This window comes from Ylistrum balloti, unplaced genomic scaffold (assembly GCF_031769215.1).
Source record: "Ylistrum balloti isolate Yb309-2 unplaced genomic scaffold, AGI_CSIRO_Ybal_v1 Utg369648, whole genome shotgun sequence".
NCBI classification, from domain to species: domain Eukaryota; kingdom Metazoa; phylum Mollusca; class Bivalvia; order Pectinida; family Pectinidae; genus Ylistrum; species Ylistrum balloti.
The window spans coordinates 530,650-602,738 of NW_026781905.1; the positions used below are offsets into that span (position 1 = coordinate 530,650).

General features: G+C 36.7%; 3 protein-coding genes across 3 annotated transcripts; 1 reads left to right on the plus strand and 2 right to left on the minus strand.

The window, feature by feature from the left end:
• Positions 1-5,177: 5,177 nt before the first annotated feature.
• LOC132556130 (rho GTPase-activating protein gacV-like) lies at positions 5,178-32,625 on the minus strand. The gene is made up of 11 exons (XM_060220520.1): positions 32,447-32,625; positions 31,570-31,672; positions 30,216-30,372; positions 24,948-25,135; positions 23,411-23,425; positions 22,804-23,055; positions 21,645-21,789; positions 20,648-20,665; positions 16,075-16,124; positions 14,406-14,475; positions 5,178-5,329 (listed from the first exon to the last, which is right to left on the minus strand). Exons 1-11 carry the CDS (start codon positions 32,623-32,625, stop codon positions 5,178-5,180), a joined length of 1,329 nt encoding a protein of 442 aa, XP_060076503.1.
• Positions 32,626-35,995: 3,370 nt separating this feature from the next.
• LOC132555905 (WD40 repeat-containing protein SMU1) lies at positions 35,996-45,892 on the minus strand. Its single transcript, XM_060220287.1, has 12 exons — positions 45,867-45,892; positions 44,675-44,885; positions 43,938-44,090; positions 42,905-43,055; positions 41,667-41,755; positions 41,222-41,362; positions 40,659-40,754; positions 39,483-39,610; positions 39,087-39,188; positions 38,780-38,969; positions 38,084-38,236; positions 35,996-37,019 (listed from the first exon to the last, which is right to left on the minus strand). Exons 1-12 carry the CDS (start codon positions 45,890-45,892, stop codon positions 36,921-36,923), a joined length of 1,539 nt encoding a protein of 512 aa, XP_060076270.1. The 3' UTR covers positions 35,996-36,920.
• A 5,398-nt stretch (positions 45,893-51,290) lies between these two features.
• Positions 51,291-52,916, plus strand: LOC132555916 (uncharacterized). Its single transcript, XM_060220295.1, has one exon. It carries the CDS (start codon positions 51,291-51,293, stop codon positions 52,914-52,916), a length of 1,626 nt encoding a protein of 541 aa, XP_060076278.1.
• Positions 52,917-72,089: the final 19,173 nt, after the last annotated feature.

Consider the following 72,089-nt stretch of genomic DNA (forward strand, 5'->3'; position numbering starts at 1 on the left):
TAAAATATTCCAACTTTACAAAATAATTTTTGTGTTTTGAAGTTTGATATGAAGTTATTCTGTAAACACCGAGAAAGAGATATACCAGGATCAACTGTGTTATAGAGTACAGCTAGCCTGGCTCTTCTCGGCAGCAAGGGTGGTCATGGATGGTTAGGTTTTTTTTTATTTGGCTGACTGATCATAAGCCTATGGCATGTCCACATGAGAAAGATACCACAGGATCACATGTTTAATGTGAAACATCGGAAGTTCTCTGTGTGAAATAGGGTCATTACACTTTAAGATAACTGTAATTATATACATGAATTTCATGTCTATTAATCCTAATTTTAATATTTTATGATAGCTTTATTTCACATACAGAACGTCCGATTCCTGCACATATAGTTATGTAAAGCTAGGCCAAATATTGTCAGGGTTGATTCTCCCTCTACATAAATATCAAATAATCATTTCCAATTATGTTTTTTATTAAGTGCACAAGTCTTGAGTCAACCAGTGTTTTTAGCCCACCATCATCAGATGGATCTTTCTCAATTTTCATACATATGCTTTCCTTGGTCCCTAGTTGCACCATTTGGATTAAAGGACTGATCAGAAAATCAAAATGGCCAACAGGCAGCCATCCTGGATTTTGCCTAGTAAAGATTGTTATTGCTATTGCTGAAGAAGTACTGAATGGATATCTCTCAAATTTCATATGTATGTTCCCTTTGGTCTCTCCTTGTGCTCATTTGCTTTTGGGACTGATCAGAAGAAACAAAATGGCTTCCAGGTGGCCATTTTGGATTTGGCAGTAAAAGTGTATCATTTATTTCTGCGATGGAATGTTAAAAAATGTCTTATCATTAAGAGCAAAAAAAGAGAAGGGAAGAGAAAATAAAGGAAAAGATCCAACTTTCAAAGAACAGATAAAGATCAAACGTTGGTGGGTGCCAGGATCCTTCTTGGATTTTTTGTTCCTTTTCAGAATTCCTTTATGACCACATAACTAGGTGATATATCAACCTTCTTTATGTCTGTTTAAGAAATGTCCATGAGATGGCATTGCAATGGTTTTGTTAGTTTATTGTAACATTTTTTTTTTTTCGAAGATCCCTGAATTTTTGTCCCATCCCCGTGAAGCTTGTAGGATTTTTCACCAAGTCAGTAATTTGTGCATTTCAACAAAACTTTGATTTCATTACATTTGACTGAGGTGTTTACCTTGTGTAATGTATGTCAGTGCTGAATCTTGTTTGGACAAAATTTGACTGTATTCATCATATTTACATGCACTTTAAAAATATTTTGGACAAGTTGTTGCCTTCAGCTTTTTACATTACTTTCACCTTGTGTGAAGATCCCATCACTCAGTTGTCATCTTATTTCTCTGACAAGTCACACTCTTTGTCACTGTTCCATGTAACTTTCCTTTCTTGGTGGCATTTTGACAAGACAATCCTTACAAGATATGGTTCTTGTTCATTGACATTTTGGGATGAGTGATACATTTCTTGCCACACAGAAAAAAAAACCAAACAGTAGAGACAGTTATTCTACATATATTTTACTAGTGATGCTTCAGAAGATTCCTATATACAAATCAAATCAAATTAAATCCCAAGAGCAAATAAAGGAATGAAAAGTGAAACATTTTGTTAAAACTTACCAAACCATCAGATATTTTTTCCTTTGCTAACAGAGTTCATCTGAAAGAAATTTCAATATTTCCAACCAGAAATGATGTTTTTGTGTTGTTTACAACCAGAAATGATGTTTTTGTATTCTTTACAACCAGAAATGGGTTTTTTTGTCTTCTTTACAACCAGAAATGATTTTTTGTGTTCTTTACAACCAGAAATGATTTTTGTCTTCTTTACAACCAACAATAATTTTTTGTGTTCTTTACAACCAGAAATGATTTTTGTTTTTGAGTTATTTACAAACAGAAATGATGTTTTTGTCTTCTTTCCAACCAGAAATGATTTTTTTTTCTTCTTTACAACCAGAAATGATGTTTTTGTGTTGTTTACAACCAGAAATGATTTTTTTGTCTTCTTTACAACCAAAAATGATGTTTTTGTCTTCTTTACAACCAGAAATGATTTTTGTTTTTGTGTTATTTACAAACAGAAATGATGTTTTTGTCTTCTTTCCAACCAGAAATGATTTTTGTCTTCTTTCCAACCAGAAATGATTTTTTTTTCTTCTTTACAACCAGAAATGATGTTTTTGTGTTGTTTACAACCAGAAATGATGTTTTTGTATTCTTTACAACCAGAAATGATGTTTTTGTGTTCTTTACGATCTTGAACAGTGTTGTATTCTGAATTCTTATGATTGTTTAACTGACAAAATTTACATTCTTATGTTAAAATTACCAATATGCATCATGGACAATTCATGAAACATCACATAGTATTAAAGACGTTCACTGTAAAGACCTACAACAAATACTGATAACGTGAACAAGGAGACTGTGGACGTTACTAAACACTTAGAGACTACAAAAACCTATGCACATCCTAATATTCAAATATTGTAAATGTGTCTATACTGAAGTGGTATGTCTTCGTTTTCTCCTTTTTTTCTATTATTATTTTAATATTTCAGATGTTGTTTTATCCTTTAAATATTAATCAAGAAAAAAGTTAGAAATGTTAGTACATATTCAAAGTAAAATCAAAATCCTAGATGGACTAAATGTTGATTTGTGTACAATATTACATTGAAGCATGAAAAATATGCATACATCTTTTAGTGACCAAATAGGTTCTGGTATACTATATATATTTCAAAATAAAAAGTAAAAAAAATCTTCCAAATTTTTATAAAGCAATAAAGAGATATAAAGAAAATATATCACGTTCTGGTATACACATCACATTTTGAGCACATCATAGAAGAAACAGAAATAAAGTGTTGTAACCACATCAACAATCTATGATTACATCTACTTTGTTAAGTGTGATTGGCTTCTTAACATGTAATAAAAACATTGTTTAAATGACAGAAAAGTTATAAAAAGATGTATGATATATACAAAAACAATTACCCTTTGTGTCAATAAACGTTCACATTCATTAATTGAGGTTCCCTTGGAAAGTGCCTATTAGATTTTTTGGGTCAGATCAGAAAAACAAAATGGCCGACATGCGGCCATCTTGGATTTTTTAGTGTGAAAGTTTGTTAGGTATGCTGACATTACTGTACTGGAATGCAAACTCTCACATACTGCTGATTGTACTTATGATATTCACATAATACACAGAAGCAAAATCTTCATCACAAAGTGTAAATCTGATTATATTTAAACAAGTGTTAGAATCTAGGAAACATAATCTCACTAACAAGAACAATAAAAATCAAATCAGACACGGAAATGGATAAGACCAATCTATAGATAGATTGCTGTCCTAAATATTCTTTAAAAAAATTAGGAAATGACCTAGAAAAACACTTTAAAATCTCATATCCTTGGTCAGATTCTGCCTCCCCAAAACAGTTCTTGCCAAGGTAAAAAGAACTGTTTTCTATAAACCCAACACTTATCACAAAATACAGAATAAATCAATGTCATGTTATGACATATTACACATTAACTGATTAAATGTATACAATATTGAGATAGAGGGAGTACTTGTTAATTGTCTATGAGGTCTGTTAATGAGAATGTTTTCCTCTCTGATCAGTTTCAGTTAATTGAAACCACTTAGAGAAATTAAAGCCTTCTTTTTCACTATGATTTATCTGAAAGGCCACCGTGACACTGAATTGTGTTATGCGGTTCCTTTTAATCACTCACTTAAGCCAATACATCAGTTTTGAATTATTTTTTTACATCCAAGGGGAGACTACTCATACAGGGCAAATTATGACCCTTAGTAAATCTCAACCTTCACCTTTCACATCACACTATCAAAAAAATTCTATGAATAGAAATGGAATCAGTCTGTGAACACTAGGTTTTTGATGGCACCATTTGGGACCATTGTAACACAATCTAACCTGTGTCAGTGGTAGGCCTACGATGACAGGAAAATGAAATAAAAATTATATTACCAATATATTAAAAAAAAAAAAAATTATTTTTTGCATGCAAATCAGTAGAAAATAAAACTAGTCACATTACATAATTACATATGAATTAAGGCCATTTTGGTTACCATACATTACATGCATAGACTCAAACAGAAAACTCTTGAAAGAAATTTCTGCTCGTCTATGTAGCCAAAACTCACAGTGAGGAAAGCTGAGTTAAACAGAGACAACATATTCAATAGCACAGATGTGATCCTTACATAGATCTTTAAGTTTTAAAACAATATGGCGTTTTAGGCTCTGATTTTATCATCTAGGGTCAGTGAGTGCTAGATTCATCGTATTACCACAAATTTGGGAAAGATTGCATGATATGATTTGACAATGCAGTATAAAATCTTCATCAATATCAAAATTATAACATAGATATTGCTTTTCACAAATATGTAAATTACATGTTATGTAAATATGTAAATAAAATTTTGCTGGTATTTTTTTCAGCTTTCCAATATACAGCCACTGGTGTACTTGATAAATGTATATCGTAAATTTTGGCCATTTGAACATGTAACTCTGTTATTACTTGTATAATAAAAACGATTTTACACGGAGATTGAAGGGATAGTCCAAAATTCAAATGTCTATATTGACTATGAAGTTCTTTATTAGTAAAAATTTAATCATGTTTAGGCCGGTGTTTTTTTCTTCAGATAGTATTTTTTTCTTCTGAATATAAGTCAATAAAAAAGAGTAATATACAATCCACTCAGCAACATCGGATTAACAACAACAGCAAACAGTATTCATATTTTCTTCTTTGATCTCAAACATTATATTGTAAGAATTCCTTCCTGGTATGAGATGATGCTCCAGATTACTGGAGAGGACATGTTATAAATGTTATGGCTTGTGTACATCTAGTTCAACAGTGTTCAAAATCAAAGATACCAAATTAATATAAATATATCAATGTGTGGAAACATTATATCATAAATTTACGTGAGCGAAAATGCAGATGGTTTAGAATTATAGAAACAGAATATGAAGAGTATGTTGATTTTTCTTCAATGGTTTCCGTTTATTTTGTTAGTTTTTTTGTCGTTTTTCTGTTTTCTTTTAGGTTTCAAACTCCGTTGATAAAATTTAAGTGATTAGGATGATTTTTGCAGTTCCATTCTTCGTAGCCTTCGTGCTGCCAATTTCTCCTCTAGTCCCTGGTTTACTCGAGCTTTGTTCATATCTACAATTTTGTTGTGATCTTCAATTCTCTTTTGATGTTCATCTTTCAGATCATTCATATTACCTGCAATTATTCAAATTTTACATAAATTAAAATTCTTTACCACAATAAAGATAAAGATTTTTGTGGTTCTTCTCGTTTGGTGTCTTAAGTTTAATTAAAGTTCCTGTCCTTTTGGTGTGGTAGTTATCTGGTAGTTTCTGTTGTTTTGGTACAGAAGTTTTGTGGTAGTTTCTGTTGTTTTGGTGTGGTAGTTATCTGGTAGTTTCTGTTGTTTTGGTGTGGTAGTTATCTGGTAGTTTCTGTCGTTTTGGTGTGGTAGTTTTGTGGTAGTTTCTGTTGTTTTGGTGTCTTTAAGTTTTGTGGTAGTTTCTGTTGTTTTGGTGTGGTAGTTTTGTGGTAGTTTCTGTTGTTTTGGTGTGGTAGTTTTGTGGTAGTTTCTGTTGTTTTGGTGTGGTAGTTTTGTGGTAGTTTCTGTTGTTTTGGTGTGGTAGTTTTGTGGTAGTTTCTGTTGTTTTGGTGTGGTAGTTTTGTGGTTGTTTCTGTTGTTTTGGTGTGGTAGTTTTGTGGTAGTTTCTGTTGTTTTGGTGTGGTAGTTTTGTGGTAGTTTCTGTTATTTTGGTGTGGTAGTTTTGTGGTTGTTTCTGTTGTTTTGGTGTGGTAGTTTTGTGGTAGTTTCTGTTGTTTTGGTGTGGTAGTTTTGTGGTAGTTTCTGTTATTTTGGTGTGGTAGTTTTGTGGTTGTTTCTGTTGTTTTGGTGTGGTAGTTTTGTGGTTGTTTCTGTTGTTTTGGTACAGAAGTTTTGTGGTTGTTTCTGTTGTTTTGGTACAGAAGTTTTTCTGGTAGTTTCTGTTGTTTTGGTGTGGTAGTTTTGTGGTAGTTTCTGTTGTTTTGGTGAGGTAGTTTTGTGGTTGTTTCTGTTGTTTTGGTACAGAAGTTTTGTGGTAGTTTCTGTTGTTTTGGTGAGGTAGTTTTGTGGTAGTTTCCGTTGATTTGGTGAGGTAGTTTTGTGGTAGTTTCTGTTGTTTTGGTACAGAAGTTTTGTGGTTGTTTCTGTTGTTTTGGTACAGAAGTTTTGTGGTAGTTTCTGTTGTTTTGGTGTGGTAGTTTTGTGGTAGTTTCTGTTGTTTTGGTGTGGTAGTTTTGTGGTAGTTTCTGTTGTTTTGGTACAGAAGTTTTGTGGTAGTTTCTGTTGTTTTGGTGTGGTAGTTTTGTGGTAGTTTCTGTTGTTTTGGTACAGAAGTTTTGTGGTAGTTTCTGTTGTTTTGGTGTCTTTAAGTTTTGTGGTAGTTTCTGTTGTTTTGGTGTGGTAGTTTTGTGGTAGTTTCTGTTGTTTTGGTGTGGTAGTTTTGTGGTAGTTTCTGTTGTTTTGGTGTGGTAGTTTTGTGGTAGTTTCTGTTATTTTGGTGTGGTAGTTTTGTGGTAGTTTCTGTTATTTTGGTGTGGTAGTTTTGTGGTTGTTTCTGTTGTTTTGGTGTGGTAGTTTTGTGGTAGTTTCTGTTGTTTTGGTGTGGTAGTTTTGTGGTAGTTTCTGTTGTTTTGGTGTGGTAGTTTTGTGGTAGTTTCTGTTGTTTTGGTGTGGTAGTTTTGTGGTAGTTTCTGTTGTTTTGGTACAGAAGTTTTGTGGTAGTTTCTGTTGTTTTGGTGTGGTAGTTTTGTGGTAGTTTCTGTTGTTTTGGTACAGAAGTTTTGTGGTAGTTTCTGTTGTTTTGGTGTCTTTAAGTTTTGTGGTAGTTTCTGTTGTTTTGGTGTGGTAGTTTTGTGGTAGTTTCTGTTGTTTTGGTGTGGTAGTTTTGTGGTAGTTTCTGTTGTTTTGGTGTGGTAGTTTTGTGGTAGTTTCTGTTATTTTGGTGTGGTAGTTTTGTGGTTGTTTCTGTTGTTTTGGTGTGGTAGTTTTGTGGTAGTTTCTGTTGTTTTGGTGTGGTAGTTTTGTGGTAGTTTCTGTTATTTTGGTGTGGTAGTTTTGTGGTTGTTTCTGTTGTTTTGGTGTGGTAGTTTTGTGGTAGTTTCTGTTGTTTTGGTGTGGTAGTTTTGTGGTAGTTTCTGTTATTTTGGTGTGGTAGTTTTGTGGTTGTTTCTGTTGTTTTGGTGTGGTAGTTTTGTGGTTGTTTCTGTTGTTTTGGTACAAAAGTTTTGTGGTTGTTTCTGTTGTTTTGGTACAGAAGTTTTTCTGGTAGTTTCTGTTGTTTTGGTGTGGTAGTTTTGTGGTAGTTTCTGTTGTTTTGGTGAGGTAGTTTTGTGGTAGTTTCTGTTGTTTTGGTACAGAAGTTTTGTGGTTGTTTCTGTTGTTTTGGTACAGAAGTTTTGTGGTAGTTTCTGTTGTTTTGGTGAGGTAGTTTTGTGGTAGTTTCTGTTGATTTGTTTTGGTACAGAAGTTTTGTGGTTGTTTCTGTTGTTTTGGTACAGAAGTTTTGTGGTAGTTTCTGTTGTTTTGGTGTGGTAGTTTTGTGGTAGTTTCTGTTGTTTTGGTGTGGTAGTTTTGTGGTAGTTTCTGTTGTTTTGGTACAGAAGTTTTGTGGTAGTTTCTGTTGTTTTGGTGTGGTAGTTTTGTGGTAGTTTCTGTTGTTTTGGTACAGAAGTTTTGTGGTAGTTTCTGTTGTTTTGGTGTGGTAGTTTTGTGGTTGTTTCTGTTGTTTTGGTACAGAAGTTTTGTGGTAGTTTCTGTTGTTTTGGTGAGGTAGTTTTGTGGTAGTTTCCGTTGATTTGGTGAGGTAGTTTTGTGGTAGTTTCTGTTGTTTTGGTACAGAAGTTTTGTGGTTGTTTCTGTTGTTTTGGTACAGAAGTTTTGTGGTAGTTTCTGTTGTTTTGGTGTGGTAGTTTTGTGGTAGTTTCTGTTGTTTTGGTGTGGTAGTTTTGTGGTAGTTTCTGTTGTTTTGGTACAGAAGTTTTGTGGTTGTTTCTGTTGTTTTGGTACAGAAGTTTTGTGGTAGTTTCTGTTGTTTTGGTGTGGTAGTTTTGTGGTAGTTTCTGTTGTTTTGGTTGGTAGTTTTCTGGTAGTTTCTGTTGTTTTGGTGTGGTAGTTTTGTGGTAGTTTCTGTTGTTTTGGTGTGGTAGTTTTGTGGTAGTTTCTGTTGTTTTGGTGTGGTAGTTTTGTGGTAGTTTCTGTTGTTTTGGTGTGGTAGTTTTGTGGTAGTTTCTGTTATTTTGGTGTGGTAGTTTTGTGGTAGTTTCTGTTGTTTTGGTGTGGTAGTTTTGTGGTAGTTTCTGTTGTTTTGGTGTGGTAGTTTTGTGGTAGTTTCTGTTGTTTTGGTGTGGTAGTTTTGTGGTAGTTTCTGTTGTTTTGGTGTGGTAGTTTTGTGGTAGTTTCTGTTGTTTTGGTGTGGTAGTTTTGTGGTAGTTTCTGTTGTTTTGGTGTGGTAGTTTTGTGGTAGTTTCTGTTATTTTGGTGTGGTAGTTTTGTGGTTGTTTCTGTTGTTTTGGTGTGGTAGTTTTGTGGTAGTTTCTGTTGTTTTGGTGTGGTAGTTTTGTGGTAGTTTCTGTTATTTTGGTGTGGTAGTTTTGTGGTTGTTTCTGTTGTTTTGGTGTGGTAGTTTTGTGGTAGTTTCTGTTGTTTTGGTGTGGTAGTTTTGTGGTAGTTTCTGTTGTTTTGGTGTGGTAGTTTTGTGGTAGTTTCTGTTGTTTTGGTGTGGTAGTTTTGTGGTAGTTTCTGTTGTTTTGGTGTCTTTAAGTTTTGTGGTAGTTTCTGTTGTTTTGGTGTGGTAGTTTTGTGGTAGTTTCTGTTGTTTTGGTGTGGTAGTTTTGTGGTAGTTTCTGTTATTTTGGTGTGGTAGTTTTGTGGTTGTTTCTGTTGTTTTGGTGTGGTAGTTTTGTGGTAGTTTCTGTTGTTTTGGTGTGGTAGTTTTGTGGTAGTTTCTGTTATTTTGGTGTGGTAGTTTTGTGGTTGTTTCTGTTGTTTTGGTGTGGTAGTTTTCTGGTAGTTTCTGTTGTTTTGGTGTGGTAGTTTTGTGGTAGTTTCTGTTATTTTGGTGTGGTAGTTTTGTGGTTGTTTCTGTTGTTTTGGTGTGATAGTTTTGTGGTAGTTTCTGTTGTTTTGGTGTGGTAGTTTTGTGGTAGTTTCTGTTGTTTTGGTGTGGTAGTTTTGTGGTAGTTTCTGTTGTTTTGGTGTGGTAGTTTTGTGGTAGTTTCTGTTGTTTTGGTGTGGTAGTTTTGTGGTAGTTTCTGTTATTTTGGTGTGGTAGTTTTGTGGTTGTTTCTGTTGTTTTGGTGTGGTAGTTTTGTGGTTGTTTCTGTTGTTTTGGTACAGAAGTTTTGTGGTTGTTTCTGTTGTTTTGGTACAGAAGTTTTTCTGGAAGTTTCTGTTGTTTTGGTGTGGTAGTTTTGTGGTAGTTTCTGTTGTTTTGGTGAGGTAGTTTTGTGGTAGTTTCTGTTGTTTTGGTACAGAAGTTTTGTGGTTGTTTCTGTTGTTTTGGTACAGAAGTTTTGTGGTAGTTTCTGTTGTTTTGGTGAGGTAGTTTTGTGGTAGTTTCCGTTGATTTGGTGAGGTAGTTTTGTGGTAGTTTCTGTTGTTTTGGTACAGAAGTTTTGTGGTTGTTTCTGTTGTTTTGGTACAGAAGTTTTGTGGTAGTTTCTGTTGTTTTGGTGAGGTAGTTTTGTGGTAGTTTCCGTTGATTTGGTGAGGTAGTTTTGTGGTAGTTTCTGTTGTTTTGGTACAGAAGTTTTGTGGTTGTTTCTGTTGTTTTGGTACAGAAGTTTTGTGGTAGTTTCTGTTGTTTTGGTGTGGTAGTTTTGTGGTAGTTTCTGTTGTTTTGGTGTGGTAGTTTTGTGGTAGTTTCTGTTGTTTTGGTACAGAAGTTTTGTGGTAGTTTCTGTTGTTTTGGTGTGGTAGTTTTGTGGTAGTTTCTGTTGTTTTGGTACAGAAGTTTTGTGGTAGTTTCTGTTGTTTTGGTGTGGTAGTTTTGTGGTTGTTTCTGTTGTTTTGGTACAGAAGTTTTGTGGTAGTTTCTGTTGTTTTGGTGAGGTAGTTTTGTGGTAGTTTCCGTTGATTTGGTGAGGTAGTTTTGTGGTAGTTTCTGTTGTTTTGGTACAGAAGTTTTGTGGTTGTTTCTGTTGTTTTGGTACAGAAGTTTTGTGGTAGTTTCTGTTGTTTTGGTGTGGTAGTTTTGTGGTAGTTTCTGTTGTTTTGGTGTGGTAGTTTTGTGGTAGTTTCTGTTGTTTTGGTACAGAAGTTTTGTGGTTGTTTCTGTTGTTTTGGTACAGAAGTTTTGTGGTAGTTTCTGTTGTTTTGGTGTGGTAGTTTTGTGGTAGTTTCTGTTGTTTTGGTGTGGTAGTTTTCTGGTAGTTTCTGTTGTTTTGGTGTGGTAGTTTTGTGGTAGTTTCTGTTGTTTTGGTACAGAAGTTTTGTGGTTGTTTCTGTTGTTTTGGTACAGAAGTTTTGTGGTAGTTTCTGTTATTTTTGTGTGGTAGTTTTCTGGTAGTTTCTGTTGTTTTGGTACAGAAGTTTTGTGGTAGTTTCTGTTGTTTCGGTACAGAAGTTTTGTGGTAGTTTCTGTTGTTTTGGTACAGAAGTTTTGTGGTAGTTTCTGTTGTTTCGGTACAGAAGTTTTGTGGTAGTTTCTGTTATTTTGGTGTGGTAGTTTTGTGGTAGTTTCTGTTGTTTTGGTGAGGTAGTTTTGTGGTAGTTTCTGTTGTTTTGGTGTGGTAGTTTTGTGGTAGTTTCTGTTGTTTTGGTGTGGTAGTTTTGTGGTAGTTTCTGTTGTTTTGGTGTGGTAGTTTTCTGGTAGTTTCTGTTGATTTGGTGTGGTAGTTTTGTGGTAGTTTCCGTTGATTTGGTGTGGTAGTTTTCTGGTAGTTTCTGTCGTTTTGGTGTCTTAAGTTTTCTGGAAGTTTCTGTTGTTTTGGTGTGGTAGTTTTGTGGTAGTTTCTGTTGTTTTGGTACAGAAGTTTTGTGGTAGTTTCTGTTGTTTTGGTGTGGTAGTTTTGTGGTAGTTTCTGTTGTTTTGGTACAGAAGTTTTGTGGTAGTTTCTGTTGTTTTGGTGTGGTAGTTTTGTGGTAGTTTCTGTTGTTTGTGGTAGTGTGGTAGGTAGTTTCTGTTGTTTTGGTAGTTTTGTGGTTGTTTCTGTTGTTTTGGTGTGGTAGTTATCTGGTAGTTTCTGTTGTTTTGGTGTGGTAGTTTTGTGGTAGATTCTGTTGTTTTGGTGTGGTAGTTTTGTGGTAGTTTCTGTTATTTTGGTGTGGTAGTTTTGTGGTAGTTTCTGTTGTTTTGGTGAGGTAGTTTTGTGGTAGTTTCTGTTGTTTTGGTGTGGTAGTTTTGTGGTAGTTTCTGTTGTTTTGGTGTGGTAGTTTTGTGGTAGTTTCTGTTGTTTCGGTGTGGTAGTTTTGTGGTAGTTTCTGTTGTTTTGGTGTCTTTAAGTTTTGTGGTAGTTTCTGTTGTTTTTGTGTGGTAGTTTTGTGGTAGTTTCTGTTGTTTTGGTGTGGTAGTTTTGTGGTAGTTTCTGTTGTTTTGGTACAGAAGTTTTGTGGTTGTTTCTGTTGTTTTGGTGTGGTAGTTATCTGGTAGTTTCTGTTGTTTTGGTGTGGTAGTTTTGTGGTAGTTTCTGTTGTTTTGGTGTGGTAGTTTTGTGGTAGTTTCTGTTGTTTTGGTGTCTTTAAGTTTTGTGGTAGTTTCTGTTGTTTTGGTGTGGTAGTTTTGTGGTAGTTTCTGTTGTTTTGGTGTGGTAGTTTTGTGGTAGTTTCTGTTGTTTTGGTACAGAAGTTTTGTGGTTGTTTCTGTTGTTTTGGTACAGAAGTTTTGTGGTAGTTTCTGTTGTTTTGGTGTGGTAGTTTTGTGGTAGTTTCTGTGGTAGTTTTGTGGTAGTTTCTGTTGTTTTGGTACAGAAGTTTTGTGGTTGTTTCTGTTGTTTTGATGTGGTAGTTTTCTGGTAGTTTCTGTTGATTTGGTGTGGTAGTTTTCTGGTAGTTTCCGTTGATTTGGTGTGGTAGTTTTGTGGTAGTTTCTGTTATTTTTGTGTGGTAGTTTTCTGGAAGTTTCTGTCGTTTTGGTGTGGTAGTTTTGTGGTAGATTCTGTTGTTTTGGTGTCTTAAGTTTTCTGGTAGTTTCTGTTGTTTTGGTGTGGTAGTTTTGTGGTAGTTTTTGTTGTTTTGGTGTGGTAGTTTTGTGGTAGTTTCTGTTGTTTTGGTGTGGTAGTTTTGTGGTAGTTTCTGTTGTTTTGGTGTGGTAGTTTTGTGGTAGTTTCTGTTGTTTTGGTAGAGAAGTTTTGTGGTTGTTTCTGTTGTTTTGGTACAGAAGTTTTGTGGTAGTTTCTGTTGTTTTGGTGTGGTAGTTTTGTGGTAGTTTCTGTTGTTTTGGTGTGGTAGTTTTGTGGTAGTTTCTGTTGTTTTGGTGTGGTAGTTTTGTGGTAGTTTCTGTTGTTTTGGTGTGGTAGTTTTGTGGTAGTTTTTGTTGTTTTGGTGTGGTAGTTTTGTGGTAGTTTCTGTTGTTTTGGTGTGGTAGTTTTGTGGTAGTTTTTGTTGTTTTGGTGTGGTAGTTTTGTGGTAGTTTCTGTTGTTTTGGTGTGGTAGTTTTGTGGTAGTTTCTGTTGTTTTGGTGTGGTAGTTTTGTGGTAGTTTCTGTTGTTTTGGTGTGGTAGTTTTGTGGTAGTTTCTGTTGTTTTGGTAGAGAAGTTTTGTGGTTGTTTCTGTTGTTTTGGTACAGAAGTTTTGTGGTAGTTTCTGTTGTTTTGGTGTGGTAGTTTTGTGGTAGTTTCTGTTGTTTTGGTGTGGTAGTTTTGTGGTAGTTTCTGTTGTTTTGGTGTGGTAGTTTTGTGGTAGTTTCTGTTGTTTTGGTACAGAAGTTTTGTGGTTGTTTCTGTTGTTTTGGTACAGAAGTTTTGTGGTAGTTTCTGTTGTTTTGGTACAGAAGTTTTGTGGTAGTTTCTGTTGTTTTGGTACAGAAGTTTTGTGGTAGTTTCTGTTATTTTGGTGTGGTAGTTATCTGGTAGTTTCTGTTGTTTTGGTGTGGTAGTTTTGTGGTAGTTTCTGTTGTTTTGGTGTGGTAGTTTTGTGGTAGTTTCTGTTATTTTTGTGTGGTAGTTTTCTGGAAGTTTCTGTCGTTTTGGTGTGGTAGTTTTCTGGAAGTTTCTGTCGTTTTGGTGTGGTAGTTTTCTGGAAGTTTCTGTTGTTTTGTAAACATTTTGTTGCTTTGGCAACCAGATTCCTGTTGTTCTAGTAACACTTGTTATTTACTGATTGTTACTGTTGTATTGTTATATTGTTGTTTATGTTCCTTTAACGAAGGCTGCAGTTGCTTTGGTAATGATTTATCCCACAACTACTTGAGATAACTTTTGTATGTAAGATTTCCATTTGAACTAAATGTTCCTGGAGTTATTTTGCTGAACTACATTTATTTCAATCTTACAAATTTACACTTTTTCCTCAGCATTAAACCTTGAATGATTTTTTATCAAAAAGAATAACAATATCAGACCCCAGACTTACCAAAGATTTCATCCTGTGAAGGTTTAGTAACAATATCAGACCCAGACTTACCAAAGATTTCATCCTGTGAAGGTTTAGTAACAATATCAGACCCAAACGTACCAACGATTTCTTCCTCTGATGGTTTAGTAACAATATCAGACCCCGGAGGTTTAGTAACAATATCAGACCCAGACTTACCAAAGATTTCTTCCTCTGATGGTTTAGTAACAATATCAGACCCCGGACTTACCAAAGATTTCATCCTGTGAAGGTTTAGTAACAATATCAGACCCAAACTTACCAAAGATTTCTTCCTCTGATGGTTTAGTAACAATATCAGACCCCGGACGTTTAGTAACAATATCAGACCCAGACTTACCAAAGATTTCTTCCTGTGAAGGTTAAGTAACAATATCAGACCCAAATTTGCCAACGATTTCTTCCTCTGATGGTTTAGTAACAATATCAGACCCCGGACTTACCAAAGATTTCATCTTGTGAAGGTTTAGTAACAATATCAGACCCAAACTTACCAAAGATTTCTTCCTCTGATGGTTTAGTAACAATATCAGACCCCGGACTTACCAAAGATTTCATCCTGTGAAGGTTTAGTAACAATATCAGACCCAAACTTACCAATGATTTCTTCCTCTGATGGTTTAGTAACAATATCAGACCCCGGAGGTTTAGTAACAATATCAGACCCCGGAGGTTTAGTAACAATATCAGACCCAGACTTACCAAAGATTTCTTCCTGTGATGGTATGGCTGCAATATTGGATTGCTGTGGTATCTTTCCTTTCCCCTGTTTCTGAAGAAAGAATTCACAAAGCTAAGAACCAGTCTATGACAATGTTTATATTTTTGTCTTCTGTAATGTTATAGTACTGGTAATAGGACCAAATTAACCCTGTAGTCTAAATAACGTATTTGTGATGTTTGTTTAAGTTTCTTAATATAAAAATACATAAGCCAACAGTATATGTCAACATTTCTACAGTGATGTTAACTAATGAAGGTTGTTTTGTGTTTAGGTTTTATAATTCATAATAATAAGAAACCATTTTTACGATGTTTTTAAATTTGGAAAATTCAGTTAACATCATAATCATCAACAAATTCCCAACTCGATAAACAAACCATAATTCAAGTCCAAAACTACTGAAACATATGAACAAATGAAAAATTTAGCATGAGGCATGTCTGACTCTTCCAACACCCTCCCCTTTAATGTACAACATTCACTTGGCATGACTGACGCTCTTCCAACACCCTCCCTTGTAATGTTCAACATTCGTTTTGCATGTCTGACGCTCTTCCAACACCCTCCCTTGTAATGTACAATAGTCACTTAGCATGTCTGACGTTCTTCCAACACCCTCCCCTGTAATGAACAATAATCACTTAACATGTCTGATGTTCTTCCAACACCCTCCCCTGTAATGTACAATAGTCACTTAGCATGTCTGACTCTTCCAACACCCTCAGCTGTAATGTACAACATTCACTTGGCATGTCAGACATTCTTCCAACACCCTCCCCTGTAATGTACAATAGTCACTTGGCATGTCTGACACTCATCCAACACCCTTCCCTGTAATGTACAATAGTCACTTGGCATGTCTGACACTCATCCAACACCCTTCCCTGTAATGTACAATAGTCACTTGGTATGTCCGACGTTCTTCCAACACCCTCCCCTGTAATGTTCAACATTCAGTTGCATGTTTGATGCTCTTCCAACACCCTCCCTTGTAATGTACAACATTCACTTCGCACGTTTAACGCTCTTCATACACCCTCCCCTGTAATGTACAACATTCACTTGGCATGTTTGACGCTCTTCCAACACCCTCCCCTGTAATGTACAACATTCACTTGGCATGTTTGACGCTCTTCCAACACCCTCCCCTGTAATGTACAACATTCACTTGGCATGTTTGACGCTCTTCCAACACCCTCCCCTGTAATGTACAACATTCACTTGGCATGTTTGACGCTCTTCCAACACCCTCCCCTGTAATGTACAACATTCACTTGGCATGTTTGACGTCTTCCAACACCCTCCCCTGTAATGTACAACATTCACTTGGCATGTTTGACGCTCTTCCAACACCCTCCCCTGTAATGTACAACATTCACTTGGCGTGACCAACACTCTTCTGCTTTATCAACGCAGGTTCTTATACAAACAACAACAACTGAACGACCAAGTATTTTATCGAGTATCAAATACACCTAACATCATATTACATAAGGAAACAAGGTATTTTTCTATCAGATCAAGGTGACAAACATTCACTTTCTTACAGTTTTCATCATCCTTATATATCTCTCATTTCGTAATGCAAGTCTAACCGTAAGACTGTTGAAAGTAAACACACTTAATGAGATGTATTAAAGTACTCACTTGATCCCCTACAGGCGATTCCATCCCCTGGGTCTCATCCTTCTTGTTAACTGAAAAATCAAAACATATGCTTTCAAGTTTTCTGTTTACAAAAAAGGAAACGGTTTATTCATGTCTGAATTTTAAGCTTAATCCACAGTTGAACTTTCAAAATCTGAAACATTATGAAATTTTGACAATTTTCATACAAATGTAGTTGAATTTTGAAAAAAAAAAAAAAAAAAATTGAAACATCATGAAAATTGTCAATTTTCATAGTTGAGCTGTGAAAAACTGAAACCTGATGAAATATTGAGAGTTTTATTAGTGAGAAAAAATGAAAAAGCTCTGATCAAAAAGTGTATGAAATATTTTATTAAAATTAAAATGTTAGCTTAATTTTCTAAATCATAAACATAGCATGGATTATAACACAAGATTTTGTATTAATTATAACGAAGAAGAGAAATGGCTACAATAAGAGGGATTTCAGAGACCCTATATAACACAGAAATTTATGAATCAACTCATTACAGATTTGTTGGAAATATTTGAAAAAAAAAAAAAAACCTGAAAAAAATATAAAAAATTATTTTTTATTGGTGAAGTTACAATGCTTGTAGTAAACACTGCTAGGGCTTAAATGCTTATTACTAAATCTTCTCCTCAAGAAACAATGATGAAATGTATGTCATTAAAAGGGAAATAATGGAAAATGGTAAAAATTATTATAAGATTTATCAGTTTTTCAATCAGAGTTTATAAAACATTTATCTGACAATATTCATATATATAACACTAATCTACGCATGCAGTTTCTATGGACAAGAGAACCAAAGCTCGTGCAATGCCCTTAAAACACTCTCCCCTGTATTGCCCTTTCATTGAGAAAGAAATGCCTGACATGTTCAAACACCTTTCCAAAAACATCTCCAGCATTGGGAAATAGATACCTGGGCATTTCGAAATGCCCTTCAAAAACCCTTCCTTTCTGGTCAACATAAGCAAAGTATGTCTGATGCCTTTCACAAAACCTCCTCCACTGTATTTGAAAAATGGAGAAAAAAAACCATGACACAATAACCTCTCCCCTTCAAAATCTCTCCCCTTCAACAGATATTTAATATGTCTATATATCCATTACGAAACCCACCTCTGCTTTAAGATACATAAGTGTAATCACATTTAACTTCCTTCAGTAACCCTTCTCTGTACCGGACAAAAGAAACTAGGTATGTCCGATTCCTTTCCATAACCCTATCCCTATTCGGCCAGCATATATCTTATGCTTTCCTTAAACCCTGCCATGTATTGAGCAATGTCTTCAGCAGGTATTCATGATATACTTATTTTCTATAATTTTGAATATTCCATTGATGATATATTTACTATAATTTTAGATATTCCATTGATGATATATTTACTATAATTTTGAATATTCCATTGATGATATATTTACTATAATTTTAGATATTCCATTGATGATATATATATTTACTATAATTTTAGAAACTCCATTGATGATATATTTACTATAATTTTAGATATTCCATTGATGATATATTTACTATAATTTTAGATATTCCATTGATGATATATTTACTATAATATATTTGATATATATTTACTATAATATTCCATGATGATATATTTACTATAATTTTGATATATTTATAATTTTTCCATTGATGATATATTTACTATAATTTTAGATATTCCATTGATGATATATTTACTATAATTTTAGATACTGATATATTTACTATAATTTTAGATATTCCATTGATGATATATTAACTATAATTTTGAATATTCCATTGATGATATATTTACTATAATTTTAGATATTCCATTGATGATATATTTACTATAATTTTAGAAACTCCATCGATGATATATTTACTATAATTTTAGAAACTCCATCGATGATATATTTACTATAATTTTAGAAACTCCATCGATGATATATTTACTATAATTTTAGATATTCCATTGATGATATATTTACTATAATTTTAGATATTCCATTGATGATATATTTACTATAATTTTAGATATTCCATTGATTAAGTTCACAGACCTTCACTCTAGATCTTCAATGTGTATACACTACAATGAAGTACATAACAAAGCTACCAGTTAATTGGTTAGAGAGTGAGTATATTCTATCTTCTACAGTGTGTGTGTTAGTACTGTTTGTATGACATATTTTCGGATGTACTCTAAAAACATGAAAGTAAGACACGGCTGATTTTCTTTAATATTCTACAAATGCAGTTTTATTGATGTGATAATCTACACGTTTATTCTCGAGATAGTTTTTTTTCAGTTTTTATTGTAAATGAAAACATTCTGTTCTTGCATTGAATTAATAATAAAAAAAAATTCATGACAACTCCCTTCCATGCCCCATTCTGCCACAGACAATGGGGGTTAGAGCCAATGCCGTGACTTCTAGTATAGAGGTATAATGTTCCCTTCCCTTAGATACCTAGCCCGGTATGCAGGGTGATTGAGGAATAGGGGCAATCAAAGACAGTTATCAATCGCAACAAGTTCCAGGTAAGTTTTCGGTTATTTATTGATGTGTCCACCAGTTTTGCCCATACCATAGACCAAGGAAACTGATGTAGGAAACACTTCCTCAATAATTTAGTTTTCTGATAGGAAATATGAAAAGAAAACAAGATAAAAGAAAATTTCCTGCTTTTTCCCCCACAAATTCAGAAATACCTTCAGCAAAGTCATTATTGAAAATCTATCTCTAACATCCACAGCAGATAATAACTCAAAATGGATTGAAAACAGATTTTAAACCTTTTTTCCCCCTGAAAACTAATTTAAAAACTACCCTAAGATGAATTAAATTTAATTTAAACCACTTTTAAATTTACCTTGAAAGAAAATCATATTCTTAATGTGGTTCTAAAATTATCAGATACATGTAAATATTTATTGAATTATATGCTAATGCACCCCATCTAGATCTTGACTTTTCTTTTGAGTACTTTGGATTTTCCTCATTCATCTCTAAGACTTCCAATGTTAGGCTTTATCATCACTGACAAGTCCTAGAAGGACGAAACAGCTGTACGATATAGCATCACTGGAAAGTCCTAGAAGGACGAAACAGCTGTACGATATAGCATCACTGGAAAGTCCTAGAAGGACGAAACAGCTGTACGATATAGCATCACAGGAAAGTCCTATAAAGACGAAACAGCTGTACGATATAGCATCACTGGAAAGTCCTAGAAGGACGACACAGCTGTACGATATAGTATCACTGGAAAGTCTTAGAAGGACGACACAGCTGTACGATGTAGCATCACTGGAAAGTCCTAGAAGGACGACACAGCTGTACGATATAGCATCATCACTTGACAAGTAGCATCCTGTACGATATAGCATCACAGGAAAGTCCTATAAAGACGAAACAGCTGTACGATATAGCATCACTGGAAAGTCCTAGAAGGACGACACAGCTGTACGATATAGCATCACTGGAAAGTCCTAGAAGGACGACACAGCTGTACGATATAGTATCACTGGAAAGTCCTAGAAGGACGAAACAGCTGTACGATATAGCATCACTGGAAAGTCCTAGAAGGACGAAACAGCTGTACGATATAGCATCACTGGAAAGTCCTAGAAGGACGACACAGCTGTACGATATAGCATCACTGGAAAGTCCTAGAAGGACGACACAGCTGTACGATATAGCATCACTGGAAAGTCCTAGAAGGACGACACAGCTGTACGATATAGCATCACTGGAAAGTCCTAGAAGGACGACACAGCTGATGGTGCAGTTTAATTAAAGGGAATACATGGATAGATTTCATTTTTTTCCCATGCGTTTGATTTCAGGGAAGCATTGTAATACTTAAAATTAGACTCTTCACAAGATTATAACACTCTCTGAGAGAAATTTATAAAGGTTATCAGCTTCAAACTAACACTAGTCGACACTCGCTATTGTGTCTACCATCCATCGCTGTTTTGATCGGAGATAGCCGAGTTCATCATGTGACCTTTCGGAGCCTCGTTTTAACCTGCCGATTTGATATGATTTCTTAATATGTGTAATTATGTAATTAGCTAAATCTGAATTTTCCAGCCATGTTTACTTCTTACTTTGCTAAATGACCTTATGTTTCATACTACATGCGTGACAGAGCAAAATAAATGAATTTTAATTAATCTGAATCTAAAATTGCATGCACAAAGACATTGTTTACACTCTCCGAACGATAATGATATAAATTTGTGTTGGGTCACTCCTATCTTATTTTGATTTTTTGAAGTTGTTAATAAAATGGTTACTTTAAGATATCATAATTAACAGAGAGTACACAATCTTTAACAGACATTTAACTGTTATAATGCTTTTTATCAGTTATGAAATGAACATCTAACCATTTAGTCCCTTTAATTGTTTGTGTGTATCGTATATAACTTTAAAGTCATGTTAAAAGGGGATATTCAGATGTGTGTCCATTTATTGGATAAATATATCTACAAACAGATTTATGGTAATTAATTGTTCTAATACCACATGTGACACCAGGATAACAACTCGTTAAATACTTACCTTCTCTCATCTCAAAGGCTTAAAGTAACACATTGATAGTCATTAAAACAAAGCATAACATTTTAGTTGTTAAAACACCAACAATAGAGTCGAGGCATTAGGTAATGAGCGCACTAACACAGAAACAAGTTATGTTATTGTCTCTACAACAAAGTGGGTGTATTTGAAGCAATATCATTTAAAACATATTCGACAGTTTAAATGGCAACCATTTCATTCTATATTGAAAAGGGACAAAACGGAACAGAGACTATATTAGCTTAGAATATAGCTAGTAACATAAAAATTGTGATATTATTGCCAAATGTTATGTAGCATCATCATGTTTTACTAAATCCAATCATGCAAACAAACATGGGTTTCACTAAGTACGTTAGTTTCCTTCCCTGACATCAATGTTGTTAAGATTTTTATGTAAATAATGTTTTTTTTTTTTAAATTAAAAACCAGTGCTAGGATAGACAAAAATAGGACAGACTGATGTCAATTTCCTTTCCTCCCTAGTCCAAGATCATTGTTGACAGACAGACAGACAGGCAGACAGACAAATTTTAAGATTTAGTTTATTACAACAGGAAATAAATACTATGTTACTGCAAAATCACTATTTTTTATGGATGATTAATTATTGTTGATTTCATGGGTATATTTAATTCACAAGTTCATACATCTATGAACCACTGATATTAATATAAAAAGATTTATTGAACTATATCTTTCCACAAAAACAAATGTCAAAAAAAAAAAAAAAAAAATCGAAAATTGAACCTCACAAAAATATATGACATTACAGTAACTTTGATTTTAATTAAATTTAAGTTGTGTTAATAATTTTGTATTATAAATCATTGAAGCATTAAGATTAAAATTTCAATGAAGATTATAATATATATATCACGCTGTATGTATTATCAAATTAAGACAGAATAACTGGGGATAAAACAGATAAAACAGGTTTCAGAAAAATATTCCAGGTCATCTTGTAAGAAACAATTACCTGATGTATCAACATCAAATGCGATATGTTGTTTATCTGCCAGCTCCTTGATTAGTCTCATCCTCTCCGCCCTCAGATGTTTCTCTGCTTCTGCATATTTCTGGACAACATCAGCCAAATCCACCTCAATTTTGGCATTGATAACCTAATAATCAGATAATTGTATCATTGTGTATGTCAGCATAATCGCCATGGTGATGGTTTAATTTGCATCTATATTTGCCGCAACATAGTTACTTACATTGCATAATTTATGTATTGCTAAAATAACACAAGTGTATCACACCTACATGACACTACAATTTTAATTCAAATCAAATTCAAATTTGATGACACTTAGCAATATAAAGACAAGATAAAATTTCTGCATAGAGACCCCTGACCCCTGACCCCTGACCTCGACCCCTGACCCTTACGCCTGAAAATATACAAGAAATAACATCAGAAAGTCAAGAAGGGTCAGATCCAGAATTATATCTATCACATGAAGTATCTCTCAAATCATATTTCAAAATAACTGCTGTAATATTTATATTATGAAGGTGGTTTAAGGTGTCTGCAAACTTCAACCTTTCTGGTTTTTATCACCTATAATAGATTACAATAATGCACCAAGTATTCACCTTCTCAAAAGTTTGTACCTATGATTAAAGAATGGAAAATATGTTTTCAAATTTTTTTTTTTACAAATTTGTGGGAATATATGCAATCAGAAATGAGCATTTGTCATTTTACCTAAAAATGATTAGAAACATCGGAACAAGATTTCAATTCAAATGGACAGAAATATCTACATATGTCTTCCATTATGAAAATGAAGTTCCTTTCAAAATAAAGGAAAAATTTTACGAAGGGCGGAAAAAAGCAAAATAAGATGATTTTTTTTTCCAAAATGGAACATATTGCATTATCTCCCCTGAAATGAAGGACATAAAGTTTTATTTTGGAACGATTTGGCTACAATCCAAAAATTGCCACATGTTAATTTATAATTTCAAATCATTACTACTAGTTCAGCAGTCTATTATGTGTAGTATTCTTGGACAAAACAAAACAAGCCCTCCATCCCTCCCCTGCTACCTCCAACAACAACCTCGGTAATGAAGGGATGCACTTGAGCTCCAATTTATCTCCCAACATTGCAAATAGTTTTACTTACAGCGTCAAACCACTGTAACAGAGCAGCACATCTTTTTTGGTTAGCTACATAACACTGATTGGCATGATCGTTCCTGTCATCTGTCCACATATCATTGTAGATATTGTTGGCTGCTTGTTCCAGTGTTTGAATCTCTGCTAATTTACAGTATGGAAATGTGATATTTCCAAGGTAATTGTGTGTGCTTCTCATGTTCTGTGTGGCTGCGATCAGGTTGTTACGTGTTTTTGTAGCTTCTTGGAATTTCCGCTCCTTGTCACTAAAATTAGTTATATCTGTTATTAGTAGAGAAAAATCTCCAACTTTTCCCATCATTTCACATGATTTGTTATGTAAATAAGACAATCAGAAAGAAAAAATAATCTATTTTAAAATCAAATCAAGTTAAAGGACCAAGTAAGGAAAAAATAAAGATTGTCCTTCTGTAGGGATGTCGAAATTTGGTCTGAAGCATCATTGTGTATAACAAGTGACTATAGATAGATGTATCAGCATTAGTATGAGCCAGTCATGATGGAGCAAAGACTTACCAACAAAAAGGACGATCATGTGATGACCTTACCCCTAAAATATGGTAGGTCATACAGGCATGTCCATGTGTTAGTACTAAGGGTAGAGAACTCTCATTAATGATGGAACAAGTGAATATTGGGAACACAAAACCTTGCAGTGAGGTCTTCTTCAGCCAATGAAAGAAAGGGCAAGGAATTCTCATCAGACCAAACGAAGTGGGATGGAAATTTTCTGAACAACAAATAATGTAGCAAGATATTCTCACAAAGAATTGGGCCAATAATTAACTTCTTGTCAAAGGATGGGACAATAATTAACTTCCTGTCAAAGGATGGGGCAATAATTAACTTCCTGACAAAGGATGGGCGATAATTAACTTCCTGTCAAAGGATGGGGCAATAATTAACTTCCTGTCAAAGGATGGGGCAATAATTAACTTCCTGTCAAAGGATGGGGCAATAATTAACTTCCTGTCAAAGAATGGGGCAATAATTAACTTCCTGTCAAAGCATGGGCCAATAATTAACTTCCTGTCAAAGGATGGGACAATAATAAACTTCCTGTCAAAGAATGGGGCAATAATTAACTTCCTGTCAAAGGATGGGACAATAATTAACTTCCTGTCAAAGAATGGGGCAATAATTAACTTCCTGTCAAAGAATGGGGCAATAATTAACTTCCTGTCAAAGGATGGGCCAATAATTAACTTCCTGTCAAAGGATGGGACAATAATTAACTTCCTGTCAAAGGATGGGACAATAATTAACTTCCTGTAAAAGGATGGGGCAATAATTACCTTCCTGTCAAAGGATGGGGCAATAATTAACTTCCTGTCAAAGGATGGGGCAATAATTAACTTCCTGTCAAAGGATGGGCCAATAATTAACTTCCTGACAAAGAATGGGGCAATAATTAACCTCCTGTCAAAGGATGGGCCAATAATTAACTTCCTGTCAATGAATGGGGCAATAATTAACTTCCTGTCAAAGAATGGGGCAATAATTAACTTCCTGTCAAAGGATGGGCCAATAATTAACTTCCTGTCAAAGGATGGGACAATAATTAACTTCCTGTCAAAGAATGGGGGAAGGAAAATTTCGACCATCAAAACAATGAGGTAAGGAATTTCCTTGACATTAAATAACGAGGCAAAACATTCTAATACCAGCATGCAATTCTGTGACCATTAAATGATAAAGTACAAACTTCCTTTACGCCAAAGAAATTCTCATAGGACCAAAAGAGAGGATTTCAGTTTAAAGACTTTCAATTGGTGAGGCAGGACATTGTTCTCATCACCAAAGATCAACAGGGGCAAGGAATTGAAATTCAATAGACTGATTTTTATAAATTTTTATCAATAAATGTCAACATCACTATTTCAATTAAAGTCCTAGGAATATAAGTATGAGGGACACAGTTGGACGAAAGCATTACTGGTATCACTGTGTAAAAATGATTTTTTTATGTAAACAAAAAAAGTTGGATTTTTTTATGAGAGGTGGAGCGATCTAAAACAAAGTTAAGTCACATCAAAGGAAATATATTTTCTGTTTTACCAGCAGGTTGTTAAAACTGACATGAATCTAAGTTCTTATATTACAAAAATATCAGTTTTACCTTGCAGGAACCTTCATCATATCTCCCCAACATTGTACAGCCGTTGAAAGTTGATGTACCGCATGCTGTAGCAGAACATGTCCATTTGTCCATTTGTATTTAGCGTCATCTATTCTTTTTTTTTTTTCTTGTAGCATGTCTAGATCTGCCTCAAGTTTGTTCTCTAAGTCACTGCCATAACTTCCTTTGAAGATGTCATCTGACAAAATTCAAACATAATATTCACTTTTAAAAAAATGTTTGAATATAGAATTCAGGTAAATTTCCTATCGTGTATTGTGTTACCTGAACATCAAACTGTCCATGTAAAGTATTAAATCAATCTAAAAAGATTCAAATTATACAATCACAATGGGCATCAATTTATATTTATTACATATTCTAATGTTTCACACAACGTCTACACTACTCCCCTCACTAGTCTACACCAGTACACACAACATCTACACTACTCCCCTCACTAGTCTACACCACTACACACAACGTCTACACTACTCCCCTCACTAGTCTACACCAGTACACACAACGTCTACACTACTCCCCTCACTAGTCTACACCAGTACACACAACGTCTACACTACTCCCTCCACTAGTCTACACCAGTACACACAATGTCTACACTACTCCCCTCACTAGTCTACACCAGTACACACAATGTCTACACTACTCCCCTCACTAGTCTACACCAGTACACACAACGTCTACACTACTCCCTCCACTAGTCTACACCAGTACACACAACGTCTACACTACTCCCTCCACTAGTCTACACCAGTACACACAACGTCTACACTACTCCCTCCACTAGTCTACACCAGTACACACAACATCTACACTACTCCCTCCACTAGTCTACACCAGTACACACAACATCTACACTACTCCCTCCACTAGTCTACACCAGTACACACAACATCTACACTACTCCCTCCACTAGTCTACACCAGTACACACAACATCTACACTACTCCCCTCACTAGTCTACACCAGTACACACAACATCTACACTACTCCCTCCACTAGTCTACACCAGTACACACAACGTCTACACTACTCCCCTCACTAGTCTACACCAGTACACACAACGTCTACACTACTCCCTCCACTAGTCTACACCAGTACACACAACGTCTTCACTACTCCCTCCACTAGTCTACACCAGTACACACAATGTCTACACTACTCCCCTCACTAGTCTACACCAGTACACACAACGTCTACACTACTCCCCTCACTAGTCTACACCAGTACACACAACATCTACACTACTCCCCCCTAGTCTACACTAGTCTACACCACTAGTACACACAACGTCTACACTACTCCCCACACTAGTCTACACCAGTACACTACTTCTTCACTACTCCCCTCACTAGTCTACACCAGTACACACAACGTCTACACTACTAGTCTACACCAGTACACACAACACACTACTCCCTCCACACTACACCAGTACACACAACGTCTACACTACTCCCCTCACTAGTCTACACCAGTACACACAACGTCTACACTACTCCCTCCACTAGTCTACACCAGTACACACAACGTCTACACTACTCCCCTCACTAGTCTACACCAGTACACACAACGTCTACACTACTCCCCTCACTAGTCTACACCAGTACACACAACGTCTACACTACTCCCTCCACTAGTCTACACCAGTACACACAACGTCTACACTACTCCCTCCACTAGTCTACACCAGTACACACAACGTCTACACTACTCCCTCCACTAGTCTACACCAGTACACACAACGTCTACACTACTCCCTCCACTAGTCTACACCAGTACACACAACGTCTACACTACTCCCTCCACTAGTCTACACCAGTACACACAACATCTACACTACTCCCTCCACTAGTCTACACCAGTACACACAGTCTACACACACACCAGTACACACTACACTACTCCCCTCACTAGTCTACACCAGTACACACAACGTCTACACTACTCCCTCCACTAGTCTACACCAGTACACACAACGTCTACACTACTCCCTCCACTAGTCTACACCAGTACACACAACGTCTACACTACTCCCCTCACTAGTCTACACCAGTACACACAACGTCTACACTACTCCCCTCACTAGTCTACACCAGTACACACAACATCTACACTACTCCCCTCACTAGTCTACACCAGTACACACAACGTCTACACTACTCCCTCCACTAGTCTACACCAGTACACACAACGTCTACACTACTCCCCTCACTAGTCTACACCAGTACACACAACGTCTTCACTACTCCCTCCACTAGTCTACACCAGTACACACAACGTCTACACTACTCCCTCCACTAGTCTACACCAGTACACACAACGTCTACACTACTCCCTCCACTAGTCTACACCAGTACACACAAGTCTACACTCCCTCCACTAGTCTACATACACACAACGTCTACACTACTCCCCCCACTAGTCTACACCAGTACACACAACGTCTACACTACTCCCTCCACTAGTCTACACCAGTACACACAAAATCTACACTACTCCCCCCACTAGTCTACACCAGTACACACAACGTCTACACTACTCCCCTCACTAGTCTACACCAGTACACACAACGTCTACACTACTCCCCTCACTAGTCTACACCAGTACACACAACGTCTACACTACTCCCTCCACTAGTCTACACCAGTACACACAACATCTACACTACTCCCTCCACTAGTCTACACCAGTACACACAACATCTACACTACTCCCCTCACTAGTCTACACCAGTACACACAACGTCTACACTACTCCCTCCACTAGTCTACACCAGTACACACAACGTCTACACTACTCCCCTCACTAGTCTACACCAGTACACACAACGTCTACACTACTCCCCTCACTAGTCTACACCAGTACACCAGTACACACAACATCTACACTACTCCCTAGTCTACACTAGTCTACACCAGTACACACAACTAGTCTACACCAGTACACACAACTCCACTACTCACTAGTCTACACCAGTACACACAACATCTACACTACTCCCTCCACTAGTCTACACCAGTACACACAACATCTACACTACTCCCTCCACTAGTCTACACCAGTACACACAACATCTTCACTACTACCTCCACTAGTCTACACCAGTACACACAACGTCTACACTACTCCCTCCACTAGTCTACACCAGTACACACAACATCTACACTACTCCCTCCACTAGTCTACACCAGTACACACAACATCTACACTACTCCCTCCACTAGTCTACACACAGTACACACAACATCTACACTCTACACCAGTACACACACTACTCCCCCACTAGTCTACACCAGTACACACAACATCTACACTACTCCCTCCACTAGTCTACACCAGTACACACAACATCTACACTACTCCCTCCACTAGTCTACACCAGTACACACAACATCTACACTACTCCCCTCACTAGTCTACACCAGTACACACAACATCTACACTACTCCCCTCACTAGTCTACACCAGTACACACAACGTCTACACTACTCCCTCCACTAGTCTACACCAGTACACACAACATCTACACTACTCCCCTCACTAGTCTACACCAGTACACACAACATCTACACTACTCCCCTCACTAGTCTACACCAGTACACACAACATCTACACACTACTCCCATCACTAGTCTACACCAGTACACACAACGTCTACACTACTCCCACCACTAGTCTACACCAGTACACACAACGTCTACACTACTCCCTAGTCTACACTAGTCTACACCAGTACACACAACGTCTACACTACTCCCAACACTAGTCTACACCAGTACACACAACGTCTACACTACTCCCTCCACTAGTCTACACCAGTACACACAACGTCTACACTACTCCCTCCACTAGTCTACACCAGTACACACAACATCTACACTACTCCCTCCACTAGTCTACACCAGTACACACAACGTCTACACTACTCCACCTCCCTCCACTAGTCTACACCAGTACACACAACAGTCATCTACACTACTCCCTCCACCACTAGTACACACAACATCTACACTACTCCCTCCACTAGTCTACACCAGTACACACACAGTCTACACCAGTACACACAACATCTACACTACTCCCCGCACTAGTCTACACCAGTACACACAACATCTACACTACTCCCTCCACTAGTCTACACACCAGTACACACAACAGTACACACAACATCTACACTACTCCCTCCACTAGTCTACACCAGTACACACAACATCTACACTACTCCCTCCACTAGTCTACACCAGTACACACAACATCTACACTACTCCCTCCACTAGTCTACACCAGTACACACAACGTCTACACTACTCCCTCCACTAGTCTACACCAGTACACACAACATCTACACTACTCCCTCCACTAGTCTACACCAGTACACACAACGTATACACTACTCCCCTCACTAGTCTACACCAGTACACACAACATCTACACTACTCCCACCACTAGTCTACACCAGTACACACAACATCTACACTACTCCCTCCACTAGTCTACACCAGTACACACAACATCTACACTACTCCCTCCACTAGTCTACACCAGTACACACAACATCTACACTACTCCCTCACTAGTACACCTACACACAAGTACACACAACGTCTACACTACTCCCTCCACTAGTCTAGTACACACAACGTCTACACTACTCCCCTCACTACACCAGTACACACAACATCTACACTACTCCCCCCACTAGTCTACACCAGTACACACAACATCTACACTACTCCCTCCACTAGTCTACACCAGTACACACAACATCTACACTACTCCCCTCACTAGTCTACACCAGTACACACAACATCTACACTACTCCCCTCACTAGTCTACACCAGTACACACACCATCCTCACTACTCCCTCCACTAGTCTACACCAGTACACACAACATCTACACTACTCCCTCCACTAGTCTACACCAGTACACACAACGTATACACTACTCCCACACAGTCTACACCAGTACACACAACTAGTCTACACCAGTATCTCACTACTCCCTCACTAGTCTACACCAGTACACACAACATCTACACTACTCCCTCCACTAGTCTACACCAGTACACACAACGTCTACACTACTCCCTCCACTAGTCTACACCAGTACACACAACGTCTACACTACTCCCCTCTACACACTAGTCTACACACAGTACACACAACAGTCTACACCAGTACACACAACATCTACACTACTCCCTCCACTAGTCTACACCAGTAAGGTGATATGTAATATTATTTGATACTCACTTAGAGCTTGATCTTGCTCCTGACATAACTTGTTTAACTTGTCTACTTCAGCTTTTGCTGCAGGCATTTTACTCTCAGCTTCTTTGATATCTTTTGCATTTTTGTCGAGATCTTTTTGAACTTGATCCTGTTCTGCTAATGCCTCCATGTATTCTGCCTGTAACGTCAAAGGGCATTTAAGGATGGGCTTATACTCATTGGTAGATCTGCTTTCCTTTAAATATTGAAAAGTTTTAATTTAATCTTTGACTCTGATTTGTATAACTGATATCACAAATCAAACTTCAACTAATCACAGTTGTGATTGGTAAGGTAGCTTATAGCCTCAACTCTTAACGCATATATTTGACAGCATGTCACTTAAACTTCAACACAAATCATAGGCATACTATGTCAGATAATATATAATCCTATGTTGTAAGTATCGGATATTTGGGGCCTATTGACAGGGGATAGGTAAGATACAAATATATTATGGTAACATGTGCAGGGGAAAGCCATCAGACACCTGTTTATATGTATATATATTTGTGTTTACTTATTTTTTTTCTCTGTAATCAAACTACTACTACTACTACAGCATCACATCTGTACTTGTGGCTTTTTTGAGAAAGACTTTGTACAAGTGTGTTAATATGTACATATATATGATGCTTAATATATTATGTGAAGAAATATGAATGAAAATCAGAGAATTTATGTAAGATATTAATGCCTTCGCTGTCCTTGACCTTGAACCCATGAAATACAGCGATATTCAATGCATGCAGATAGGTGTACAGTTTGACCAAATCCATGAAAAGTTGTGAAGTATTCAAACTGAATCAGTTTGTGATTTTCTATTATAGCAAATGTGATCTTGCCCTCGACTTTGGGTTCCAGAAACACAGTGATGCCTGAAGTATGCTCATAATTGTTCATTGTAAAACTTTTGACCAAAATCATCAAAGAATGAATTTGCTAGCTGCTGACATTAAATCAGGACAGGTCATGACATTATGCTATGTGATGCATCGCAACAGGATTGTACAGACATGGCATAATGATATGCCCCCCCCCCCCATCATTTTATGGTAAGAGCATAAAAATTTTTTAAAAAGAATGTAATATGTAAGTGAGACAACAGGAATGCATTGTTGAATCTTCAGAAAAAATTTTTTACCAAACTTTTTAAATTTTATTTTGTGATGTGTGATGTTGATTTCATAAATGAAATTCTGAAAATACTTTATACAATGACACAATATCTAGTACTGAATGATATTATTGATTTTGTGTAGCACAAAATATAGCCATATAACTGAATTTGTATCAATGTGCTGACATCTAGATATGTCTTATATACAAATCTTACCTCTTCTTTTTTTAGTTCCTTGGTGAAGTTAGACTCCCCTTTAGATAGCACCATCTGCTCCATTGTCTGGGTGAGGTTATCCACATCTTTCTTCTCCTTTTCCCTATCACATTTGAAAAACAAAACAAAAAAATTATGACTTGGGAACAATTAAAAAGCACTATTTAAGGTTTTTCTTTAAACATTCTTCTTTTCAGGAAACTTCATTGCCTGGTGTTTTTTTTTATTATTTTATTAACAAATTCATAAATATATAAAGAATGATACACACAGGAATAAACTAAGTAGCATAATGATTTTTTAGATTTTATTTCAAAGCCTTTACTAGAATTCACATTCCCTTGCTTGCTAGTCTTACACTCAGCTGATAGAGCTTAAACAAAGGCGTCTTTAGCCAAGCAGTATTTTGAGAATAGTATTTCCTAGCCTCACAGTATATTGGACAGCCATGGGCTTATCACAAGAGTTTCACTTTATTGTACATTCTAGGATTTATTTCCATGGTAACAGTTTATTGTACAGCCCTGGGCTTATTACCAGTATTACTGCTTCATTGTAGAGGAGTATGCTTATTATCAGGGTTACACCTTTATTATACAGCCATGATCTTATTGCCAGGGTTGGCATTTTATTTTAGTAATGGGCTTATTGCCAGTGTTACACTTTATTGTACAGCCATTGGCTTATTACCTGGGATACAGTTTTATTGTTTAGCTATGGGTTTCTGAATTGATAAATATGGTATTTAAGCTTTTAAAGGGAGAACTTTTTGTAAAAATAATAATTGGACATCTTATTTTTCTTTGTGAAACAGAAACATCTGAGGGGAAAAAACACATACAGAATCAGAAAGATGTCAAGTAAAAACTTTACGTACGTTTTTTCTGACTTTTTCTTTAGCTTTTCTTTGAGATCTGTTTCCTCTTTCTTGAGAGATTGTAAACGCCCATCCAGTTGTTCGTACGCATTACGTAAGTTCTTGAGTTCCAGTTCATGGATCTGGTTGTCCAGTTTGACATAATTCTTTATTTGTTCAGCAGTCAATTCCTCTGACATGATTATTTTGTAGTTGTGTTTAGCACCAAGAAGATCCAATGAAGTTGTCAGTCAACTAAAACAAACACGAGGAAATTCTACAAAGGAGATTCACTGCTCTAATCTTTTAGCTGTCACTCAAAATATTACTGCACCGATAATCAGTCCATACATGTCTTTGTGTACGAACCTCTGATATATGCCTCTTCTATTTTGATTTTTGTGTAATTTATGCAACTCATCAAAATTTGTATTTTTTAATTTAAGAACACTTCAAAGAAAAATATTTTGCAAAGTATATATCAATTTCGAAACGAAACACAGAAGTAGTATATTAATAACTGATAATGTATCCAGGTATTTCGCAATATATAGTTCTTATTGATTAACTTCTGCATGAAGGTCAGTTGCTTCAATGAAATGCAGTAAGAGTTATCATTGTTGATGATCGTGTTTTTCGAATAAAATATGTTGTTTTAGGGTGAATTACCGACATCTGAGGGTTCTAAAGAACTGATCGACCGCGGTCTCCCATGGGATTCACACGATCATTTATGTCGGCGTCAGATAGTCAGTAAAATTATGTGCACTTTTCGCATGTTTCTAAAGCTTCTTTAACGTATCATTGTTAACCACTGATAATGAAAATTATATATATACACACAATCATGACATTACATATTGAAAATTAAACCGGCGATGTCGGCAAAAAATTAAAACTGACTGACAGGTGCCCGTTGTAAACTGCATATAATATCATTATATCTCAGTTGGGTGCTAAGAGAAGACCAAATTTTCACCGCATGTAAATGCTTAAAGGTTTAGAAGGTTTGATGTTTACCTTGGTAAAATAAATAAGAAGATTGCTGCAAATATTCCACAAAAATCCAGGAGAAAACTGCTAGCAGTCTACAATTGTTTACGGAAGTGACGTAATTGTGTACGCTCACCATAGAGATTACAACAACGCCTAAACTAATCAATAGGTCCTACCAAACCGGAATGGACGCGTTTTCCGGAACATATCCTAGCCATCAACTTATAAAATGATTTTGATTGTATCAAAGTTCCGGTAATTCAGGAGGGAAATGCACTATTACGTACAGACACAACAGTTTAAATATTAATGGTGTATTATTTGTATTTTATTATTATAACAAAAAAAACAAGCAAAACCGGAAATTAAATTGAAGTCTCATGCTTATTCAGGACTCTGACCTTTAACCTTGCAATGCATGACAGATGGGTGACACTGATGATTATTAAATTATTGTTCATGATAATAACGTTGTGTATAAAAAAAACACCTTGAGATTCCCACCATCGTATGATTTGTTTATGTTTGATTATCTCCCCTCTCACTACTTCTTTACTCTTACAGTTTATGTTCAGTGTGAGACTTACATGTGGAATTTGAGAAAATGTATTTGGTTCTTCACAACAAATCTAAAATGGAAGCTGTTTGTCGCCCATTTCATTCTGGCAAAACTATAAACCCTGAAATAACACATGAATGATTTTTTAACGAAGATATCTTCCTGACGGCCATTTTATTATTGTGTTTTGGATTTGTGAGGTAGTTGTCATTGGTCAGCTATTGTCATTCCAATAAAATGGATTTCCAAAATGGAAATGGTAACTTTTTGTATTGCATATAAATTTTGAGAAAAGATCCATCGGAAAAGTTTATATTGTACTTAAACTTTCAAAATCCAAAATGGCCACCGGTCAAGACATTTTTTTTCCAAATCAGTCACAAATCTGAACTGGCATAATTGAGAATTAAGGGCAACCTAAAACTGTACATCAAGTTTGAGAAAAATCCATGTAATACTTTGAAGATCTAAATCCACGAGGGACAACTGATATGAGAGTGTTTTGGTTTTTTGCATTTTGTCTCGAAATTAAACTTCAAAGGGATCAAGGGATAACTACAGAGGATATTTCAAAATTTATGATGGTTACTAGTCAAACTCTTTTCTTCAATCCAGTCTCATAAAAGAAATAACAAATTCATGGTAACCAAGGGGACCTACATATGTAATCTGGGACAAATACATGAAACACGGATCAAGTAATGGGAAAAGTCAAACTTTTAGTTTTAATGTCGAAATTGAAAATAGCATCTTGATGGTCTGTGATGTTTAGCGTAACTAGGAAACAAGAAAAACTTACATGTAAGAAGAATCATCATGCAATGCTCAAGAAATATTTACTATAAATGTTGTTTCAGAAAAGACAGAAAATCATGAAACAAACAAGAATTTAATTAGCTCACCCTTTGACCATCTGATGATGGTGGCAGTGTCACCAAATCATCTGCATATTGTAAATGCTTGAATTATCTGATACAAAGGCCATCATTAAGTATTTCAAAACTCAATTTTCGGACCTAACAGCATCAAAATAATGTTATTATTTTACGTTATAGCATCTGTACACACAGATGTGACAACTATATAATAGAATTGATTATAAGAACTTTTTCTTTAATGACCATGTAAAACACAAACATGTCATCTTTACTTTTGTTGGGCATTAATATAATATTTGATGACTAGAGTATGGTGACATTGGCAGATGGACTAAAAAGTGTGACCTTTCACCTTTTAACCTTGACTGATATTTGATAAATAGAGGTTACTGACATTGTCAGATGGACAAAAATGGTAAAGTGTGACCTTTCACCTTTTAACCTTGACTGATGATCACCAGAATTTAAATGTTATAATATTGTCATCTGTATTAAGTGAACATGTAAAAGGATTTTCAGATGTACATTTATCTGTACTTATTCTAATGAAGGTATACTAAATAAATGGGAAAACAAAATATAAACAAGACACAGAACTCACTGTAAATTCATTTAATGTAAATCACATCTTGACATTAGCATTTAGGAAGATATATATACATTTAAAAAAAAATTCAAACCAACTGAATTTACCCTAAAAAGTGTTCATAGGATCATCCTAATTATGTTCCTTATCATAAAATGCATCATCTTTAGAAACAAATGTATTTTTTAAATTTAAATATTGAAAAAAATTTTAATCTTACAACTGTGACAAAAGTAAAGATGCAGTAAGTTTCATATACCTCCGAGCTATCAATTCCATTGGTTAACATCACATAAACATATTCAACAAAGCTGTTAGATGGTGACTATTCCTGTACAAGGCTAAGTTATATAATCCAGGTAATTAGTTATCCCTTAATTATTTGACAAAGATGTGATCACATTTTTAAATCACTGAGTAAGAATGGCACCGAAGGTTGATATAACAAATTGTTAACCTGACATAAGACGGCTCCAGTCTGACTATAAATGCAGTTTTATTAATCACACTGTATACAAGGAACCCCCCCCCCTCTCCAGTTTTATTCAAAAAGTCATATATGTTCTATGACTAAATTTACACTGGATAAAATTGAACAGTTTTATATGAGGGCAAAAATAATACCCACAGTCTGAGCACAGAGGAAACTGCTTAATATCATGTTCCATTTGTCAGGGGAAATGTGATAATAAGTGGAATGTGACATTAAGTGGTTTTCACTGATAAAGAGATTACCTGTATATTGTTTCAATTTATCATTAAATTGTACAGTTACACAAAAATCCTCATCATTCAATCGTCACTCTGTTATAATCATCATATAATCATTTAATGAAATATGAGAATATTTTGTAGGAACACCATATAGTATTGCATCTTATACACAATGATATTAAAGCAGTTATTGTTAGCTTCAATTCTAAATTTTTTCTAAAATTTTATTTTGCTTAGTATTAAGCCTTTGTTACTTGTTAATAATTTTCAATTCATATATTTATCAAAATCTTGACAACCATTGAAATCATTTTCATTTTCTGTTGTGCAAAGTTTTGTGCCTATAATCAATAATCAGAGCTAACCACTGACAGAGATTTAAGTTTTTGTGTAAATCTGGACATCATTCATTCATTTTTTTCAATCAAATGATCAACATTAAGAGATTAAGAACCTGAAAACTTACAAAAACATCATTCAAATTTTGAATTATCTAGTGCAAAATTTAGAAAAATTTGAAATGCTTTTTCTAATATCTTCATGTTGTCTTACAGTCATATTGATGCTAAGTCTACAGAAATCCAGAGACTTTAATGACTCAAGTTGTTTTAGAATTGTTTACTAATTCTAGGTCCTGGCCTTGTTGCCATAACATCCTGACCCTCCAACAGAATACAGTTTTATCAGGAAGTCAATATCCCTAATATAGACAGAATGAAGTGATGAAAGCCTGGTGAATTGTCTGATGAAACACGATGAAGATCAGGGTTTCCAGAGCTTGAGAAGTCCGTCCTCTGAATATGTGCCAATCAAATTCTGATGTGGATGGTGTGCTATACCTATTACATCTTTTTCATGTACCTGAAAGGATGAAAATCAACTTTATAGCAACACTTAATATAGGTTATCATACACAGAAATAATGATTCATCTACCTGGTATTATCAATAAACAAATTACTGGAATTAAGCTATTGCCTTGGTGTAAGGCCATTCTACTGTATTTATGAAAGATGTTCCCACCCTCCTAAATGTTTCACCCCAGTATTTGATAAATTTCCATTTGTAGTTAAGCTGAAGCTGTCTTCACTCCCCTAAATGTTTCACACTATTATTTGAGATATATCGGTCTGTGGTTACACTGGAGCAGTCCCCACTCCCCTCAATGTATCACACTATTATTTGAGATATATCTGTCTGTGGTTACACTGGAGCAGTCCCCACTCCCCTCAATGTATCACACTATCATTTGAGATATATCTGTCTGTGGTTACACTGGAGCAGTCCCCACTCCCCTCCATGTATCACACTATTATTTGAGATATATTTCAAGGTTAGAAAAATACATTTTCAGCTACTAGTCTGTCGAGCAAGAGAAACTTGAAATTCACTTGCCCGAATCCAATATTCACTCACCCGAAGAAAAAAAGGCAACAACAACTTTTATTATCAATTTCTATATCAAATGTTTGAACTCAACACTTGCTTTTATTGTTTTACTCATATTTAATTCACTGTTAACGCGAGCTAGAACGTAGACTTTTTGACAGTAACTATGTACAGAAAACAACCTTGTTTACAACATTTGTGGTGACGTTATAGGTTTTCGCATAGTCTGGATCAGCCCGAGTCTTGACACGTGGTGTAAACAAGGATACTACATCTATGTATTTCATCGACTATCAGTGGATCTAAACTAGTTTTAAGAGTGTTTAAGTTGATAAACGTCATTTATTATGGAATATCCAATAGTCAGAACTACAAATTTCACTTGGCCGCCGGACAAGTAGCTGAAACAAATCACTTGTCCGCAAGTAGCTTTGAATCGTCTAGATGAGCGGACAAGTGGATTTTTCTAACCCTGATATTTGCCTGAAATTTTACTCTCCTCAATGTATAAACCTAATATTTGTTATAAATTCTTACCGTCAGTGTCCTCTCTAGTTTGCCTGTTGTCACACTAAAGCAGTAAAGAACCATATCCTCTCCTGTGCAGTAGATCCATTCTCCACGGGGAGAGACAGTGGCACATACAAAATCTCCGCCGTCTCGCTTACCACTGGAGAAACTCCTAACAATCTGAATTATACAAATGTTATAATCATTGTAGCCTCTGTTTGACAGAGATCATATCCATACATTGAGAAGCATTTGTGTTCGTGTAAATGTAATTTTAATGTAGCCTGAATATTTAGTCCATTTGATTACGATCCTATACATGCCATACCTCAAAATTTACCAAGGTATGCTATTGCTATGTCACCTTACTATGCAATGAACAACAAATCGAGCTTTACTTCCTTTACAACAAAATGAAAATGATCAATATAAACAATGCATAATTGAGTTTACCCTTATCCCATTGGCACTCATATGCCAATGAATGCCAACTGAAGGCTATTCAATGCTTAATTATATATTCCATCAATCAAATGCTCTGTGTAACGCAAGTCATAATTGACAGAACAAAGAAGCCATTTGCTTACCAAGTACCAGGGTTAGCATTATGTAAATCAGAAAGCAGTTCAGTCTCATTCCATTAAATAACTTTTTTTTCACGAAGGGGAGGTAATTCACTTGAGGGTTTTTCTCAGAAAGGGGAGATAAATCAGTTATATTCACCTGTCCTTGCATATTCATGATGACGACTGTGTTTGACCTGTTACAGACCACAAACTGTTCTGCCATCCTGGGTAGGAGATGTATACTATGTACAGTGATATCTGTTCCCGTACCCCCAAGGGGTTTAAACGTGTTCTGGCACTCAGTCGTCTTTACATTCCAAACCTTCACTGTACCATCAGAGCTGGCACTGAAAAGTAATGACAAAATCAAGACTTGTATCTTTTTAGGATTACAGAAATAAAACCACTACCCTATTTACTAAAGTTACACTAATTCAGTCGTCCCTTTGATTGCATTACCTTACCTGATGATATGGTGGCCGTCCGATGTGAAGACAGCATCATTAACAAAAGATGTGTGACCTCTGAACTCTTTCAAAGTTTTCCCAGACTTTAGACCATTGATTCTGCAATGAGAACAATTCCAATATAAAGAAGAAATATAAAGTAATCTTCAGCAGCATTATGTACTTTTTATCTTTACAATATGATTTCTGATTACTCGGCAACCAGTGAGAAGTTGAAAATATTGATTACCTAATGGTCTGGTCAAATTTTTCTATCTATACGGGTCAATGAAAGGTTAGAAATATTGGTCATCTGATGGTCTGGTCAAATTTCTCTATCTATAGGGGTCAATGAGAGATTGGAAATATTGGTCACCTGATGGTCTGGTCAAATTTCTCTATCATATTAATTACCTGATGGTCTGGTCAAAGGAAGCACTCAGAAGCTGACTGTTATCTTTAGAGAAACTAACACAGGTGATGCCTTTACTGTGGGCACGTTCAAACCTCCGCAAACATTGACCAGTCATAATCTTCCAAACCTACAATATAATATTGCATTACAATATTACAATTAAATATATATATAAGTCCTTCCAAAACCTGTTTATAGTAACACAGTACATAGAATGTTCATGTGTAATGTTGATATAAACATACCCAAAAATCATGAGCAACACAAAAAATAATTTCAACCAAAATAAATAATTTTCTTTCAAAAAATTACTTCAGACTGAATGCATGAGCCCACAATATACAAATTTTCATTTAGTAGGTCTTCAATAGAATAACCCATAAATCAATGTCCTTTAATAAGCCCACTCCTAGACTTTGGTCTAATGTTCAAAGGTTGGCCACTTTGTATTATCGTGGAAAACATATTTATAGGTATCTCAAAAATTTTGGTCGGAATGTGAGAACTGACTCTTAAACATGAATAACGAAACAGATTGCAATATGAAAATCCAAAATTTTGTGTAAGAAGCATTATATTTTCTTAATTTCTGAAATCTACAAATCAAATCAAATCTACACGACAGTTATAGGTCAAGACAAGGTCAAATACAATGTACAATTCATAAGTTAGTCCAGCTATGCTCAATGTAATACCACTGAACTAGAAAATATGAAATAGTTTTTGACTGTAGTGAAAAGTCTCATGAAATTAATATATAAACAGTACTTACTCCATAGTTAAACTATTATAAAGTTACTTACACAAACTGATCATACATTATGTGACTTCCTCAACAAATTATAATATATAAATTAATTAACTTTAATAATAGTTACTAAAATTCCATTCCTCTATGACAACGCATAACAATGGAGCAGTAAGACTTTGGGGTGAGATGTGAGTTTTGGCACACATTAGATCTGTATTATCAAAAAATTCCCTGATGATTTTGAAAATCTGATGAGTACACCAGAAAGAGCAGCTTCAAAAATATATAAATATATAACTGTGTTACAATGCAGTCTGTAAAAATACTTCCCTGAGATTTCAGAGTTGTAGGCCCCGTTTTATCCCAATAGAACCATCCAAAAGTTTTTTTGGCATGTATGCAAATATATGTTTGAAACAATCACCTTTATTTTACCGTCCTGAGCTCCTGTTGCCATCATTTCTGAGTCTCGACTGAACGTCATACACAACACAGCATCATCCATCATCATAAAATTGTCCTGAAAAAACATTAAATTTTCATTTCACATGAGCACAAAATATTCCTACAAAGTTACAAAGCAATTGAAATAGAACTCCATCGGCTGTAAAATCATATATTTTTGTGAGGTTTAATTTTTGTGGGTTTTCAAATATTACTATTTTGTGAAAATTTGATGTCATAGATACAAGGAACTTGACTTCTTGCTTGTTAGTATGCCTGGTAGTTTTGTTGTTCTCATTTGAGAACGTAACATTACTTTGACTGACCACAACTTACATGACCGATGTCATCTATGAAGCAGAGGACACTTAGACCTGGTCTTATTCTCCTTTTGTTTAATAAGGAGTCTTGGTTAATTCTCTTTTGTTCATATCTTGGCCTTATCATGTTCATATGTCCTTTTACTGAAATACATATTTTCCTTGATAAAGCAGTTATTTTCTCATCATTATTTACAAGTCTGGGAAGTCACCCTACACTAACCTGGGCTTGGTATCGCAGATCTTTTCTGATTTTACCAGTGGTGAAGTTCCAGACCTCTACAAATCCATCGACAGACCCAGTGACCAGGTACTGACCATCTGGGGAGAAGCGGGCACACTCTATATGGGCTTTCTGTCCAAACTGTGGTAACAATAATGAAGAGTATTAAAAGAAAGTTTCTAGCAATCAAACGAAACAGTTTGCTGTTTTGATATTCAGTAAATATACAAATATCAATGGATTGAAAGCAAATTTAAAATATCAAGTGAGTTAAAATTTCAATCATGTAAAATTCTTTTTCAAGGGACTACACCACTTTAGTTTCAACCTGCACTATGGTGAAAATATCTACATCAAATCCATTAATGATAACAATTTGAGGAAGCTATATTCCAGTAGCTGAAGAAAAAATCAGTTATAAAATCTTTTTATCTTGACACGTTACCTTGATGGTCTTGCTGAGTTGTGTGGGGAATTTTTCTTCTTCTTGTTCCTTCACCGCGGCCTTTCCTCTGAACACATCAATGGTTGTCCCTGTTAATTATACAGGTCTGTGGTCAGACACCTTTAATACTATCACTCTGTTTCTCAACATCATCAACATGTATTGCCCGGGATCAGTATTGGCACTCCTTATCAAAGTGTATTATTTTACCTGTATGTTACAGTCACCTGTGTTAAGGTAAAACTTAAACTGACAGCTAGCTCTATTGTCTGTAAAATTGATCAAATATTTCACATTTTCTTTCTTATGTATATATGCACATAAGTTGTAAAATAATGTTTGTATTTGAAAGCAAATTTAACATCATATACAGAAGACGTTCACAGTGATAAATCTACTTAAGATTCCAGAGTTCCGAGCATTTTGAGAGGACTCATCAAACTTTATAGTGTAGGACTCATTGATTTCAGCAATGATATTGAAAGGCGCTTGTGAAAATAAGATTGTAAATTGATCGCAGTATTCATGTAATTATAGACTATGTTTATGGAAATAAACCCCTTGATGATATCAAACTCATTGAGATAAAGAAATTAACCCTCACAGAAATAATATTTAGTAAATCTAAGACATTTTCAAGTTCTACAATCTTCCAAATACAAATAGGTTATTATAAACCATTGCTTATGAATATTACCATGATTACAATGATGATTTATGATCTGATATCATGTAATCAACATTAATATATAAATCACAGTTCCTGAAAAAACATAATGTGGGTACAAGTCACATATGTCGGGGTACAAATCACATACCTTGGGGTACAAATCACATACCTCGGGGTACAAATCACATACCATGGGGTACAAGTCACATACATTGGGGTACAAGTCACATACCTTAAGGTACAAATCACATACTTTGGGGTACAAGTCACATACATTGGGGTACAAGTCACATACCTTAAGGTGCAAATCACATACGTCGGGGTACAAGTCACATACCTTGGGGTACAAGTCACATACCTTGGGGTATAAATCACATACCTTAGGGTACAAAGTACAAACCTTGGTGTACAAGTCACATAATACGGGGTACATGTCACATACCTGGGGATACAAGTCACATACCTTAGGGTACAAAGTACAAACCTTGGTGTACAAGTCACATACCTTAGGGTACAAATCTCATACCTCAGGGCACAAGTTACAGACCTGAGGATACAAGTCACATACCTGGGGGTAGGAGTCCCTGATGCTGCTGCCACTTGAGAGATTGTCCTAACAGAGCCAGTAGACGGGAGGGTGGTACAACATTGACCTCTCCAGCCAAGGCTGTTGCTATGGCGTTCCTTCTCCTTTCTTTGGTCTGACCTTCTTGGTATGCCTTTAGAGTAAATAAAACGGTAAGTATCAAAATAAAAAATTTACAGGTTTACACAAGATAATGACAGATATCTTTACTCATATTCATGTACCAAGGTGTATCTCTTTACTACTTTTCCTTTCTCTCTCTTTTTTTTCTTGCTGCTTTGTGAATCTACTTCTCTATAGATTAATCAAAATTCAATTTAAGATTGTTCCTTTTAATTGGTGATAGGATGTGAATCTAATTAGTGTAGTAAAAGCACATGAAAGCTGATATAATTTTAACAATATCACTTGATCAGTAAATTCAAACAGATTATTTAGAACTAAAAGAGGCCTGTAGGACATAATAGCTCCCACTCCCATAAACACTTTGACCTTTGACCTTTTAACCTTAACTGATGACCAGTTTAATATAATACTGTGTATAACTTGAAGTTGTGATACTGTGGAATATGGTAAATATAAATCCAATCTGTCAAGATGATCTCCAAAGGTGATATAAATTTTGAATGGAATGCTGATGCAACAACACAAGTACCTTTACATACTGTATACCCAATATATACTGGCCAGGGAGTATAAAGAAGAGAAAAACCCGACTGACCATTACCATGGACCAATGACCACTGAGACCTAATCAGGTGTAGACTTCGTCAATGTGATATCAAGGTTTCTATCTGAACTAAATCTATCGTAGGGTTCTTGACATATCATGTATACAAGTTTTTTCATTAGAAAAAGTGGTCAAGGCTGACCTATGACCTTTCACTTTGACCACATAGATCTAATCAGGTGTGGAACTTGGCCGGTGTGATGCTATTTATTGTTAATACTGTATGTCCTGATTATTGATAAACCATAATTAATGGCGATAGATTATCCTTATCAGCTGGATTACCTCTCTGGGATCAAAGTAAGATCGTGCAAGCATGTTTTCCAGATGGATGTATCGGTCTGGCTGGTTCTGTTTCATCATTATCATGGGGTCAGTCTGTCTCAGTAAAGATCTGGCTGCTCCTAACTCTCGTAATTCTATCAGCTCCAGCACAATCTGTAAAATAATTAATCTACATTTGCATCATACTTCCTTAATTTTAGTAAACTTTGTGTAATTTCAATACAGGAAACTTGGTGTAGTGAAAATTGAAAATCTCTAAAACAAACATAACCATCTTTCACACAAAATATTTTGATGAACTAATTAGTTTTTTAAAGTCTTACCAATGATACAAATCAGGGGAAGCATTCTTACTCCTAGTCAGGAAAAATTGATTAAATATTTGTTAGGATAATTACACTAGAGCATATTTGAAAAAGAAAGTTTATATATGTATGTCCCCCTACAGCTTTGAACATTTTGGAAACTGAATTTAACACAGTAAAATAACAAGCTTTATTCTGTTGGTTAAGCCTGCAGAAGCTAAAAATAGGTCCAAAATAAATCCCAAATTCTATTATGAAAACCAATTATTATTATTTGCATTTCGTTTTGCTGAAATTTCTGGACTAAATGTATATTTTTAATTTTTGTGTCCCATTAAACACCATCCATTGAAGAATGACATACCTAAAAAATGTTTATGAATATATGAACCACACAGTTGTACAAGTAGTACCCTTCATTACTAGAGTTACCTGTTCATAGAGGTCGATAAGTTTCTGGTCAGGGAGCTTAAGAGTCTGTATGGCCTGCAGCACTGTGTCCCAGTGACCGCTGTTGATATCCGACACAAACCCATCCACAGAGTCGACAGTATTGAGTGAGATTCCACTCTCCTCTTGAAGCACTGACAATGTCCTCAGTAAATTGTTTTCCTTTAAGTACTGCTCGATCAGACGTACAACACTACATAGAAATAAATAAATGTTTCACGGGAAAATTACATGTAAAATTTCAAATTAAAAATATACTCTAAATCTACAAATCAAGATAGTTTGGTATGTTTAATTTACATGAAAATGTTAAGAGGTCTGATATATAATTAACTGTTAACCTTGTCTTATATCAACTGCCTGAATTTTATAAAGTACAAAAACTGGATTCTGCTGGATCTTGTGAGGAAAATTTAAAGAAAATTATTGTGAATTGACAAGAATTGATCGTCTACTCATTTCTAGTGCTTGAAACACTCTCTGTTAGTCTACCATGTGTGCTTCAAACAATATGTTGTACAAATATCTTAGCACTATAATTCAACTGATACAAATTTGATATTTCACTAAGTTCAGATTATATTAACAGCTGAGCATATCAACCATATCAGAACACTAAACTGAAAGAAGACCATTATGCGGACCATGAACAAAAAACTATCTTAACCAATTGTCTTACCAATAATCATAACAACACTATATGAATAAGAAAAAACAAAATTATTTCTAAGGTTATATCATGAATAATATTTTTTCAAGGCACGTTTCAGCGTCACTACAATTTGCACGTATTTGCATTCCTTCGGCTTCACTCAGTGTCTGTCAACTGTTCACGAATTACTGCGGTCCTGTATGGATTATAATTTTATAATAAACGTAAAATGAATAAACAATCTTATTTGTTTTTATCACTTGTTTCCTTCTTTGAAATTGTATTCATAAAAACATTATCAATCTAATCTCTAACTTGATTACTGAAGCAGTATGACTTCACAGCAGACAATCGATTGTTGTTATCACCAACCGAGAGTGTATTCTGAAGTAAATTCAGAGTGCATTCTTCTTTTTACTGAATCTTAAGACTGAAATAAAATAAATTCTAAGTAATGAAAGTTTTAAAAAGCTGATAAGATACACAGATCGTGCAAACACTCGGATTAACACGTCAACTTACTCTGCTGACTCTATTTCGACCGCCATGCTTGTGTTTACAGGAAGTCGGGATCTCCTAAACGCTTCCTTCTGTTAACTCCAATGAAGCGAAACAGTTGTGTGACTATGATGTTTATTGATTTTAGTAGAAGTGGCGGGTAGTTTAAACCTTGTTTTGAGGGGATAAAAAGTATCTGTCGAGACATGATATAACAGATATGGATAAACGAAAATGATCGGTTGAGTTCCAATCAACCAATGAACGTTTAGTATTAATAGCATTTTTGTGGGATATAATACATCCAAGCCTTTTCTTCTCATTTTTCTTTTCGTCATGCCAAAATTATATTTACTTTTCTGATTTTTTTCAGTTAAATATATTGTTATCAGACATAGTCTAATAAACATTCTATGTAGATGAAACTGTTGACCACAAATTGAACACTTTTAGCAAATATGTCAGTGAGATTATTGATATCTGTACATGTATACATGTAGCCCACAGTCGGATAGAAAAATCAAACCCTTAGAAAATGTTACTTTTATCTTGAAAAAGAACACCACCACCACCACCACCATCATCATCCGAAAGGATTCAATAATTAAACATTGTCTCATTTATCATTAACCGGTAACGTCCTTATGATTCCTTTCGTGTCTTTCTAATGATTCATCGTCGCAAGGATTCTACAAAATATTTGTCGGTGTTTCCCATCTGATCGAGTTGGAAAATCAATATATTTATCAACAGACATATGTCCTCTTCATAAGTATGTTATTGTTTAGTATGTAGAAAATATCGAAATGTCAACAAAATATTAATATATAAAATGATGTGGTTTTTGTTTTTTTGTGTAAAAACTATGGTGTCACAGTCATTTTTCGCTGATGCGACTTTTCTGAAGATGTTTTCTGTACAAACTATGGTGTCACAGTCATTTTTCGCCGACACGACTTTTTGTTGTTGTTGTCTGTAAAAAGCTATGGAGTCACAATTATATTTCGCTGACAAAACTTTTCTGAATATGTTTTCTGTAAAAGCTTTGGCGTCACCTGATCAGCTTGTCGAATTACGTGATAAATTACATTTAAGCAGGTTTTAACGTTTTTAATCAAGGGTCTCGTGATACCACTGATATACATACACAGGTAGATTGTGTACAGGTGATATACATACACGGGTAGATTGTGTACAGGTTATATACATACACATGTAGATTGTGTACAGGTTATATACATACACAGGTAGATTGTGTACAGGTTATATACATACACAGGTAGATTGTGTACAGGTTATATACCTACACAGGTAGATTGTGTACAGGTAATATACATACAAAGGTAGATTGTGTACAGGTAATATACATACACGGGTAGATTGTGTACAGGTGATATACATACACGGGTAGATTGTGTACAGGTTATATACTTACACAGGTAGATTGTGTACAGGTTATATACATACACAGGTAGATTGTGTACAGGTAATATACATACACAGGTAGATTGTGTACAGGTTATATACATACACAGGTAGATTGTGTACAGGTAATATACATACACAGGTAGATTGTGTACAGGTAATATACATACACAGGTAGATTGTGTACAGGTAATATACATACACAGGTAGATTGTGTACAGGTTATATACATACACAGGTAGATTGTGTACAGGTTATATACATACACAGGTAGATTGTGTACAGGTTATATACATACACAGGTAGATTGTGTACAGGTTATATACATACACAGGTAGATTGTGTACAGGTAATATACATACACAGGTAGATTGTGTACAGGTAATATACATACACAGGTAGATTGTGTACAGGTAATAAACATACACGGGTAGATTGTGTACAGGTAATATACATACACGGGTAGATTGTGTACAGGTAATATACATACACAGGTAGATTGTGTACAGGTACACATGTGATCTGGATATTTCCGTACGTAAATATTTATCACATAAAAGCGGAACAAAGATAGCACAAAAGGCACATCATCATCCTTTAAGAAAATTTAAAAATAGATACAGTAGTGTCAAAAAAGTTCAGTAAACAGCATCACTCAGCTGATATTTTCAAACCATTGTCGTCTCTTGTGGACGATTGTTGTATTTTATTTTGTGAATGGTTATTCGATATTACTGTATATCTTGTCAAATACGTTCTCTTGAATAAGGCTGCTGTACATCTCTTTGACATTATCAGTATCTTTATCAAGATCTTCCACGCTGAGCTGCAGTTCCCTATATAACGCCTCTATAAACACTTTGATGCAACTCTTAATGTAATAACGTCGCTTAATGTAATAATTATTACAATAAGCGTTATTTTTATTACATTAAGCGGGGCAACTGTTACGTTTAATGTAATAATTATTATATTAGCGCCGTTATTACACTAAGAGTTGCGTCACACCTAATCCTTGAACACTTATGGAATTGCATCTTCTACATGATGAATTAAAATACATCATATCTTCCCTGCAACACGAAATGATCCTATTCCAAACAGTAGCGTGTTTCATATGCAGACATATCTTCTTATTGAGAAATATTCTTTTTCTTTGTGTGACATGAAGCTGGACGTATTTGATGCTCGTTAGTTTGCCTGTTGGTTCCGTTGTTGTATACCTTGTTCTCATTTGAGAAGGAGACATTATATACTTGGATTGACCAAGGTTTTACATGACGGGTACCGTCGATGAAGCAAAAGACCCTTGCTTTTCCGCAACACTTGTACTTTTTCAGGAGTCTTTGTGTAAATCTTTCTTTTTTTCATATTTTGCCCTAGCTTTATGGAATTGCGCAATTTCCATTGTGTTGCAATGATGGTATTTCCGTGATTTTTTGGTAGAATTTTCAAATGATCCACGATGTAAAATATAATTAATGGTTAAGTGACAATTGGACTGATTTTTATCGGTTTTAAATTCTCTGCCAGGTTCCAATAGTTTTGGCTCCTGGCATCAGTGACGAATTCTGGAAGGATGACAAAACTGAATAATGTATTTTATGTAAAGTTGGTTTCAACATTTACTGTAACCGTTTATTGATCTGTATTGATTGTATTTCGTACAATTGTTCTACAGAAATTCATGAAATTAACAATTATATATAATATGTTTATATATAATAATATAATGAGGCTCAAGAATGTAGACTTTCGCAACGATAAAGAGGTTTGTAACTTGATCTCTCGGAGAGATTAACTATGATTGTATTTCGACTTACACACGGAAATATTAAAATTGTATTTACTAAATAAGCACAAAGTTTTCCATGAAGGAATTTATTAATCTTTTTTTGGAATGAGAATACACTATTAAGGACATTGTCCTTTTACACAAACAGTTAACGGGTTTTATATAACAACACATTTCATACGAGCGTGGTGTTACTTGTATCTACCAGAACATAATAATGCTTACAGTGTAATGCACTATTCTGAAATTGCCTTTTTAAAAACATTTATTCTGAAGTTTGTAAACATTTATATTATTCCAACAAGTGTAGAAACAGTATGTTTCTATAACGGATTGTAGTAGTATACCTTGTTCAACAGATTTTATTTTTCTCAAACCTCAACTGCTACTTTACTCATATGAATAATTTTTGAATTCGAATTTTGATTATATCTATTTTATTACTATATGTTCCAATCTACACAATACGTGAACACGACCTGGATGCAGATATCTTAATTAGACACTGTATTTGCCAAAGAATGGGATGAGTTTCCTCCCTTTTCATTCAATTAAAAGCGTCTGCGGATCGTTCGTTTACATTTCATGTGTGATTGAAGCTCTTTAATAAGCAGCATTGCATACTCAAGTTTGGTAATTACTTAGTTAAACTCCCCCGCTCCCTAATTTCATGTCGTGCACATTGTGTTAACTATTCCTGCAAGTAGCTTGATTTCTGAAAAGATTTTGATGAAACTATATTCTAAAGTCAAATATGAAAATACTTCTCTTGAGTTACAAGGAAAGGTCCAACTTCACTGCTAATTTAAATATGAAATTTTCGATTAATGGAAGTAATTTGCCCGAGCAGGATCCATTCATGTCCTACACTTTTTCTAGATTTATTAGTGTTTTCAAATCAATCCCCACCTTCTGATCATTTTGTTTCCAATGCCTCTTACATCAAATTTTATAATGGTCTATTGGATATTATCTCAGCTTTTAACGCTGAGTATTATCTATGTCCCCCAACCCCTCCTAATATTTCCATTAAAGTATAAGGCATGGTCAATTTGTGAGTGTTCCGTTCAGAGAGTTGATGAATAAGACATTGTCTCTGTTAATATTGTCCACCATTCTGAGTTCTAAAGGGATTTTCCTTTTTCAGTAATTTAACATATTATCTGTGCTTGTTTTCAAAAAAACATTACGTTACATAACCATTATTCAGAATGTTCCAATTCCTGACTCTGTCTTTTGCCAAAGATCTCGGAATAGTTATGGACCTCCTCTATTATGACCCCAAGATAGGGAGAGATCCTGTCATTGTCTTATTCTTTCATCTTAGCTTCAATCCTTTACATGTGTTCCCGTGTTCCTGTGTTAGGGGTTTTTACTTCTGTCTCTGTCTGACAGCACCTAACATCTGTACTTCTTCTTGCTCAGAATGTCTTCTATTCTCCCACTTCACCTTTCATATAGTTTATCATTCCATATCTTCACTCGTTTCACTTTTTGAGCTGTTCCACGATCTCAGACACTATTTCAGACTCCATCATTTTAACTTGTTTTATCGGCTGTCATTTCCTTCTTTGCTGAGGATCATACCAAATGCTTATTTCATAATTGGTTTTTATTGCTGGTTTTATTTGTTCACCTAGCTCGACATCTTTGGGGATTTGGCTATTTCTACTATTAAAAAGTAGAATTTTATAGTTGGGTATGGAATCATCTTGGTGAGACGGTTTGTTATTATCAAAAGTAGGTCACTCTGACATATATTGTTACATTTGACCTACATTACACAAAGTTTGGACTCTTCCTGTCTCAGAACGTGTTCCTGGAACTTCATACTTGGTGTACAGGTTTACCATGATGAGGTGTCGGTATTTCACGCAATGGTCTAATGTTATTGACTATGTTATACTGGAGGGGCGCTGTGATCATTTGTATCTATGAAGTGAAATCTCCTGTATATTGCAATGTTGATCCTTATTGTACTATTTAACCATACGTATATCCTAAAAATTCAATACCAGCAATGGTATAACAACAACGTCAATATTTTCCCCTTTCAGCGTGACAAAAGACCCACCAACAGAAAAATGTCTAATCGTTATCTGTTGAGTCAGAGCAAGGTGGTGTCAAACTGACCACGTGATCACATAAACTAGGAAGACAAAAACAGTAAAACGATATAGATAGCTAACAGGTTTTTATTAAAGTGAATCATAATAACACTGAACATTATGGCGAGTACCAGAGTTCTGTGGCGTGCCCAGGAACCTGTCATATATACGTGTTCTGTTTGTGATAGCGAAGACAACGTAAACTGGTTCTGTAATGACTGTCAGGAGGCTTTATGTGACCAATGTAAGGAATACCATACATGGTGGAAGAAATCTAAACACGATGACGTTGTATCGATAGGGAAGGTTAACCGTCAGATCGACAAACCTGTATCAGAGGTATGCAAACTACATCCCGGTAAATTATGTGACGGGTACTGTTGTGATTGTGACATGTTGGTGTGTTCGATATGTCTTTCACAGACACATAAACACCAGGACTGGAAACATTTGGAAGACGAATTTACATTGAAAAAACAACATATGAAAGAACACATGACAACAATTTCTGCGAAAATTACACATTTCAAGAACGACACTTTAATGCTCCATCGTGCTAAGAAAGAAATTGTTGACAATATTGATGGAATGCGAAAAGAGGTGAACTCTCAGAGGACCAAACTAAAGGCAGAAGTAGATGATATCGCGGATACAGTGCTGACAGAGTTATCGGCCTTGGAGAAAGAAGGGCTGGGTCAGTCCGATGAAGTCCGTCAACAATTCGAGAAAAATGTGAGCGAATTGACACGTCTTCTTGTAAAAGCGGAATTGAAGAATTCATCAAATGTGTCCATATTTGAAACGGAGAGGTCATTGAGGTCAACTCTGCCGTTGTATGACGTAAACGTGGGAAATAGTTCCCAAAAAATCCCAAGCTTTGTTACCGGAAGTATTAACCGCAGTCTGTTAACGGAAATGTTTGGAGTATTAATCCGTTCGAAACAGTACGCGAAGGTAGACATCAACAGTAACCACGTTAAACAACTATCTAAGTTCACTGTCGGTCAAAACATACTCAATATATGTGCAATAGACGACAGGCATGCGTGGTTATCAATTTACAATCACAAAGGTCTTGTACTGGTCAACAGGGAGGGTGTGGTCACAGAGGAAATGAAACTGGACTTTTGTCCGTACAGAATAGCTATGATAGGGGCAACCGACGTACTTATGTCTAGTGATCCATCCAGTACATCAGTGTATAAACTATCACTACACAACAAACAAGTGACAACATTTGCTGACATCAGTCCACATCAAGCAAGTGACATCAGCATCAACAAGACAGGCGATGTGTTTGTTACTACCGAAACACCAGACATAGTGGTACTGAATCAGTCAGGTACGATTGTAAGGAAGTTTTCCTGTGGGAAGGATATATCACTGTATATAACTAGTTTGTCATCAGGACGCCTGGGTGTGGTGGTAGGTGACTGGGGGAAAATGAAAATAGTCATGACAGATGAGTCAGGTACGGTCAAAAACAGATGGACAGGTGAACTGGACAACGGTCGATCAGCTCGAGATATCTTTCTATGTAAGATGTCATGTGACGAGTACGACAGACTATTTATACCAGACTACAGTAACAATCAGATATATGTCCTACCGAGTGATGAGAAACAGGCCAAGTGTCTTTTGGACCAGAAACATGGAGTGGTTTTACCTACAGTTGTGAGTGTGGACAAGTTTGGGAACGTGTGGATTGGATGTTTGGACGGTACTGTACACATCATACGACTGTAACAGTTATAACACCAGTGACGTCAGACTGGTGTAAACAGTGTAATGAAGACATTAACATCAAAAATGTAAAGATATCAGATACAAGTGGTAGAAACAATCACCTCGATCAGCAGACTGATATTCTGAATCAGATGACTTACATATGAAGCTGAAATAACGAACTCCTCAGGTTAAAGTTAAAGTCCGGGACTGGGACGTTTTGTGATTTGTTAAAAATATGTCATTTCTTTATCGGGTCGAATGTCCTTTTTCTAATCTGTCCATATACAAGCTGCAAGCCGACATATGATCTGATCCACCTGGGTTTGGTATGATGAGCGTATAATTCGGTACGGTGAGTACAGAAACCTAGATATCTCTTGTATGTAGAATGCAAGATTCTAATGAATATCGCGTTTCGGTAAGAAATGTTTCCATTTGTGGCAGATGAATTTAGTGACAATTTTATGTTGAAAAGTTTTCGAGCAGATTATACGATATTCTGAGACAGAAAACTGCACCCCACATCCTCCTCCATGACGTTTACGGCTGGACAGGCCGTTTAAGTTAGATTTTACCATGTCACCATTCTATACTGCTATTTTATCGCTACCGATACTTCTTAAATGGTGTTTGAAAAAGTTTCCTCGTTTGATTAAGATTGTCGAATTAAAACATATAATCAAGGTGGATGTTCTTGTTTGTTAATTTTAATTCTCTATTAAAGACTGTATTATGAAATATCTTAATGATTGCTGGCATTTGCCGAAGGAGACAGGCACAGATCGGAAGCAATTTAGAACATAACTACAGTCGAACCTTGCTATCTCAAGCTCGTAGAAATCAAAGACTTCGTTTAATTCGAAGCATTTCAACAGACCCTGTCTAACTTTCCACAAAACATTCGAGCTCACTTAAATCGAATACTAGGTTATGACGAAGTTTCCCCGAGTTCGAGATAACAAGGTTCGGCTGTAAATGTTCTTTAATTTGTTTTATTTATGGAATCTATAAGACAGCCGCTCAGTAACTATGCATGTTCTATGTCTCTAAGTTTACTCAGATATACACAGTATATGTCCAGTTACACTTAGTTATCTATACATTACAAAGGTCTGATACTGATCAATATACAAGATGAAGTCAAAGATGAACTAAAACTTCGCAGTGTCATGAGTATAGAATATAAGTATAAATGACATAATTATGACAAGTGTTCCCTTAATACAAGTGTATAGATTAGCACTAAACCACATACAAATGATCATATATGCCGACATCACTCCACATACAGCAAAAGACATTAGTATCATTAAAATGGCCGTGGTGAATATTCTAGTTCTTTGTGTGATACGAAAATGAAGGTGTGGGATGCTTGTTAGTTTGCCAGCTGGTTCCATTGTTATATACCTTGTTCCAGAACGTTACATTACTTACTTGAATTGACCCATATTTACATGGCGTAGATGAAGTAGAAGAGGCTTATTCTCCCGGTCTCCATGGCTGGTATCGCCGATGAAACAGAAGGCGTTTACTCTTAAGGGCTCCATGCAAATTTCGTCGATGAAGCAGAAGGCATTTTCTTTATCGTTCTCCATGGCTGGTGTCGTCGATGAAGCAGAAGGCGCTTTCTGTTCCGGTCTCCATGGCAGGTGTCGTCGATGAAGCAGAAGGCGCTTTCTGTTCCGGTCTCCATGGCAGGTGTCGTCGATGAAGCAGAAGGCGCTTTATCTTCCGGTCTCCATGGCAGGTGTCGTCGATGAAGCAGAAGGCGCTTTATCTTCCGGTCTCCATGGCGGGTGTACCCGATGAAGCAGAAGGTGCTTACTCTTCCGGTCTAACTATCCTTGTACGTTTTTTTAGGATTCTCCCTATGAACGTTTTGTTAATATTTGTGCTACTTATATTGAATTAGAGTTTGGATAATGATTATGTTGAAATGTTTTTATTTTCTTGTTTTAGTACCCTGACATCAGATGGTACTCAATATAGCTGGTACGATAGTTGTCCTGTCCGAAGGACTCACTCTAATACGTAATATATTTGCCATATAGATGTGTTTAAAAGGTGAATATTGAGGTAGGGACATGATGATAACAACAGATGAATCTGGTGCGATCCTACACAGATGGATTGGTATGCTTGTGGTATGTGTGTCTGGAAAATATCGGACCAGTATAATAATTAGACGCATGGTCTATCACATGATTAAGAAACCCTTCAAATGTCTTCTGGTCTTCTAAGTGACAATTTAAACATGATTGCTCTTAATCTTTACAATTTGAAGAAATATCCGTCCGATGCATGTGATGGATATTGGACAGAAAATCAAAACGACTAAACTTTAATTTGAACCGAAAGTACAGAACAATAGACGGATAGAGGTTTTAGTGAAGGCTCCTTCTGTGATGTTTGTCATTAACAGAAGCAATAACGTTATTCCCTAACTGCCGACCCTATCTCCTGAAAGTCTACAATCTACAGTTACAGGGATTGCTGTGAAAAGGGAGGCAACTTTTCCTCATATCACTAAGCATTTTCCTGATATTCATGGCACATTATTCATTAATCGAGTTAATCTATCTCACTGTTATTGTTTAGATAGGTTTTCACCGTTTTATCTTTTTCACAATAATATACTTATGCGTGTTAGGTTAAGGTTGTGTTATATAAAGTAAATTGTTACCGTCAACAAAAACTAAAAATGATGACGTCGTATCGATAGGGAAGGCTGACCATCAGGTTGACAAACCTGTACCAGAGGTATGCAAACTACATCCCAGTAAACCACGTGACGGGTACTGTTGTGATTGTGACATGTTGGTTTGTTGATGTGTCTTTCACAAACACATAAACACCACGATTTGAAGCATTTGGAAGATGGGGAAGGTTTAATCTAGCATTATCGGTGTCTTGTCCTACAATAGCTTAGACATGATTTTCGTGTGGAAACGGTTATTTTAGGTAAAGATGGACCTTATGTTGCACGATCATTCACACCTATCCTCATCCTTAAAAAAATTATGGAAAATTTCAGTTTTACTACTTTACAGATAAGCTTTCCGTGGCAGCGTGTCGAGCACCGATACCAATACCCTCTGTCAATAAACTAATACTAATAGCGCGTATTGTTACCCATTCAGTCTAGTGAACGAGCCAATGTCGGGATTTCGTATTCGGATTCTTGCTAGTCATAAGAGACATATAAAGATTTTAGTCTGTCATTAAAATTGTATACAATATAGTGGATATGTGATATCATACAAAAACTTAAAGACTTAATGGACAGAGTGACGGGGATGTGGAACACCGTACACTCAAGGTATCTGTTCATTTTGATATATAACATGCAGAATTAAGTCATTTTTATGTACTTTTATTCCATGAATATTTTATTTTTTGTTGTTTGTATGCAAAATGCCGCTCTCTGATTCATCGATTTTTCTATTTATTTCTCGATGAAAAACAAAATAGATCCGCCTTTTTGATAATGATTGGAAGAGTCAATGGCAACACGCGGGTCTGTTGGAACTTCTTTTTTTGTGTGTGAATGGAATATCTGTTTACACATTCACCAGGCATCAGGATCATGAAACTACCTCAAGACTAAAAGTGTCAAAATGTTTAGACTTAACCAATCACTGATAACGTCACGAAAAGAGATGTCATTTGTGATTGGCTAACTAAAGTTTGAAGTTTAAGATTTACGTGTAAGACTTACGATTACAGGATGGATTTCAGTTCTGATAGAGCCTTTGACTTTGGTGCCGAAAATAATCTTCTGAAAAGTGAAGCAGCTTCACCTAATCTGCTGTATCAGTATCATCGATGATTCTAGCCAAGATCCTCTTCTCCCACTCACCATTGTCACAAATCACAACTGCTTTTCTTTTATCAGCACTATCTGGCTGACGATGTAAACAAACCACTTGTCACATTTACATCCCTTCGCTTTTTGTCCGACACGATACATTTCTGTTTGGAATGTCATGGACCCACTCACGAATTCATTTTGAATGACTGAAAATGGCGCGAATAAATACTTTTTGTAAATGTTGTAAATGGTTACTTTGCTTTGATGGCCTTAACCATTTTTGAAACAGGCATGGTAAAATGTATACGCTTTTCAAGAGGAACGTCAAGAATTGAAAACAAAGCACGATTTCGTGTATTGAAATTGAAAAGAACGGAGAAAAAAACAGTTCAAAAGTAGTCCCATATTTAATCGCTGTTGGAGCCATCCTGGATCTCTTGTGGGTGCTCTACAAGTAGACGCATTTCACGTATAAAAGTGAAAAAACGACAGGTGTAATCTTTCCCTGTGTAACACCGGTCAACAGATGAAAGACTCTTGGTGTATGTTTAGAAATTTATTGGTCCGAGGAGAAAGACCTATAATATAAATAAAAGACTTCTTACGATCACTTCCATACAGTTCATACTCGTTCTTGCACACAAGATCTCGCACCACTGATCAGACAAAATCGAGGTAAGAATTCTGCTGTGTACTTACCAGGGTCTGTGCTGGGGGTCCAGAAATATCAGATCGCGTCCGTCCACCAGCATAGGCAACGTAAGAGTGAAGCCTATACTGGTAGCATCACTTAGGTGGCGGGAAAGGGTGAAAGGGTAACATGCGTCCAATCACACGCTCACAGTACATATATCCCTATGTGCACTGGTGACCCTACGACCCGAATATATTTAACCCAGGTTACATACTCCCCCGCAGAAATAAATGTCTCAAGCATTTACCACGCTTAAATATATTCGCACTTACTACTGGAATAGGTAAGACAGCGGAACAACATAAGGTATGATTTGCCAAATCACCAATATTGTGCTAGCAACAATATTGTTGTTGCACAGGGTTAACAGATTCCTGATACTTATAGGGAAGATACTGCTAAACAAATCCCTGTCCATACTATCTAAGAGAACAGAACAGAAACTATACAAAGTTTGACTCTACAGCTAAGCTTGAGTTTGCTCTGGAGAACCTCTTATCAGAGAGACATATACACAGGACTCCCTTCAGTGTGCCATTCTCCTTAGTAATGAAGAAATGAGATCTTAATCCAGGTAAAACAATCACAATCATTTGACCTTGCAATCTTTGCAGTTTGCAAGTAGACATACCGCTTATGACTTGACATTTCATCACTATAAAGTTGCACAGGCTTCCAGGTCAGACATCGATAAGATACGGTGGTTGGGGAGGTCCCTACCTTAAACCACTCATCGACATCTGCCCCGAAATTAAAGGTAAAACAACTGGTTTACTAAAAATAATATTTCAACAACTACTGTATATGACTAGTGGTTGGGGAGGTCCCTACCTACTAGTGGTGATCATACAGTTCACAACCATAAAAATGTAGGTAATTATAACAGATAAAAACATTCACACAATATAAAAATATCTAACAAATTGGACAGCCAGGGAATAACGGACTTAGACTACACTACAGTTTCCCGATAGACGGTCTGATTTGTCTGCTGGGCATATGCCCACTCACCCAACCTGTTTGGAGGACGACGATTACGTGTGGAACGTCGTAACCCAAGGTTAGTGGACACCTCCGCCCGAGGATCTACTGCTTCCGGTTCCGGTTCCATCACCTCCTGAGGCTCAATCCCAATATCGGACTCTGATTGCCCCTCTATTGTCACAGGTTCGTAAGATGACAGGTTGATAACTTTAAGCTCAGAGGGCGAGTTCCGATGGGTGACAACCGGACCTAGCTTGTTTTTCCTCTGATGCTTCCTTGGACGAGGTGGGGGAACTGGTGTAATACCCTCACTACTATCCGAGTCTGTTGTCTCCGACTCGGTCTCTGACCTCATGTTCACAGACTTAGGCTGAGATGGTTTCACCTTGCGGCGAGCACTCTCAATGGGAACCTCTAGGGGTATACTATTGAAGGGCAAAAGCATGTTTCGGTGAAGGGTTCGCGACTTCCCTTTTCCCGATTCTTGCTTAACTTCATACACAGGAATGTCACTGTTTGGTATATCTACAACCAAACAAGGTTCCTGTTCCCATTTGTCAGCCAACTTCTGCTTGCCTCTGAGACCAACATTCCTGACAAGGACACGGTCTCCTACCTCGAGGCGAGACTCCCGAATGGAACGATCATACCGTTCTTTGTTCCGGGATGCAGCTTTTGAAGCCTCATCACGGGCAACCTGGTATGCATATTGCATCCTTTCCTTTAGTTTGCCAACATATGAGGATGGGTCTGCTGTCTCGGAGTCACGAGGATCAGTCCCAAGGAACGCATCAACAGACAAACGTGGATGCCACCCAAACATAAGGAAATGTGGGGAAAAACCGGTGGCATCGCTTTTAGTGGCATTGTAAGCTTGGACTAGCGGCGCAACAAAAGATTTCCAATCCTTCTTTTGCTCAGCCTCCAGAGTGGCGAGCATCCCCAACAAGGTTCTGTTAAACCTTTCTGCTGAGCCATTCCCCATAGGATGATATGGGGTGGTTCTGGTCTTCTGGACTTGGGCTATCTTGCACAGCTCCCTTATCACCTTACTTTCGAAATTACGCCCCTGGTCACTGTGAAGCCTCTCGGGAAAGCTATAGAACACTATGAAATGTTCGTAAAGAGCTTTTGCAGTGGCCTTTGCTGTTTGATTACGACAGGGGACCGCTTGGGCGTACCGAGTAAAATGGTCGGTGATAACCAGAATGTTTTCAACACCACCCTTGGAAGGCTCGAGACCCAGGAAATCGACACAAACCAACTCCATGGGACGAGTTGACTTGATGGGCACTAGTTCAGCAACTGGTTTGATTGGGGCTTTTCTTCTGATGCAGCGACCGCATGTCTCAACTCTTTCGTTCACATCCCTTTCCATATGTGGCCAGTAAAAACGCTGTCTCGCCAACCAAAGCGTCTTTTCTTTCCCCTGATGACCGACATCATCATGCAGCCCTTTTAAGGCGAGGGAATGGTACTTCTTTGGAAGGACGAGCTGGTTCACCTCTTGACCATCCAGAAAAGTGGTTCTATATAAGACACCGTTATGTAAACGAAACTTCTTCCAAGCCCTTAAGCATTTCTGAACATACGGGGTTTCCTGTTGGAGTGGTTTCCCCCTGGGATGAAAACCGCTTTCAAGGAGGTCACAAACTCTTGCTATATCCAAGTCCTCTCTCTGTTTGGTTGGCCAGTCCATCGATGCAAAATTGCCCTCAGTCTGTGCACGCTCACTGGCCACATGATGTGCACAGGAAGAGGCAACACTGTCCACAAGTGGAATATCAACAGACATAGACTGGCAAACTGCCTTAATGACTTCAGAGCTTGCAAAGGATATTCGAGAAAGACCATCTGCATCAGCGTTGTTTCTCCCAGCTCTGTACTTCAAAGTGAAGTTATAATTAGCTAAAGCGGCAACCCACCGATGACCGGTAGCATCCAACTTAGCTTTTCCCAGCACATAGGTTAGGGGGTTATTATCAGTCACAACCTCAAACGTATTACCATAGAGATAGTCGTGAAGTTTATCTGTCACCGCCCATTTGAGTGCTAGAAATTCAAGCTTGTGAGCCGGATAGTTCCGCTCGCTCGGCCTCAGCCCTCTACTAGCATATGCTATAACCTTTTCTTTACCATCCTGAATCTGGTAAAGTACTGCCCCAAGACCTGTGCTACAGGCATCTGTATGGAGAATGAAAGGTTTAGAGTAATCAGCATAAGCTAATACAGGTGGTTGCATCAACTTCTCCTTAATTAGCTCAAAAGAGTTTTGCTGAGGGTCACCCCAAACCCAGTCAGCTTTCCGCTTGGGTTTCTTTGACTTCCTGGACTTAGGTAAGTCTTTCAAAGTCTTTCTTTTCAAGTCATGACCTTGAAGAAGTTGATTGAGGGGATGGATAATCTTAGCGTAATCCTTGATGAAACGCCGATAATATCCACAGAAACCTAGGAATTGACGCAACTCCTTGACATTTGAAGGCTTCGGCCAGTCTTTGACCGCTGAAACTTTTTCAGGATCAGTAGCTATGCCCTCTTCGGACACTACATGACCGAGGTATGTTACAGATGTTTTGAAAAATTCGCACTTGGAAGGTTTCAGCTTTAAGCCATGCTTTACAAGCCTATCAAATACTGACTCTAGTCGACTGAGATGTTCATCAAAAGTCTTGGAAAATATAAGGATGTCATCGAGAAAAATGAGACATTCCTTCAGGTGCATATCTCCCATGCATTTTTCCATAAGTCTCTGGAAAGTGGCGGGTGCATTTGTCAAGCCAAACCCCATACGAACAGTTTCGTAGAAGCCAAGGTTGCCAACAGAAAATGCTGTTTTTTCCTTGTCAGCTTCAGCCAATTCAACTTGCCAATAACCAGCTCTCAGGTCAAGTTTAGAGAAATACCTGGCACCATTTAAAGTGTCTACAGTATCATCGAACCTTGGGAGCATATAGGCATCTTTACGAGACTTAGAGTTGAGCATACGATAATCTATGCAAAACCTTAAGGAACCGTCCTTCTTCCTTACCAAAACAACATTTGAAGAGTAAGGACTCGATGATTCTCGTATGACCCCAGCATCAAGCATTTCCTTGACATGCTGTCGGACTTCCTCGTACATACCTGGTGGTATTTTGCGATAAGGTTGTTTAAATGGCTTATCGTCTACGAGGTCGATCTTGTGCTGGACCAAGTCGGTGTGTCCGATATCAAAGGCGCTTTTAGAGAAAGCACATTCCCATTTACCAAGAACTTGCCTTGCACGCAATAACTGCTCCTCTGATAATGTATCAGTGTCAATCCTAACACCAAGTTCCTCAGGTAAAGACAAGTTATCTCCCTTGTCACTAACTGGCAAATGAGATGCCAAGTTATCAACAACTTTCACCTGAGCGACCTCACAAATAACTGATTTTGGAGGTATAATTATAGGTTTACCAGTAGTGTTACAAAGTTTCACTGGTATTTTAGCACGTGAAATGCCATTTTTCACTTTTATAACACGAGGGCACACCATATAGTTAAGAGCAGAATAGCTGCAATTTTCAGTGACTAGACTGGTTATATCGGGACTAAGTCCCCTGGCTATCCCATTAACAATGGCAGCAGAGTATGGTCCTATCTTGACAGGTTTTTTTCCTAAGGCATGTACACTATAGGAACAGGCAATAGTATTAAAGGCTACATACCACTCAGATGGAACAAAGACGTCACCTGGTGACATATCTTTAACAAGCCTAATGATGTTGGTACTAACAACGACAGGACATGATTGATTTTGTTCCGTGTCTGGTACAACCAACATCAACACATCCAAACTTATGGATTTAAGGTATGGTATTTGAACACTGCATTCAATATACCCCAAATAATCCAACAAAGAACCATTTGCAACAGTCACCTGTAAATCCAGAGTATCTAAAGGTTGAATATTAGGTCTATTGTCCAACGAGTCATATAATGACCTAGAAATGGTAGAAACACTGGAACCACTGTCGACAAGTGCATTTACACTTTTACCACAAATGGTAATTGTACCTGTATTGGATTGACCAACAAGTCGTGATAATAAATCAGGCTGGCCACTGTCATTCTCGACCCCTGATTGGCCGTCAACAGAGGCCGCTAGGCTTTTGGGTTATTATTTCCCGAATCCTGACCTGATTTCCCGTCAGAACCCTTGCCTCTGTACTTGCCTCGACCACGACCTTGACCTTGACTTTGACCTTGTCGATAATTTTGACCTTGTCGTTGACTTTGACCTTGTCGTTGACCAGACTTGTGAAAAGATTTACCAGGCACAGAGTCTAACTTGCACAAAATCTTTTCAAATTTGGCATCAACTTGGTTCGACAGTTTTTCCTCTAACTTTTTCAACTTTTCATCAAAAGTTTTTTCTAGGCTGGAAGACCCAACAACAGCCTGACTACTCTCACATGAGATTGCATGGTGACCAGCTTTTTTACTTTTAGTAGGGTCAGGTTTAGAGAAACCTGTAGAAGAAATGTTTAATTCCTTCTCAACCACCCTAATCTCACGCAACAAATGGTTATAGTCTGTGATGCTGTCGTATTTATATCTCGTCTGGCTTTTAAGTTTATCATTGTACAGTGATGTCCAAAACTTATGCCGGAGGAGATCATTCTTTGAAGATGACTGTAAAGAGCCATTTTCTATGGCTGTCTGGAGTAATGTCTCCAATCGACAACCAAAGGCTGTAACTGACTCATCTGGTCTCTGAGAACAGTTAAAAAACTCTTGCATTACCATGCCATGAGTTGATATGTCACCAAATAGCATGTCCAATCTATCCAAAATCTGGCGTGGTGTAGCTGAGGAGCCTATAGAAATCAGCATCCTCCTAGCCGTACCTCTTAAGGACTTACGTATGGCCTGAATTACTGCCGTTTCTGGTATCTCTGGGTCATCAATATACCCGGAGGTCTCGAATCGCCACTCAATATAAGAAGCCTCACCCTTTTGGGGTGGATCATCACCAGAAAACACACAAACAATGCGAGGGCGGTTGGCACTATTGGCTGCATGACTCAGTGTATGCCCTAAGTTTGAAAAATCGAAAGCTACAGACCCTTGTACAGGATCACCCTCCTTGACTATAGGAGTGCTAGCTTCCTTGGGTCCTTTGGGAATAGCTCCAGGACCTTTCATGGGTTTGGGAAAAACATCCCAATTCCCAAACGCTTGAAGCGCCTTGATTAAGTCCTTCTCAGACATCTTACTGACATCAATTTTGCCAGTATCCATGTCCTTGTCTTCAGTGACAGGACCACCTGCTGCCATGCCTTGCTCGGGCTTAGTTTTACCCTCAGTAGACATTGTACTAAACGTTTATCTCAACCACAGTAATACTAAAACTGTACTGATGTCAAATAACAATAGCCAGTTTATAATATTAACTACAGTTATGGAAAACTTTGGTTACAAGTCTTTTAAACCATACACGTGCGAGTAACAAGTCAGGATGTATACCATCCTTATACAGGTCAAAATTTACTGTAGGGTCCCTGCCTTTCCTCCTATAAGTCAACAAATCTTTTCGAAAGTTCAATGATAATGACCCGGTTTCTGAATTGACTTTTGACAAATAAGAATTTAAAATATTTATTCTTTCCAGCAACACAATATCCTGCTCTGTGAAACTGTCAGGGTTACTATGACCTTTGTACTCATTCCATCTTACAATAGAGTATGGTGGAATTTCTAGCCAAATCAATTCTACAGTACTGTACTTTGATACAATATCAGTAATTTTGTTAACATAAAACTCTACATACTGCAAACAGTCCTCATTGGTTTGATGGTAAAGCGAAATGAAAGGACCTTTTTTTATTGTTAGGTCACATGTACCTAACCAGATGTACAAAACAGCAGGTTTTCCCAAACCACCAAGTTTGTCCAAAAGTTTGGTCAGTTCTTGTAAGGAAGTATCTAATCTTCTACCAGCTCTACAATCAAATGTAATGTCAAACCCAAAATCACGAATGATATCCACATTCCTCTTTAAAGAAAAACCTTTGCTACTAGTAAAAAAACAGGATGTTTCCTCAAGGATGACGGAATATCAGAAAAAGGTTTATCGAGAAACTTTTGCAACTTTGAAAAACTCATAGGGCAAAGGCAGTATATAAACTAAGGAAAAATAAAATCAATCTATCAAAACCCACAACAAATATAAAATATAACTGAGATTCAGGTCATAAGGCCACCGGCAAGGCACAATATTCAATTTAAAACAAAAACCATTCTTTCCTTTTCTAACAAATACGTACTCACATTACTGGGGTGTGACTGGAAATAGCTGTGATACTTATACATGCCATTAGTCAGGTGCAGGGTATGTCTCTATAGGTAGTGATGATCCCTGGTAATATTAGGTTACCTGCAGTATAAAAAGTGCAACATGAGTATTATACAACAAAATCAAAATATCACAAATTTATAGGGAATTATATAGACACATCACTTTGCAACTAGCACAGCTCTGACAACCAATTAAGGATATAGAAATAACACGGTACAGTTATAATATACATGTATCACAATGATATGTATAAGGATTATCAAAGTCTATGAAATAATTCAATGAGTCCAAGATAATTAAAGTCTATGAAACAATTTAACAATTCCAGAAAAAAATAATAATCAAACGTTCGTGAATGGATCAGGTTCGTCAGTCACATTCATCTGACAGTTATATATCCGAATCAGCTGATCAGGCTGACACCGGTCCGAGGTCAAACAAATCATTTGTTACACAAAACCTGAGTCAGAAAAGTCAGGAACAGAATTTACATGGTCCTGCCAGGCAACAACACTTTGACGATCCCACCGTGAGCAGAAAGTAGCTGTAACAGCTGTCTAGAAGTGCTCGTCGTTATTTGTAAACAACAAAATCCCCATTACCGGAAGTGGATGGCTGGCGCGCCATCTGTATGCCGAACAAAGCTACAAGAACGGAACGCTGTCAGTCTCCCGAGGCTGGGACCTTACAGGGAATCAAGTATATCGATCCAGCACCCTGGTCTTCTTATAACCCGTTGGGCGCCATTTGTAACACCGGTCAACAGATGAAAGACTCTTGGTGTATGTTTAGAAATTTATTGGTCCGAGGAGAAAGACCTATAATATAAATAAAAGACTTCTTACGATCACTTCCATACAGTTCATACTCGTTCTTGCACACAAGATCTCGCACCACTGATCAGACAAAATCGAGGTAAGAATTCTGCTGTGTACTTACCAGGGTCTGTGCTGGGGGTCCAGAAATATCAGATCGCGTCCGTCCACCAGCATAGGCAACGTAAGAGTGAAGCCTATACTGGTAGCGTCACTTAGGTGGCGGGAAAGGGTGAAAGGGTAACATGCGTCCAATCACACGCTCACAGTACATATATCCCTATGTGCACTGGTGACCCTACGACCCGAATATATTTAACCCAGGTTACACCTGCTTCTAAACAGATCTGTCGAAAACGTACCTTAAATGTTGTAGATTTTCTCTGTTGAGGTATTAAAGAAGACGACGTCAATGATCACTTAACTTCAGTGAATAGATGATCAAATTAGCAGAAATTCGTTTTGGGCTTTTCGTGAAGGACACTATCTGTTATTTGTTTCAATATAAAATCTATTTTGTTATCGCAGGGCTTTGTTTTCCTGTCCGATATTCCGCTTTAGTTGCTTTATCAACAAAGCGTTTTGATTGTTTTCACAGTGGCGGTTTGATAATTCTGTGCTTGTGGGAGTAATTAGTTGCCATTAGTTTCTTCGCTTGAAAAAACACGTTTTTAATTTAAAAAAAAAAATGCGGGTCGGTCTTGTACGTCCTTACAAAAGTTTCATTTGGAAGGTGGAAAATGAAACAAAATGACAACGAAGCGCTCATCTCTAAAGAATCAATGCATTCTCTGAGGTACTATAATATAAGCCGAGATAACGGAAATACTGGTTATTCATATATAATAAACAATACACTGATTATGGCCAAAATACCCATTTCGGATTGACTGAAGAAATACGAAATGTTTGAGAATGACAGAATAAGATTGCTGTAGATACTGCACCCAGACATGCCCTACCTTCAACGATTTTTATTGAAGACATACATCTATGAATATTGCCAAGACCTCTGTAGCTATGACCATCCATTGGTGGTAACCTTATTCGACTTGTATTCCTACCAAGCCAGTCAGCCTTCGATACCAGCGCAACAAAATACGTACCAGAGATCACAAGGGTAAATCACCAAGTTTCAAAAGAAAGTCCACGAGTGCTTTAAAAAAAAAGGAAAACCCAAACTCCAGCACGAAAAGTTGGATCAATAAAGCTGTTGGACTGAGGTATGTGAACAAACTTTGGCATGTGCGAATGTGCCAGAAAACTTTGTAGATGGGAAAAGTAGGTATTTTTAAGAAATAATTACCAATGCATGACTTTTGGAGATTGTTGAACTGTGTTTATTTGAATTATAATCAAGACCAAGGCATACTCGATAATGATAAAGCAATGTGACAGGAACTACCTATAGTTCTTTTGGGTAACGATGTCTATCGTTTTAAATATAATGGGCTCACGTGTGTTTACAAAGCTACTCATTCCCATTTTCTCCTCTGTAGGGAAATTCAGGCATTCTTACATTTTAAATTAAAGAACGAGGAAAACTTGTCTAGAATTAAAAAGCAAATACGTGTCGAGAGGGGAAGGATTTTTTTCAAACCGGATTTACCCATGATTATAAACATGACTGAAGACACAAATCCGCTTAAAAAATAAATACAGGCGGTACATTTTTTCGCCCGGGGTTCGGAACCCAGAAACTTCCCCCAAAATCCGGCCCCTGGTGATCAAATGTCCAATTTCAAACACAAAATTGAAAACACTTCCTTTCAATATTTCAACACTCGTGTGACAACAAAAATTATATTTTCTCTTTTCAGCGGGACTAAATAGCCTCAAATTGAAAAGTGCTTTATCGATTACAGTTAGGGCAGAGCAGTGCGGTGTCGAACTGATCACGTGATATACCTGTAAACCAGGGAAAATATAGCAGAACGTGTTTAGACAAAGACACAATAACACTGGAAATATGGAGAGTGCCCAGGAACCCATCACCTACACGTGTTCTCTGTGTGACAGTGAAGACAATGTAAATTGGTTCTGCAATGACTGTCAGGAGGCTTTATGTGACCGATGTAAGGAATTACATACACGAGGGAAGAAAACTAAACACGATGACGTCGTATCCATAGGGAAGGCTAACCGCCAGGGTGATAAACCTGTACCAGAGGTATGTAAACTACATCCCGGTAAATTATGTGACGGGTACTGTTGTGATTGCGACATGTTGGTTTGTTTGATGTGTCTTTCTAAGACACATAAACACCACAACTGGAAACATTTGGAAGATGAACTTTCCTTAAAAAAACAACATATTAAAGAGCACGTGGCAGCCATTTCATCAAAAATAACACATATCAAAAACGAAATATCAACGCTACGCCGCAATGCCAAATATATTGCGGACAATATTGACGAAATGCAAGAAGAGGTGAATATTCAGAGTATCCGCTTAAAGAGGGAAGTAGATTCTATAGAGTCCGTACTGCTGCATGAGTTATCAACCTTGAAGAAAGAACAATTAAATCAATGTAATAAGGTCTGTGAAGAATTCGAGAAGAAAAGTGGAGAGCTAACGCATCTTCTAGAACAAGCGGAAGCGAGGGACGCATCAAGTCTATCCATAATTAAAACTGAAAGTTCAATGAGGTCAAATCTGCATCTGCATGACGTAAACGTTGGAACATTTTCAAAGAAACAAACAAGCTTTGTTCAAGGAGGTATTGACAGGGATCTGTTGACAAAAATGTTTGGTGCATTGCGCTGCCCAAACCAGTACGAAAAGATAGACATAGACAGTGACCAGGTACAGTGTGTTTCTCAGTTTACTTTCGATCAAGAAGTAGAAACATTTAAATATGGTATGTGTACAGTTGATGACCGTCACGTATGGTTAGTATCAATACATGAATACAAAGGTATGATAAAGGTCAACAGAGAAGGTGTGGTCACCGGGGAACTAAATCTGAAATTTTGTCCGTTCAAAATCGCGTTGATAAGTAAATCAGAAATACTTATGACCACTGATCCACACACTCCATTAGTGTATGAACTCTATGAAAAGAATTGTGTGAAAACTTTTGCAGACATCAGTCCACATCAAGCATGGGATATCAGCATTAACAAGACAGGCGAGGTGTTTGTTACCACCGGAACCCCAGACATAGTGGTACTGAATCAGTCAGGTACGATTGTAAGGAAGTTGTCAATTGGGAAAGAAACACCACAATACATTACCTGTTTATCATCGAGACGTTTGGGTGTGGTGGTGAGTGACACGAGGAGTACGAATATAGTCATAATAGACGAGTCAGGCACGACCTTACGTAGATGGACTGGTGCATTGGACAACGGCAAAAGTGCTGTTGGTATGAAGCTGTCGAGGTTGTCATGTGATAAGTACGACAGACTTTTTATACCGGACTACAGGAACCATCAAGTGTATGTGCTACCAAGTGATGAACAACGGGCCAAGTGTCTTCTGGACAAGAAACATGGAGTGGCTAATCCTTTGGTAGCGAGCGTTGACACGTGTGGACAAGTGTGGATCGGGTGTCGGAAAGGTACTGTACATGTCATGCGACTGTCGCGTTTTTAAACAGTCATAACAACGGTGATGTGATGTTTTAGAAACATCTAAGGGACAGGACCTGCATAAATGTATTCAGGGATGGAAAACTCTTATTATTGAAGGATTATTACTAACATTGTAGAACTGGGCCTTGGGTTATCAGTTCAGATATCAATTTTGCTGCTGTATTAGCAAAGAATATCATGTCTTATGAGGTAGAAAGTAAGATACTTTATGTCTTTACAATGATGACATTACAAACATTACTTGGAACAAACCGAATACGTCCGGTGAATTTTTTTTATTGTTAGGTAGAAACTAAATGTGATAATAAAGTATGAAAAAAGTAATGTCACATTTAAACATATATATACATATCTAAAGAACATGAACGACAATTGAAAATATATATATCATTATCGAAATTTCATTCTTCCTGAAACTACTCGCCGGTTAAGTCCACTATTCGGAGGAGGATGAACTTAAGACAAAGAGGGATTCTCTAAACATATTACAGTCAGTAATTTAAGTAATTTTCCATGGCTGTGCTACTCAAGAGAACACGAATTACTAGAGTAGCTAAAGGAGCTATGAAGTTAAGATACATGTGACTATCACTAAAACTCATAGCATAAAACAGCATAAGGTCTCGAAATATTAGTTTTTAAACAACAAAATTTGTAAATAAATACGCCTACACCATAGTTTTTACTTTCATTCTCATCAAACGTATTACTCAACAAAACAGCGTATCAGTCAGGAAGTTAATGTTAACGCTATGGACTTTCTTATCAGTTATTGATAATGCATTGACACTAGAGAGACTAGATGTGTAAATTCTGGAATTGATAAATTAAATAAAGTCACTTTGACAAATAGGTTTCGTGGGATTCCCAACAACAAAGCATTCTATGGTGGGTAGTTCGACGTTGTAACGTATCCGCCCGTGATTGATTTACGTTAAACGTCACTCTATAATCTTGACGTACTCCTTGGATATACATAATGATTTAAAGGCATTATCAACTTTGAAATGCCATTGCGTTTATATTTATGTTTTATGATAGGACACGTGTAGGGAAAGATTGGTTTAAGCGTGATTGTCTGATGTCCTTCAAATAACAATTATTCTTATGGAATACACGTCATGTAAGGTACAAATGATAGAGACTTATAGCCGCGATCGTGCACACATAACGGAATAGCTTAGGGAGAACCTTTTTCATGACAAGGTGCCAAAACATAGACTAAACTTTTATGAGGACACATCCAGGCTACAGATAAGAAACACTTCGGAAAGAGTTGACATTATGTGATCTACAATCTTGTATTCTTTAATATCGCTTTTATTCTAACATGTCAGTAATCAATGCTGCTATTTCTCACTACTGAGACTTCCTTGTTGGTGTTTAAAACTTACTTATGTTTGATTGAGATAGTCAAATTAAAATATACAATGAAGCGGACTGCTTTTGAGAATTCACACGTGTTTGTTGATTTTAGATATCTACTAAAGACTGTATGATGAACTACCTTAGTGATGATTGGTGTCTGTTGAAGGAGCCAGTCACACTCGGATCTCGTTATCTCGAACTCGTATAACTTTAAGACTCCGTTTAATTCGAAGCATTTCGTCCGACTCAGCCTAGCTGTTCACAAAACATTCGAATACTCGGTTATCTAGTAGAAGTTTCCTAATTGTCCGTCAGTGTTCGAGATAACGAGGTTCGACTGTAAATGTAAACTGTAAACATCCGCTTAGTAACCATGCTCATGTTCTATGTCGCTCTAACTTTACTGTTACTTAGACAGGTGCAGTATATCCCAGTCATACTTTGTTATCAATACAACGGTACAAAGGTCTGATACTGATCAATATGCAGGATGACGTCAAAGAAGTAAAACTGAACTTCGCCCCGCGTAGTGTCACGAGGTTAAGTATAAATGACATATTTATGACTAGTGTTCCCCTTAGTATATGTGCATAGATTAACACTACACAACAAACAAGTGAATTGGAATTGATCAAGATTTATATGGCGGGTGTCGTCACCTGGTCACTATTTGTACGTTTTCAGGATTCTCCGTGTAAATCTTTCTTTTGTTCATATTTTGCCCTAGTTTTACTGAATTTCAGTTTGGATTATGATTATGTTGACATGTTGGTGTTTTCATGTTTTAGTTCCATCACCCCATTGTTTCTGTCTTTGTTATCTAGTAGTAGGGAAACTTTAATCAAGAATCATAACTATTAAGGTTTCGGTTTTGCTTTCATTTTATACCCCATCAAATTTCTGGTACATGGCCTCTCCTCATTTCATCTCCTCATCTCTTCTCTCCTCTAACTCTTATATCCCCTACTATGTCCTACTACTAAATCTACTTAACTAAATTCTCTAATTCTATTTGAAGTCTCTTGATGACCATTTCCCTATTTAAAGTCCAAGATCAAACTTACTGATGAATAAAACAATATGAACCTTACATTCAGACACCATTGTCCTTCATCCCCGCACATAGACATCCAAAACACCCTGCTTCCTTTAAGCTCTAACTACCATCTGTGTCCTGGTCTTCTTGGTAAGAATTGCTATCTTTCTTTAATTGCTTTCTTCTAACTCTTTTGATATTATTCACTACCATCTGTCATGGTACCGTGACATCAGATATAGTGGTTCTCAATATAGCTGTTACGATTGCAAGAAAGTTGTCATTGCAGAAGGACACACCACGGTATGTAATCTATTTGTCATCGGGACATCTAGGTATTGTTTTGGCCAACTTTCAAAAAGTTCATGATGTGTGAGTCTGGAAAATACCGGTCCCTTATCATAACTTGTGGTATATCCTACCGCGAGATGAGAAACCTGTCAATTGTCTTTTGGATTAGAAATATGAAGTGATGGAGCCGTTCGTAGTGCTGAGCGTGGAGAATATATGGATTGGGTATTGTTTGTCAAGGGACTGTAACTTTCGAAAACAATGATTTTGATA

Coding starts and splice junctions, on each gene's coding strand:
- LOC132555905 (XM_060220287.1), bottom strand. CDS start 45,892: ATGGCGGTCGAAATAGAGTCAGCAGA. Junction 43,056..43,937: donor CTTACTTTGATCCCAGAGAG/GTAATCCAGCTG, acceptor TTTACTCTAAAG/GCATACCAAGAAGGTCAGAC. Junction 41,363..41,666: donor AACTCAGCAAGACCATCAAG/GTAACGTGTCAA, acceptor TTGTTACCACAG/TTTGGACAGAAAGCCCATAT.
- LOC132556130 (XM_060220520.1), bottom strand. CDS start 32,625: ATGTCAGAGGAATTGACTGCTGAACAAATAAAGAATTATGTCAAACTG. Junction 30,373..31,569: donor AGGAACTAAAAAAAGAAGAG/GTAAGATTTGTA, acceptor TTGACGTTACAG/GCAGAATACATGGAGGCATT. Junction 5,330..14,405: donor ATCACAGGAAGAAATCTTTG/GTAAGTCTGGGT, acceptor GAATAATTGCAG/GTAATATGAATGATCTGAAA.
- LOC132555916 (XM_060220295.1), top strand. CDS start 51,291: ATGGCGAGTACCAGAGTTCTGTGGCGTGCCCAGGAACCTGTCATATAT.